This window comes from Mustelus asterias, chromosome 23 (assembly GCF_964213995.1).
Source record: "Mustelus asterias chromosome 23, sMusAst1.hap1.1, whole genome shotgun sequence".
NCBI lineage: Eukaryota > Metazoa > Chordata > Chondrichthyes > Carcharhiniformes > Triakidae > Mustelus > Mustelus asterias.
Genome location: NC_135823.1, coordinates 5,082,949 through 5,155,037, shown reverse-complemented (window position 1 = coordinate 5,155,037; position 72,089 = coordinate 5,082,949).

Genomic DNA, 72,089 nt, shown 5'->3' with positions numbered 1-72,089 from the left:
CATCCAATCCAATCCAATCCAATCCAATTCAATCCAATCCAATCCAATCCAATCCAATCCAAGGAACGGCACCCAACCTAATCCATCCAATGCAATTCAATCTATTCCAATTCAATCCAGTCCAATCCAAGAAACGGGATCCAATCCAATCCAATGCAATCCGATCGAATCCAATCCAATCCAATCAATTCCAATCCAAGGAATGGCATCCAATCCAATCTATTCCAATCCAAGGAACGGCATCCAATCCAATCCAATTCAGTCCATTGAAACCCAATCCAATCCAAGGAACGGCATCGAATCCAATCCAATCCACACCACTCCAATCCAATCCAATCCAATCCAAACCAATCCAATCCAATCAAATCCAATCCAACGAACGGCAACCAACCGAATCCAATCCAATCCAATCCAATCTAATCCAATCCAAGGATCGCCATCCAATCCAATCCAATCCAATCCGATCCAATCCAAACCAATCCAATTCAATCCAATCCAATACAATCCAATACAATCCAATCCAAGGAACGGCACCCAACCTAATCCAATCCAATTCAATCCAATCCAATCCAATCCAAACCAATCCAATCAAATCCAATCCAATCCAACCCAATCCAATCCAATCCAATCTAAGGAACGGCATCCATTCCAATCCAATCCAAGGAACGGCATCAAATCCAATCCAATCCAATCCAATCCATTCCAATCCAACGAACGGCATCCAACCCAATCCAATCCAATCCAATCCTATCCAATCCAATCCAATCCAAGGAACGCCATACAATCCAATGCAATCCAATCCGATCCAATCCGATCCAAGAAACGGCATCCAATCCAATCGAATCCAATCCAATGAAATCAAATCCAATCCAAGGAACGGCATCCAATGCAATCCAATCCAGTCCAATCCAATCCAAACCAATCCAATCCAATACAATCCAATCCAAGGAACGGCACCTAACCCAATCCAATCCAAAGCAATCCAAGCCAAACCAATCCAATACAAAGAACGGCAACCAACCGAATCCAATCCAATCCAATCCAATCCTATCGAATCCAATCCAAGGAACGCCATCCAATCCATTCCAATCCAATCCAATTCAATCCAATCCAATCCAATCCAAGCCAAGGAACGGCACCCAACCTAATCCATCCAATGCAATTCAATCTATTCCAATTCAATCCAGTCCAATCCAAGAAACGGGATCCAATCCGATCCAATGCAATCCGATCGATTCCAATCCAATCCAATCAATTCCAATCCAAGGAATGGCATCCAATCCAATCTATTCCAATCCAAGGAACGGCATCCAATCCAATCCAATCCAGTCCATTGAAACCCAATCCAATCCAAGGAACGGCATCGAATCCAATCGAATCCACACCACTCCAATCCAATCCAATCCAATCCAAACCAATCCAATCCAATCAAATACAATCCAATACAATCCAACGAACGGCAACCAACCGAATCCAATCCAATCCAATCTAATCCAATCCAAGGATCGCCATCCAATCCAATCCAATCCAATCCGATCCAATCCAAACCAATCCAATTCAATCCAATCCAATACAATCCAATACAATACAATCCAAGGAACGGCACCCAACCTAATCCAATCCAATTCAATCCAATCCAATCCAATCCAAACCAATCCAATCTAATCCAATCCAATCCAACCCAATCCAATCCAATCTAAGGAACGGCATCCATTCCAATCCAATCCAAGGAACGGCATCAAATCAAATCCAATCCAATCCAATCCAATCCAATTCAATCCATTCCAATCCAACGAACGGCATCCAACCCAATCCAATCCAATCCAATCCTATCCAATCCAATCCAATCCAAGGAACGCCATACAATCCAATGCAATCCAATCCGATCCAATCCGATCCAAGAAACGGCATCCAATCCAATCGAATCCAATCCAATGAAATCAAATCCAATCCAAGGAACGGCATCCAATGCAATCCAATCCAGTCCAATCCAATCCAAACCAATCCAATCCAATACAATCCAATCCAAGGAACGGCACCTAACCCAATCCAATCCAATGCAATCCAATCCAAACCAATCCAATCCAATCCAATCCAATCTAAGGATCGGCATCCAATCCAATCCAATCCTATCCAATCCAAGCAACGGCATCCAATCCAATCCAAGGAACGGCAACAAATCCAATCCAATCCAATCCAATCCAAAGTACGGCATCCTGCCAAATCCGATCCAAACCAACCTAATCCTATCCAATCCATTCCAAGGAACGCCATCGAATCCAATCCAATCCAATCCGATCCAATCCAATCCAATCCAACCCAATCCAAGAATCGGCTTCCAATCCAATCCAATCCAATCCACTCCAATCTAATCCAATCCAGTCCAGTCCAGTCCAATCCAAGAAACGGGATCCAATCCAATCCAATGCAATCCGATCGAATCCAATCCAATCCAATCAATTGCAATCCAAGGAATGGCATCCAATCCAATCCAATCCAAGGAACGGCATCCAATCCAATCCAATCCAGTCCATTGAAACCCAATCCAATCCAAGGAACGGCATCGAATACAATCCAATCCACACCACTCCAATCCAATCCAATCCAATCCAAACCAATCCAATCCAATCAAATACAATCCAATACAATCCAACGAACGGCAACCAACCGAATCCAATCCAATCCAATCCAATCTAATCCAATCCAAGGATCGCCATCCAATCCAATCCAATCCGATCCAATCCAAACCAATCCAATTCAATCCAATCCAATACAATCCAATACAATCCAATCCAAGGAACGGCACCCAACCTAATCCAATCCAATTCAATCCAATCCAATCCAATCCAAACCAATCCAATCAAATCCAATCCACTCCAACCCAATCCAATACAATCCAATCTAAGGAACGGCATCCATTCCAATCCAATCCAAGGAACGGCATCAAATCCAATCCAATCCAATCCAACCCAATCCAATCCAATCTAAGGAACGGCATCCATTCCAATCCAATCCAAGGAACGGCATCAAATCCAATCCAATCCAATCCAATCCAATCCATTCCAATCCAACGAACGGCATCCAACCCAATCCAATCCAATCCAATCCTATCCAATCCAATCCAATCCAATCCAAGGAACGCCATACAATCCAATCCAATCCAATCCAATCCAAGGAACGGCATCCAATCCAATCCAATCCAGTCCATTGAAACCCAATCCAATCCAAGGAACGGCATCGAATCCAATCCAATCCACACCACTCCAATCCAATCCAATCCAAACCAATCCAATCCAATCAAATCCAATCCAATACAATCCAACGAACGGCAACCAACCGAATCCAATCCAATCCAATCCAATCTAATCCAATCCAAGGATCGCCGTCCAATCCAATCCAATCCAATCCGATCCAATCCAAACCAATCCAATTCAATCCAATCCAATACAATCCAATACAATCCAATTCAAAGAACGGCACCCAACCTAATCCAATCCAATTCAATCCAATTCAATCCAATTCAATCCAATCCAAACCAATCCAATCAAATCCAATCCAATCCAACCCAATCCAATCCAATCTAAGGAACGGCATCCATTCCAATCCAATCCAAGGAACGGCATCAAATCCAATCCAATCCAATCCAAACCAATCCAATCGAATCTAAGGAACGGCATCCATTCCAATCCAATCCAAGGAACGGCATCAAATCCAATCCAATTCAATCCAATCCAATCCATTCCAATCCAACGAACGGCATCCAACCCAATCCAATCCAATCCAATCCTATCCAATCCAATCCTATCCAATCCAAGCAACGGCATCCAATCCAATCCAATCCAATCCAATCCAATACAATACAATACAATACAAGGGACGGCATCCAATCCAATCCAATCCAATCTAAGGATCGGCATCCAATCCAATCCAATCCTATCCAATCCAAGCAACGGCATCCAATCCAATCCAAGGAACGGCAACAAATCCAATCCAATCCAATCCAATCCAAAGTACGGCATCCTGCCAAATCCGATCCAAACCAACCTAATCCTATCCAATCCGTTCCAAGGAACGCCATCGAATCCAATCCAATCCAATCCGATCCAATCCAATCCAATCCAACCCAATCCAAGAATCGGCTTCCAATCCAATCCAATCCAACCCACTCCAATCCAATCCAATCCAGTCCAGTCCAGTCCAATCCAAGAAACGGGATCCAATCCAATCCAATGCAATCCGATCGAATCCAATCCAATCCAATCAATTGCAATCCAAGGAATGGCATCCAATCCAATCCAATCCAATCCAAGGAACGGCATCCAATCCAATCCAATCCAGTCCATTGAAACCCAATCCAATCCAAGGAACGGCATCGAATCCAATCCAATCCACACCACTCCAATCCAATCCAATCCAATCCAAACCAATCCAATCCAATCAAATCAAATCCAATCCAATAAAATCCAACGAACGGCAACCAACCGAATCCAATCCAATCCAATCCAATCTAATCCAATCCAAGGATCGCCATCCAATCCAATCCAATCCAATCCGATCCAATCCAAACCAATCCAATTCAATCCAATCCAATACAATCAAATACAATCCAATCCAAGGAACGGCACCCAACCTAATCCAATCCAATTCAATCCAATCCAATCCAATCCAAACCAATCCAATCAAATCCAATCAAATCCAACCCAATACAATCCAATCTAAGGAACGGCATCCATTCCAATCCAATGAAGGAACGGCATCAAATCCAATCCAATCCAATCCAACCCAATCCAATCCAATCTAAGGAACGGCATCCATTCCAATCCAATCCAAGGAACGGCATCAAATCCAATCCAATCCAATCCAATCCAATCCATTCCAATCCAACGAACGGCATCCAACCCAATCCAATCCAATCCAATCCTATCCAATCCAATCCAATCCAAGGAACGCCATACAATCCAATCCAATCCAATCCAATCCAATCCAAGGAACGGCATCCAATCCAATCCAATCCAGTCCATTGAAACCCAATCCAATCCAAGGAACGGCATCGAATCCAATCCAATCCACACCACTCCAATCCAATCCAATCCAATCCAAACCAATCCAATCCAATCAAATCCAATCCAATACAATCCAACGAACGGCAACCAACCGAATCCAATCCAATCCAATCTAATCCAATCCAAGGATCGCCATCCAATCCAATCCAATCCAATCCGATCCAATCCAAACCAATCCAATTCAATCCAATCCAATACAATCCAATACAATCCAATCCAAGGAACGGCACCCAACCTAATCCAATCCAATTCAATCCAATCCAATCCAATCCAAACCAATCCAATCAAATCCAATCCAATCCAACCCAATCCAATCCAATCTAAGGAACGGCATCCATTCCAATCCAATCCAAGGAACGGCATCAAATCCAATCCAATCCAATCCAACCCAATCCAATCCAATCTAAGGAACGGCATCCATTTCAATCCAATCCAAGGAACGGCATCAAATCCAATCCAATCCAATCCAATCCATTCCAATCCAACGAACGGCATCCAACCCAATCCAATCCAATCCAATCCTATCCAATCCAATCCAATCCAATGAACACCATACAATCCAATCCAATCCAATCCGATCCAATCCGATCCAAGAAACGGCATCCAATCCAATCGAATCCAATCCAATGAAATCAAATCCAATCAAAGGAACGGCATCCAATCCAATCCAATCCAGTCCAATCCAATCCAAACCAATCCAATCCAATACAATCCAATCCAAGGAACGGCACCTAACCCAATCCAATCCAATGCAATCCAATACAAACCAATCCAATCCAATCCAATCCAATCTAAGGAGCGGCATCCAATCCTATCCAATCCAAGCAACGGCATCCAATCCAATCCAAGGAACGGCAACAAATCCAATCCAATCCAATCCAATCCAAAGTACGGCATCCTGCCAAATCCGATCCAAACCAACCTAATCCTATCCAATCCATTCCAAGGAACGCCATCGAATCCAATCCAATCCAATCCAATCCACTCCAATCCAATCCAATCCAGTCCAGTCCAGTCCAATCCAAGAAACGGGATCCAATCCAATCCAATGCAATCCGATCGAATCCAATCCAATCCAATCCAATCCAATCCAATCAATTCCAATCCAAGGAATGGCATCCAATCCAATCCAATCCAAGGAAAGGCATCCAATCCAATCCAATCCAGTCCATTGAAATCCAATCCAATCCAAGGACCGGCATCCAATCCAATCCAATCCACATCACTCCAATCCAATCCAATCCAAACCAATCCAATCCAATCAAATCCAATCCAATACAATCCAACGAACGGCAACCAACCGAATCCAATCCAATCCAATACAATCTAATCCAATCCAAGGATCGCCATCCAATCCAATCCAATCCGATCCAATCCAATCCAATCCAACCCAATCCAAGAATCGGCTTCCAATCCAATCCAATCCAATCCACTCCAATCCAATCCAATACAGTCCAGTCCAGTCCAATCCAAGGAACGGGATCCAATCCAATCCAATGCAATCCGATCGAATCCAATCCAATCCAATCCAATCAATTCCAATCCAAGGAATGGCATCCAATCCAATCCAATCCAAGGAACGGCATCCAATCCAATCCAATCCAGTCCATTGAAATCCAATCCAATCCAAGGACCGGCATCCAATCCAATCCAATCCACATCACTCCAATCCAATCCAATCCAAACCAATCCAATCAAATCAAATCCAATCCAATACAATCCAACGAACGGCAACCAACCGAATCCAATCCAATCCAATCTAATCCAATCCAAGGATCGCAATCCAATCCAATCCAATCCGATCCAATACAATCCAATCCAATTCAATCCAATCCAATCCAATCCTATACAATGCAATCCAAGGAACGGCACCCAACCTAATCCAATCCCATTCATTCCAATCCAATCCAATCCAATCCAAACCAATCCAATCGAATCCAATCCAATCCAACCCTATCCAATCCAATCCAATCTAAGGAACGGCATCCATTGCAATCCAATCCAATCCAATCCAAGGAACGGCATCAAATTCAATCCAATCCAAACCAATCCATTCCAATTCAACGAACGGCATCCAACCCAATCCAATCCAATCTAATCCAATCCTATCCAATCCAACCCAATCCGATCCAATCCAATCCAATCCAATTCAATCCAATCCAATACAATTCAATCCAATCCAATCCAAGGAACGGCACCCAACCTAATCCAATCCAATCCAATCCAATCCCAACCAATCCAATCAAATCCAATCCAATCCAACCCAATCCAATACAATCTAAGGAACGGCATCCATTCCAATCCAATCCAATCCAAGGAACGGCATCAAATTCAATCCAATCCAAACCAATCCATTCCAATTCAACGAACGGCATCCAACCCAATCCAATCCAATCTAATCCAATCCTATCCAATCCAACCCAATCCGATCCAATCCAATCCAATCCAATTCAATCCAATCCAATACAATTCAATCCAATCCAATCCAAGGAACGGCACCCAACCTAATCCAATCCAATCCAATCCAATCCCAACCAATCCAATCAAATCCAATCCAATCCAACCCAATCCAATACAATCTAAGGAACGGCATCCATTCCAATCCAATCCAATCCAAGGAACGGCACCAAATCCAATCCAATCCAATCCAATCCAATACATTCCAATCCAACGAACGGCATCCAACCCAATCCAATCCAATCCAATCCTATCCAATCCAATCCAATCCAATCCAAGGAACGCCATACAATCCAATCCAATCCAATCCGATCCAATCCGATCCAAGAAACGGCATCCAATCCAATCGAATCCAATCCAATGAAATCCAATCCAATCCAAGGAACGGCATCCAATCCAATCCAATCCAGTCCAATCCAATCCAAACCAATCCAATCCAATACAATCCAATACAATACAATCCAATCCAAGGAACGGCACCCAACCCAATCCAATCCAATGCAATCCAATCCAAACCAATCCAATCCAATCCAATCCAATCCAATCGAAGGATCGGCATCCAATCCAATCCAATCCTATCCAATCCAAGCAACGGCATCCAATCCAATCCAAGGAACGGCAACAAATCCAATCCAATCCAATCCATTCCAAAGTACGGCATCCTGCCTAATCCGATCCAATCCAACCTAATCCTATCCAATCCATTCCAAGGAACGGCATCCAATCCAATCCAACCCAATCCAAGAATCGGCTTCCAATCAAATCCAATCCAATCCACTCCAATCCAATCCAATCCAGTCCAGTCCAGTCCAGTCCAGTCCAATCCAAGAAACGGGATCCAATACAATGCAATCCGATCGAATCCAATCCAATCCAATCCAATCAATTCCAATCCAAGGAATGGCATCCAATCCAATCCAATTCAATCCAAGGAACGGCATCCAATCCAATCCAATCCAGTCCATTGAAATCCAATCCAATCCAAGGAACGGCATCCAATCCAACCTAATCCACACCACTCCAATCCAATCCTATCCAATCCAAACCAATCCAATCAAGTCCAATCCAATACAATCCAAATAACGGCAGTCAACCGAATCCAATTCAATCCAATCCAATCTAATCCAATCCAAGGATCGCCATCCAATCCAATCCAGTCCAATCCGATCCAATCCAATCCAATCCAATTCAATCCAATCCAATACAATCCAATACAATACAATCCAAGGAACGGCACCCAACCTAATCCAATCCAATTCAATCCAATCCAATCCAATCCAAACCAATCCAATCAAATCCAATCCAATCCAACCCAATCCAATCCAATCCAATCCAACCCAATCCAATCCAATCCAATCCAATCTCAGGAACGGCATCCATTACAATCCAATCCAATCCAATCCAATCCAAGGAACGGCATCAATCCAATCCAATCCAATCCATTCCAATCCAACGAACGGCATCCAACCCAATCCAATCCAATCCAATTCTATCCAATCCAATCCAATCCAAGGAACGCCATACAATCCAATCCAATCCAATCCGATCCAATCCGATCCAAGAAACGGCATCCAATCCAATCGAATCCAATCCAATGAAATCAAATCCAATCCAAGGAACGGCATCCAATCCAATCCAATCCAGTCCAATCCAATCCAAACCAATCCAATCCAATACAATCCAATCCAATCCAATCCAATCTAAGGAACGGCACTCAACCCAATCCAATCCAATGCAATCCAGTCGAAGCAACGGCATCCAATCCAATCCAATCCAATGCAATACAATTCAATCCAAGGAACGGCATCCAATTTAATCCAATACAATCCAATCCAATCCAATCGAATCCAAGGAACGGCATCCAATCCAATCCAATCCAATCCAATCTAATCCTACGAACGGCATCCAATCCAATCCAATCCCAGCCAATCCAATCCAATCCAAGGAACGACATCCAATCCAATCCAATCCAATCCAATCCTATCCAACGAACGGCATCCAATGCAATCCAATCCAATCCAATCCAACCCAATCAAATCCAGTCCAGTCCAATCCAAGGAACGGGATCCAATCCCATCCACCCAATGCAATGCAATCCAATCCAATCCAAGCCAATCCTCTCCAAGCTAATGAACGGCATCCAATCCAATGCAATCCAATCCAATCCAAGCCAATCCAATCCAATCTAAGTAACGGCATCCAATCCAATCCAATCCAATCTAATGCAAGGAACGGCATCCAATCCAATCCAATCCAATCTAATCCAAGGAACCGCATCCAATCCAATCCAATCCAATGAACGGCATCCAATCCAATCCAATTCAAACCAATCCAATCCAATCCAATCCAACGAACGGCAACCAACCGAATCCAATCCAATCCAATCCTATCGAATCCAATCCAAGGAACGCCATCCAATCCAATCCAATCCGATACAATCCAATCCAATCCAAACCAATCCAATCCAATCCAATCCAACGAACGGCAACCAACCGAATCCAATCCAATCCAATCCAATCCTATCGAATCCAATCCAAGGAACGCCATCCAATCCAATCCAATACAATCCAATACAATCCAATCCAAGGAACGGCACCCAACCTAACCCAATCCAATGCAATCCAATCCAATCGAATCCAATCCAATCCAAACCAATCCAATCCAATCCAACCCAATCTAATCCAATCCAAGGAACGGCACCCAACCCAATCCAATCCAATGCAATCCAATCCAAACCAATCCAATCCAATCCAATCCAATCAAATCTAAGGAATGGCATTCAATCCAATCCAATGCAATCCAAGCAATGGCATCCAATCCAATCCAATCCAATCCAACCCAATCGAATCCACTCCAATCCAATCCAATCCAATCCAATCCAAGGAACGGCATCCAATCCAATCCAGTCCAATCCAATCTAATCCAAGGAATCGCATCCAATCCAATCCAACCTAATCCAATCCAATCCAATGAACGGCATCCAATCCAATCCAAACCAAACCAATCCAATCCAATCCAATCCAACGAACGGCAACCAACCGAATCCAATCCAATCCAATCCAATCCTATCTAATCCAATCCAAGGAACGCCATCCAATCCCATCCAATCCGATCCAATCCAATCCAATCCAATCCAATCCAATCCAATTCAATCCAATCCAATCCAATCCAAGGAACGGCACCCAACCTAATCCAATCCAATCCAATCCAACCCAACCCAATCCAATCCAATCTAAGGAACGGCATCCATTCCAATCCAACCCAATCTAATCCAAGGAACCGCATCCAATCCAATCCAATCCTATCCAATGAACGGCATCCAATCCAATCCAATACAAACCAATCCAATCCAATCCAATCCAACGAACGGCAAACAACCGAATCCAATCCAATCCAATCCTATCTAATCCAATCCATGGAACGCCATCCAATCCAATCCAATCCAATCCAATCCAATCCAATTCAATCCAATCCAATCCAATCCAATCCAAGGAACGGCACCCAACCTAATCCAATCCAATGCAATCCAATCCAATCCAATCCAATCCACTCCAATCCAATCCAATCCAGTCCAGTCCAGTCCAGTCCAGTCCAATCCAAGAAACGGGATCCAATCCAATCCAATGCAATCCGATCGAATCCAATCCAATCCAATCCAATCAATTCCAATCCAAGGAATGGCATCCAATCCAATCCAATCCAAGGAACGGCATCCAATCCAATCCAATCCAGTCCATTGAAACCCAATCCAATCCAAGGAACGGCATCGAATCCAATCCAATCCACACCACTCCAATCCAATCCAATCCAAACCAATCCAATCCAATCAAATCCAATCCAATACAATCCAACGAACGGCAACCAACCGAATCCAATCCAATCCAATCCAATCTAATCCAATCCAAGGAACGGCACCCAACCCAATCCAATCCAATGCAATCCAATCCAAACCAATCCAATCCAATCCAATCCAATCAAATCAAAGGAATGGCATTCAATCCAATCCAATGCAATCCAAGCAACGGCATCCAATCCAATCCAATCCAATCCAACCCAATCCAATCCAATCCAATCCAATCCAATCCAATCCAAGGAACGGCATCCAATCCAATCCAGTCCAATCCAATCTAATCCAAGTAATCGCATCCAATCCAATCCAACCTAATCCAATCCAATCCAATGAACGGCATCCAATCCAATCAAATCCAAGCCAATCCAATCCAATACAATCCAACGAACGGCAACCAACCGAATCCAATCCAATCCTATCTAATCCAATCCAAGGAACGCCATCCAATCCAATCCAATCCGATCCAATCCAATCCAATCCAATCCAATTCAATCCAATCCAATCCAATCCAAGGAACGGCACGCAACCTAATCCAATCCAATCCAATCCAACCCAACCCAATCCAATCCAATCTAAGGAACGGCATCCATTCCAATCCAACCCAATCTAATCCAAGGAACCGCATCCAATCCAATCCAATACTATCCAATGAACGGCATCCAATCCAATCCAATCCAAACCAATCCAATCCAATCCAATCCAAAGAACGGCAACCAACCGAATCCAAACCAATCCAATCCAATCCTATCTAATCCAATCCAAGGAACGCCATCCAATCGAATCCAATCCAATCCAATTCAATCCAATCCAATCCAAGCCAATCCAATCCAATCCAAGGAACGGCACCCAACCTAATCCATCCAATGCAATTCAATCTATTCCAATTCAATCCAGTCCAATCCAAGAAACGGGATCCAATCCAATCCAATGCAATCCGATCGAATCCAATCCAATACAATCAATTCCAATCCAAGGAATGGCATCCAATCCAATCTATTCCAATCCAAGGAACGGCATCCAATCCAATCCAATCCAGTCCATTGAAACCCAATCCAATCCAAGGAACGGCATCGAATCCAATCCAATCCACACCACTCCAATCCAATCCAATCCAATCCAAACCAATCCAATCCAATCAAATCCAATCCAATACAATCCAACGAACGGCAACCAACCGAATCCAATCCAATCCAATCCAATCTAATCCAATCCAAGGATCGCCATCCAATCCAATCCAATCCAATCCGATCCAATCCAAACCAATCCAATTCAGTCCAATCCAATACAATCCAATCCAAGGAACGGCACCCAACCTAATCCAATCCAATTCAATCCAATCCAATCCAATCCAAACCAATCCAATCAAATCCAATCCAATCCAACCCAATCCAATCCAATCGAAGGAACGGCATCCATTCCAATCCAATCCAAGGAACGGCATCAAATCCAATCCAATCCAATCCAATCCAATCCATTCCAATCCAACGAACGGCATCCAACCCAATCCAATCCAATCCAATCCTATCCAATCCAATCCAATCCAAGGAACGCCATACAATCCAATGCAATCCAATCCGATCCAATCCGATCCAAGAAACGGCATCCAATCCAATCGAATCCAATCCAATGAAATCAAATCCAATCCAAGGAACGGCATCCAATGCAATCCAATCCAGTCCAATCCAATCCAAACCAATCCAATCCAATACAATCCAATCCAAGGAACGGCACCTAACCCAATCCAATCCAATGCAATCCAATCCAAACCAATCCAATCCAATCCAATCCAATCTAAGGATCGGCATCCAATCCAATCCAATCCTATCCAATCCAAGCAACGGCATCCAATCCAATCCAAGGAACGGCAACAAATCCAATCCAATCCAATCCAATCCAAAGTACGGCATCCTGCCAAATCCGATCCAAACCAACCTAATCCTATCCAATCCATTCCAAGGAACGCCATCGAATCCAATCCAATCCAATCCGATCCAATCCAATCCAATCCAACCCAATCCAAGAATCGGCTTCCAATCCAATCCAATCCAATCCACTCCAATCTAATCCAATCCAGTCCAGTCCAGTCCAATCCAAGAAACGGGATCCAATCCAATCCAATGCAATCCGATCGAATCCAATCCAATCCAATCAATTGCAATCCAAGGAATGGCATCCAATCCAATCCAATCCAATCCAAGGAACGGCATCCAATCCAATCCAATCCAGTCCATTGAAACCCAATCCAATCCAAGGAACGGCATCGAATCCAATCCAATCCACACCACTCCAATCCAATCCAATCCACACCAATCCAATCCAATCAAATCCAATCCAATACAATCCAACGAACGGCAACCAACCGAATCCAATCCAATCCAATCCAATCTAATCCAATCCAAGGATCGCCATCCAATCCAATCCAATCCGATCCAATCCAAACCAATCCAATTCAATCCAATCCAATACAATCCAATACAATACAATCCAAGGAACGGCACCCAACCTAATCCAATCCAATTCAATCCAATCCAATGCAATCCAAACCAATCCAATCAAATCCAATCCACTCCAACCCAATCCAATCCAATCCAATCTAAGGAACGGCATCCATTCCAATCCAATCCAAGGAACGGCATCAAATCCAATCCAATCCAATCCAACCCAATCCAATCCAATCTAAGGAACGGCATCCATTCCAATCCAATCCAAGGAACGGCATCAAATCCAATCCAATCCAATCCAATCCATTCCAATCCAACGAACGGCATCCAACCCAATCCAATCCAATCCAATCCTATCCAATCCAATCCAATCCAAGGAACGCCATACAATCCAATCCAATCCAATCCAATGCAATCCAATCCAATCCAATCCAAGGAACGGCATCCAATCCAATCCAATCCAGTCCATTGAAACCCAATCCAATCCAAGGAACGGCATCCAATCCAATCCAATCCAGTCCATTGAAACCCAATCCAATCCAAGGAACGGCATCGAATCCAATCCAATCCACACCACTCCAATCCAATCCAATCCAATCCAAACCAATCCAATCCAATCAAATCCAATCCAATACAATCCAACGAACGGCAACCAACCGAATCCAATCCAATCCAATCCAATCTAATCCAATCCAAGGATCGCCATCCAATCCAATCCAATCCAATCCGATCCAATCCAAACCAATCCAATTCAATTCAATTCAATCCAATACAATCCAATTCAAAGAACGGCACCCAACCTAATCCAATCCAATTCAATCCAATCCAATCCAATCCAAACCAATCCAATCAAATCCAATCCAATCCAACCCAATCCAATCCAATCTAAGGAACGGCATCCATTCCAATCCAATCCAAGGAACGGCATCAAATCCAATCCAATCCAATCCAACCCAATCCAATCGAATCTAAGGAACGGCATCCATTCCAATCCAATCCAAGGAACGGCATCAAATCCAATCCAATCCAATCCAATCCATTCCAATCCAACGAACGGCATCCAACCCAATCCAATCCAATCCAATCCTATCCAATCCAATCCTATCCAATCCAAGCAACGGCATCCAATCCAATCCAATCCAATCCAATACAATAAAATACAATACAATACAAGGAATGGCATCCAATCCAATCCAATCCAATCTAAGGATCGGCATCCAATCCAATCCAATCCTATCCAATCCAAGCAACGGCATCCAATCCAATCCAAGGAACGGCAACAAATCCAATCCAATCCAATCCAATCCAAAGTACGGCATCCTGCCAAATCCGATCCAAACCAACCTAATCCTATCCAATCCATTCCAAGGAACGCCATCGAATGGAATCCAATCCAATCCGATCCAATCCAATCCAATCCAACCCATTCCAAGAATCGGCTTCCAATCCAATCCAATCCAATCCACTCCAATCTAATCCAATCCAGTCCAGTCCAGTCCAATCCAAGAAACGGGATCCAATCCAATCCAATGCAATCCGATCGAATCCAATCCAATCCAATCAATTGCAATCCAAGGAATGGCATCCAATCCAATCCAATCCAATCCAAGGAACGGCATCCAATCCAATCCAATCCAGTCCATTGAAACCCAATCCAATCCAAGGAACGGCATCGAATCCAATCCAATCCACACCACTCCAATCCAATCCAATCCAATCCAAACCAATCCAATCCAATCAAATCCAATCCAATACAATCCAACGAACGGCAACCAACCGAATCCAATCCAATCCAATCCAATCTAATCCAATCCAAGGATCGCCATCCAATCCAATCCAATCCAATCCGATCCAATCCAAACCAATCCAATTCAATCCAATCCAATACAATCCAATACAATCCAATCCAAGGAACGGCACCCAACCTAATCCAATCCAATTCAATCCAATCCAATCCAATCCAAACCAATCCAATCAAATCCAATCCAATCCAACCCAATCTAATCCAATCCAAGGAACGGCACCCAACCCAATCCAATCCAATGCAATCCAATCCAAACCAATCCAATCCAATCCAATCCAATCCAATCAAATCTAAGGAATGGCATTCAATCCAATCCAATGCAATCCAAGCAACGGCATCCAATCCAATCCAATCCAATCCAACCCAATCGAATCCACTCCAATCCAATCCAATCCAATCCCATCCAAGGAACGGCATCCAATCCAATCCAGTCGAATCCAATCTAATCCAAGGAATCGCATCCAATCCAATCCAACCTAATCCAATCCAATCCAATGAACGGCATCCAATCCAATCCAAACCAATCCAATCCAATCCAATCCAACGAACGGCAACCAACCGAATCCAATCCAATCCAATCCAATCCTATCTAATCCAATCCAAGGAACGCCATCCAATCCAATCCAATCCGATCCGATCCAATCCAATCCAATCCAATCCAATCCAATCCAATTCAATCCAATCCAATCCAATCCAAGGAACGGCACCCAACCTAATCCAATCCAATCCAATCCAACCCAACCCAATCCAATCCAATCTAAGGAACGGCATCCATTCCAATCCAACCCAATCTAATCCAAGGAACCGCATCCAATCCAATCCAATTCTATCCAATGAACGGCATCCAATCCAATCCAATACAAACCAATCCAATCCAATCCAATCCAACGAACGGCAAACAACCGAATCCAATCCAATCCAATCCTATCTAATCCAATCCATGGAACGCCATCCAATCCAATCCAATCCAATCCAATCCAATCCAATTCAATCCAATCCAATCCAATCCAATCCAAGGAACGGCACCCAACCTAATCCAATCCAATGCAATCCAATCCAATCCAATCCACTCCAATCCAATCCAATCCAATCCAGTCCAGTCCAGTCCAGTCCAGTCCAATCCAAGAAATGGGATCCAATCCAATCCAATGCAATCCGATCGAATCCAATCCAATCCAATCCAATCAATTCCAATCCAAGGAATGGCGTCCAATCCAATCCAATCCAAGGAACGGCATCCAATCCAATCCAATCCAGTCCATTGAAACCCAATCCAATCCAAGGAACGGCATCGAATCCAATCCAATCCACACCACTCCAATCCAATCCAATCCAAACCAATCCAATCCAATCAAATCCAATCCAATACAATCCAACGAACGGCAACCAACCGAATCCAATCCAATCCAATCCAATCTAATCCAATCCAAGGAACGGCACCCAACCCAATCCAATCCAATGCAATCCAATCCAAACCAATCCAATCCAATCCAATCCAATCAAATCAAAGGAATGGCATTCAATCCAATCCAATGCAATCCAAGCAACGGCATCCAATCCAATCCAATCCAATCCAACCCAATCCAATCCAATCCAATCCAATCCAATCCAATCCAATCCAAGGAACGGCATCCAATCCAATCCAGTCCAATCCAATCTAATCCAAGTAATCGCATCCAATCCAATCCAACCTAATCCAATCCAATCCAATGAACGGCATCCAATCCAATCCAATCCAAACCAATCCAATCCAATCCAATCCAACGAACGGCAACCAACCGAATCCAATCCAATCCTATCTAATCCAATCCAAGGAACGCCATCCAATCCAATCCAATCCGATCCAATCCAATCCAATCCAATCCAATTCAATCCAATCCAATCCAATCCAAGGAACGGCACCCAACCTAATCCAATCCAATCCAATCCAACCCAACCCAATCCAATCCAATCTAAGGAACGGCATCCATTCCAATCCAACCCAATCTAATCCAAGCAACCGCATCCAATCCAATCCAATACTATCCAATGAACGGCATCCAATCCAATACAATCCAAACCAATCCAATCCAATCCAATCCAAAGAACGGCAACCAACCGAATCCAAACCAATCCAATCCAATCCTATCTAATCCAATCCAAGGAACGCCATCCAATCGAATCCAATCCAATCCAATTCAATCCAATCCAATCCAATCCAATCCAATCCAAGGAACGGCACCCAACCTAATCCATCCAATGCAATTCAATCTATTCCAATTCAATCCAGTCCAATCCAAGAAACGGGATCCAATCCAATCCAATGCAATCCGATCGAATCCAATCCAATCCAATCAATTCCAATCCAAGGAATGGCATCCAATCCAATCTATTCCAATCCAAGGAACGGCATCCAATCCAATCCAATCCAGTCCATTGAAACCCAATCCAATCCAAGGAACGGCATCGAATCCAATCCAATCCACACCACTCCAATCCAATCCAATCCTATCCAAACCAATCCAATCCAATCAAATCCAATCCAATACAATCCAACGAACGGCAACCAACCGAATCCAATCCAATCCAATCCAATCTAATCCAATCCAAGGATCGCCATCCAATCCAATCCAATCCAATCCGATCCAATCCAAACCAATCCAATTCAATCCAATCCAATACAGTCCAATCCAAGGAACGGCACCCAACCTAATCCAATCCAATTCAATCCAATCCAATCCAATCCAAACCAATCCAATCAAATCCAATCCAATCCAACCCAATCCAATCCAATCGAAGGAACGGCATCCATTCCAATCCAATCCAAGGAACGGCATCAAATCCAATCCAATCCAATCCAATCCAATCCATTCCAGTTCAACGAACGGCATCCAACCCAATCCAATCCAATCCAATCCTATCCAATCCAATCCAATCCAAGGAACGCCATACAATCCAATGCAATCCAATCCGATCCAATCCGATCCAAGAAACGGCATCCAATCCAATCGAATACAATCCAATGAAATCAAATCCAATCCAAGGAACGGCATCCAATGCAATCCAATCCAGTCCAATCCAATCCAAACCAATCCAATCCAATACAATCCAATCCAAGGAACGGCACCGAACCCAATCCAATCCAATGCAATCCAATCCAAACCAATCCAATCCAATCCAATCCAATCTAAGGATCGGCATCCAATCCAATCCAATCCTGTCCAATCCAAGCAACGGCATCCAATCCAATCCAAGGAACGGCAACAAATCCAATCCAATCCAATCCAATCCAAAGTACGGCATCCTGCCAAATCCGATCCAAACCAACCTAATCCTATCCAATCCATTCCAAGGAACGCCATCGAATCCAATCCAATCCAATCCGATCCAATCCAATCCAATCCAACCCAATCCAAGAATCGGCTTCCAATCCAATCCAATCCAATCCACTCCAATCTAATCCAATCCAGTCCAGTCCAGTCCAATCCAAGAAACGGGATCCAATCCAATCCAATGCAATCCGATCGAATCCAATCCAATCCAATCAATTGCAATCCAAGGAATGGCATCCAATCCAATCCAATCCAATCCAAGGAACGGCATCCAATCCAATCCAATCCAGTCCATTGAAACCCAATCCAATCCAAGGAACGGCATCGAATCCAATCCAATCCACACCACTCCAATCCAATCCAATCCAATCCAAACCAATCCAATCCAATCAAATCCAATCCAATACAATCCAACGAACGGCAACCAACCGAATCCAATCCAATCCAATCCAATCTAATCCAATCCAAGGATCGCCATCCAATCCAATCCAATCCGATCCAATCCAAACCAATCCAATTCAATCCAATCCAATACAATCCAATACAATCCAATCCAAGGAACGGCACCCAACCTAATCCAATCCAATTCAATCCAATCCAATCCAATCCAAACCAATCCAATCAAATCCAATCCACTCCAACCCAATCCAATCCAATCCAATCTAAGGAACGGCATCCATTCCAATCCAATCCAAGGAACGGCATCAAATACAATCCAATCCAATCCAACCCAATCCAATCCAATCTAAGGAACGGCATCCATTCCAATCCAATCCAAGGAACGGCATCAAATCCAATCCAATCCAATCCAATCCATTCCAATCCAACGAACGGCATCCAACCCAATCCAATCCAATCCAATCCTATCCAATCCAATCCAATCCAAGGAACGCCATACAATCCAATCCAATCCAATCCAATCCAATCCAAGGAACGGCATCCAATCCAATCCAATCCAGTCCATTGAAACCCAATCCAATCCAAGGAACGGCATCGAATCCAATCCAATCCACACCACTCCAATCCAATCCAATCCAATCCAAACCAATCCAATCCAATCAAATCCAATCCAATACAATCCAACGAACGGCAACCAACCGAATCCAATCCAATCCAATCCAATCTAATCCAATCCAAGGATCGCCATCCAATCCAATCCAATCCAATCCGATCCAATCCAAACCAATCCAATTCAATTCAATCCAATACAATCCAATTCAAAGAACGGCACCCAACCTAATCCAATCCAATTCAATCCAATCCAATCCAATCCAAACCAATCCAATCAAATCCAATCCAATCCAACCCAATCCAATCCAATCTAAGGAACGGCATCCATTCCAATCCAATCCAAGGAACGGCATCAAATCCAATCCAATCCAATCCAACCCAATCCAATCGAATCTAAGGAACGGCATCCATTCCAATCCAATCCAAGGAACGGCATCAAATCCAATCCAATCCAATCCAATCCATTCCAATCCAACGAACGGCATCCAACCCAATCCAATCCAATCCAATCCTATCCAATCCAATCCTATCCAATCCAAGCAACGGCATCCAATCAAATCCAATACAATACAATACAATACAATACAAGGAACGGCATCCAATCCAATCCAATCCAATCTAAGGATCGGCATCCAATCCAATCCAATCCTATCCAATCCAAGCAACGGCATCCAATCCAATCCAAGGAACGGCAACAAATCCAATCCAATCCAATCCAATCCAAAGTACGGCATCCTGCCAAATCCGATCCAAACCAACCTAATCCTATCCAATCCATTCCAAGGAACGCCATCGAATCCAATCCAATCCAATCCGATCCAATCCAATCCAATCCAACCCAATCCAAGAATCGGCTTCCAATCCAATCCAATCCAATCCACTCCAATCTAATCCAATCCAGTCCAGTCCAGTCCAGTCCAATCCAAGAAACGGGATCCAATCCAATCCAATGCAATCCGATCGAATCCAATCCAATCCAATCAATTGCAATCCAAGGAATGGCATCCAATCCAATCCAATCCAATCCAAGGAACGACATCCAATCCAATCCAATCCAGTCCATTGAAACCCAATCCAATCCAAGGAACGGCATCGAATCCAATCCAATCCACACCACTCCAATCCAATCCAATCCAATCCAAACCAATCCAATCCAATCCAATCAAATCCAATCCAATACAATCCAACGAACGGCAACCAACCGAATCCAATCCAATCCAATCCAATCTAATCCAATCCAAGGATCGCCATCCAATCCAATCCAATCCAATCCGATCCAATCCAAACCAATCCAATTCAATCCAATCCAATACAATCCAATACAATCCAATCCAAGGAACGGCACCCTACCTAATCCAATCCAATTCAATCCAATCCAATCCAATCCAAACCAATCCAATCAAATCCAATCCAATCCAACCCAATCCAATCCAATCTAAGGAACGGCATCCATTCCAATCCAATGAAGGAACGGCATCAAATCCAATCCAATCCAATCCAACCCAATCCAATCCAATCTAAGGAACGGCATCCATTCCAATCCAATCCAAGGAACGGCATCAAATCCAATCCAATCCAATCCAATCCATTCCAATCCAACGAACGGCATCCAACCCAATCCAATCCAATCCAATCCTATCCAAACCAATCCAATCCAATCCAAGGAACGCCATTCAATCCAATCTAATCCAATCCAAGGAACGGCATCCAATCCAGTCCATTGAAACCCAATCCAATCCAAGGAACGGCATCGAATCCAATCCAATCCACACCACTCCAATCCAATCCAATCCAATCCAAACCAATCCAATCCAATCAAATCCAATCCAATACAATCCAACGAACGGCAACCAACCGAATCCAATCCAATCCAATCCAATCTAATCCAATCCAAGGATCGCCATCCAATCCAATCCAATCCAATCCGATCTAAGGAACGGCATCCATTCCAATCCAATCCAAGGAACGGCATCAAATCCAATCCAATCCAATCCAATCCATTCCAATCCAACGAACGGCATCCAACCCAATCCAATCCAATCCTATCCAATCCAATCCAATCCAAGGAACGCCATACAATCCAATCCAATCCAATCCGATCCAATCCGATCCAAGAAACGGCATCCAATCCAATCGAATCCAATCCAATGAAATCAAATCCAATCAAAGGAACGGCATCCAATCCAATCCAATCCAGTCCAATCCAATCCAAACCAATCCAATCCAATACAATCCAATCCAAGGAACGGCACCTAACCCAATCCAATCCAATGCAATCCAATACAAACCAATCCAATCCAATCCAATCCAATCTAAGGATCGGCATCCAATCCAATCCAATCCAAGCAACGGCATCCAATCCAATCCAAGGAACGGCAACAAATCCAATCCAATCCAATCCAATCCAAAGTACGGCATCCTGCCAAATCCGATCCAAACCAACCTAATCCTATCCAATCCATTCCAAGGAACGCCATCGAATCCAATCCAATCCAATCCAATCCAATCCACTCCAATCCAATCCAATCCAGTCCAGTCCAGTCCAATCCAAGAAACGGGATCCAATCCAATCCAATGCAATCCGATCGAATCCAATCCAATCCAATCCAATCCAATCAATTCCAATCCAAGGAATGGCATCCAATCCAATCCAATCCAAGGAAAGGCATCTAATCCAATCCAATCCAGTCCATTGAAATCCAATCCAATCCAAGGACCGGCATCCAATCCAATCCAATCCACATCACTCCAATCCAATCCAATCCAAACCAATCCAATCCAATCAAATCCAATCCAATACAATCCAACGAACGGCAACCAACCGAATCCAATCCAATCCAATACAATCTAATCCAATCCAAGGATCGCCATCCAATCCAATCCAATCCGATCCAATCCAATCCAATCCAATTCAATCCAAACCAATCCAATCCAATACAATCCAATCCAATCCAATCCAATCCAATCCAATCTAAGGAACGGCACTCAACCCAATCCAATCCAATGCAATCCAGTCCAAACCAATGCAATCCAATCCAATCCAATCGAAGGAACGGCATTCAATCCAATCCAATCCAATCCAATCGAAGCAACGGCATCCAATCCAATCCAATCCAATCCAACCCAATCCAATCCAATCCAATCCAATCCAAGGAACGGCATCCAATCCAATCCAGTCCAATCCAATCTAATGCAAGGAACCGCATCCAATCCAATCCAATCCAATCCAATCCAATGAACGGCATCCAATCCAATCCAATCCAAACCAATCCAATCCAATCCAATCCAACGAACGGCAACCAACCGAATCCAATCCAATCCAATCCAATCCAATCCAAGGAACGCCATCCAATCCAATCCGATCCAATCCATTCCAATCCAATCCAATTCAATCCAATCCAATCCAATCCAATCCAATCCAAGGAACGGCACCCAACCTAACCCAATCCAATGCAATCCAATCCAATCCAGTCCAATCCAATCCAAACCAATACAATCCAATACAATCCAATCCAATACAATCCAATCCAAGGAACGGCACCCAACCCAATCCAATCCAATGCAATCCAATCCAAACCAATCCAATCCAATCCAATCCAATCCATTCTAAGGAACGGCATTCAATCCAATCCAATCCAATCCAATCCAAGCAACGGCCTCCAATCCAATCCAATCCAATCCAATACAATACAATACAATACAATACAATACAAGGAACGGTCCAGTCCAGTCCAATCCAAGAAACGGGATCCAATCCAATCCAATGCAATCCGGTCGAATCCAATCCAATCCAATCCAATCAATTCCAATTCAAGGAATGGCATCCAATCCAATCCAATCCAATCCAAGGAACGGCATCCAATCCAATCCAATCCAGTCCATTGAAACCCAATCCAATCCAAGGAACGGCATCGAATCCAATCCAATCCACACCACTCCAATCCAATCCAAACCAATCCAAACCAATCCAATCCAATCCAATCAAATCCAATCCAATACAATCCAACGAACGGCAACCAACCGAATCCAATCCAATCCAATCCAATCCGATCCAATCCAAACCAATCCAATTCAATCCAATCCAATCCAATACAATACAATACAATCCAAGGAACGGCACCCAACTTAATCCAATCCAATTCAATCCAATCCAATCGAATCCAAACCAATCCAATCAAATACAATCCAATCCAATACAATCCAATCCAACCCAATCCAATCCAATCTAAGGAACGGCATCCATTCCAATCCAATCCAATCCAATCCATTCCAATCCAACGAACGGCATCCAACCCAATCCAATCCAATCCAATCCTATCCAATCCAATCCAATCCAATCCAATCCAAGGAACGCCATACAATCCAATCCAATCCAATCCGATCCAATCCGATCCAAGAAACGGCATCCAATCCAATCGAATCCAATCCAATGAAATCAAATCCAATCCAAGGAACGGCATCCAATCCAATCCAATCCAGTCCAATCCAATCCAATGCAATCCAATCCAATACAATCCAATCCAACACAATCCAATCCAACGAACGGCACCTAACCCAATCCAATCCAATGCAATGCAATCCAAACCAATCCAATCCAATCCAATCCAATCCAATCCAATCTAAGGATCGGCATCCAATCCAATCCAATCCTATCCAATCCAAGCAACGGCATCCAATCCAATTCAAGGAACGGCAACAAATCCAATCCAATCCAAAGTACGGCATCCTGCCCAATCCGATCCAAACCAACCTAATCCTATCCAATCCATTCCAAGGAACGCCATCGAATCCAATCCAATCCAATCCGATCCAATCCAATCCAATCCAATCCAACCCAATCCAAGAATCGGCTTCCAATCCAATCCAATCCACTCCAATCCAATCCAATCCAGTCCAGTCCAGTCCAATCCAAGAAACGGGATCCAATCCAATCCAATGCAATCAATTCCAATCCAAGGAATGGCATCCAATCCAATCCAATCCAAGGAACGGCATCCAATCCAATCCAATCCAGTCCATTGAAATCCAATCCAATCCAAGGACCGGCATCCAATCCAATCCAATCCACATCATTCCAATCCAATCCAATCCAAACCAATCCAATACAATCAAATCCAATCCAATACAATCCAACGAACGGCAACCAACCGAATCCAATCCAATCCAATACAATCTAATCCAATCCAAGGATCGCCATCCAGTCCAATCCAATCCAATCCGATCCAATCCAATCCAATCCAATTCAATCCAATCCAATGCAATCCAATACAATGCAATCCAAGGAACGGCAGCCAACCTAATCCAATCCAATTCAATCCAATCCAATCCAATCCAATGCAATCCATACCAATCCAATCCAATCCAATCCAATCCAATCCAATCCAATCCAACCCAATCCAATCCAATCTAAGGAACGGCATCCATTCCAATCCAATCCAATCCAATCCAAGGAACGGCATCAAATCCAATCCAATCCAATCCATTCCAATCCAACGAACGGCATCCAACCCAATCCAATCCAATCCAATTCTATCCAATCCAATCCAATCCAATCCAAGGAACGCCATACAATCCAATCCAATCCAATCCAGTCCATTGAAACCCAATCCAATCCAAGGAACGGCATCGAATCCAATCCAATCCACACCACTCCAATCCAATCCAATCCAATCCAAACCAATCCAATCCAATCCAATCAAATCCAATCCAATACAATCCAACGAACGGCAACCAACCGAATCCAATCCAATCCAATCCAATCCGATCCAATCCAAACCAATCCAATTCAATCCAATCCAATCCAATACAATACAATACAATCCAAGGAACGGCACCCAACTTAATCCAATCCAATTCAATCCAATCCAATCCAATCCAAACCAATCCAATCAAATACAATCCAATCCAATACAATCCAATCCAACCCAATCCAATCCAATCTAAGGAACGGCATCCATTCCAATCCAATCCAATCCAATCCAATCCATTCCAATCCAACGAACGGCATCCAACCCAATCCAATCCAATCCAATCCTATCCAATCCAATCCAATCCAATCCAATCCAAGGAACGCCATACAATCCAATCCAATTCAATCCGATCCAATCCGATCCAAGAAACGGCATCCAATCCAATCGAATCCAATCCAATGAAATCAAATCCAATCCAAGGAACGGCATCCAATCCAATCCAGTCCAGTCCAATCCAATCCAATGCAATCCAATCCAATACAATCCAATCCAACACAATCCAATCCAACGAACGGCACCTAACCCAATCCAATCCAATGCAATGCAATCCAAACCAATCCAATCCAATCCAATCCAATCCAATCCAATCTAAGGATCGGCATCCAATCCAATCCAATCCTATCCAATCCAAGCAACGGCATCCAATCCAATTCAAGGAACGGCAACAAATCCAATCCAATCCAAAGTACGGCATCCTGCCCAATCCGATCCAAACCAACCTAATCCTATCCAATCCATTCCAAGGAACGCCATCGAATCCAATCCAATCCAATCCGATCCAATCCAATCCAATCCAATCCAATCCAACCCAATCCAAGAATCGGCTTCCAATCCAATCCAATCCACTCCAATCCAATCCAATCCAGTCCAGTCCAGTCCAATCCAAGAAACGGGATCCAATCCAATCCAATGCAATCAATTCCAATCCAAGGAATGGCATCCAATCCAATCCAATCCAAGGAACGGCATCCAATCCAATCCAATCCAGTCCATTGAAATCCAATCCAATCCAAGGACCGGCATCCAATCCAATCCAATCCACATCATTCCAATCCAATCCAATCCAAACCAATCCAATACAATCAAATCCAATCCAATACAATCCAACGAACGGCAACCAACCGAATCCAATCCAATCCAATACAATCTAATCCAATCCAAGGATCGCCATCCAGTCCAATCCAATCCAATCCGATCCAATCCAATCCAATCCAATTCAATCCAATCCAATGCAATCCAATACAATGCAATCCAAGGAACGGCAGCCAACCTAATCCAATCCAATTCAATCCAATCCAATCCAATCCAATGCAATCCATACCAATCCAATCCAATCCAATCCAATCCAATCCAATCCAACCCAATCCAATCCAATCTAAGGAACGGCATCCATTCCAATCCAATCCAATCCAATCCAAGGAACGGCATCAAATCCAATCCAATCCAATCCATTCCAATCCAACGAACGGCATCCAACCCAATCCAATCCAATCCAATTCTATCCAATCCAATCCAATCCAATCCAAGGAACGCCATACAATCCAATCCAATCCAATCCGATCCAATCCGATCCAAGAAACGGCATCCAATCCAATCGAATCCAATCCAATGAAATCAAATCCAATCCAAGGAACGGCATCCAATCCAATCCAATCCAGTCCAATCCAATCCAAACCAATCCAATCCAATACAATCCAATCCAATACAATCCAATCCAAGGAACGGCACCCAACCCAATACAAAACAATGCAATCCAATCCAAACCAATCCAATCCAATCCAATCCAATCTAAGGATCGGCATCCAATCCAATCCAATCCTATCCAATCCAAGCAACGGCATCCAATCCAATCCAAGGAACGGCAACAGATCCAATCCAATCCAATCCAATCCAAAGTACGGCATCCTGCCTAATCCGATCCAAACCAACCTAATCCTATCCAATCCATTCCAAGGAACGCCATCGAATCCAATCCTATCCAATCCGATCCAATCCAATCCAATCCAACCCAATCCAAGAATCGGCTTCCAATAAAATCCAATCCAATCCACTCCAATCCAATCCAATCCAGTCCAGTCCAGTCCAATCCAAGAAACGGGATCCAATCCAATCCAATGCAATCCGATCGAATCCAATCCAATCCAATCCAATCAATTCCAATCCAAGGACTGGCATCCAATCCAATCCAATCCAATCCAACGAACGGCATCCAATCCAATCCAATCCAGTCCATTGAAATCCAATTCAATCCAAGGAACGGCATCCAATCCAATCCAATCCAGTCCATTGAAATCCAATTCAATCCAAGGAACGGCATCCAATCCAATCCAATCCACACCACTCCAATCCAATCCAATCCAATCCAAACCAATCCAATCCAATCAAATCAAATCCAATCCAATACAATCCAACGAACGGCAATAAACCGAATCCAATCCAATCCAATCCAATCTAATCCAATCCAAGGATCGCCATCCAATCCAATCCAATCCAATCCGATCCAATCCAATCCAATCCAATCCAATACAATCCAATACAATCCAATCCAATCCAAGGAACGGCACCCAACCTAATCGAATCCAATTCAATTCAATCCAATCCAATCCAATCCAAACGAATCCAATCAAATCCAATCCAATCCAACCCAATCCAATCCAATCCAATCTCAGGAACGGCATCCATTACAATCCAATCCAATCCAATCCAAGGAACGGCATCAAATCCAATCCAATCCAATCCAATTCTATCCAATCCAATCCAATCCAAGGAACGCCATACAATCCAATCCAATCCAATCCGATCCAATCCGATCCAAGAAACGGCATCCAATCCAATTGAATCCAATCCAATGAAATCAAATCCAATCCAAGGAACGGCATCCAATCCAATCCAATCCAGTCCAATCAAATTCAAACCAATCCAATCCAATACAATCCAATCCAATCCAATCTCAGGAACGGCACTCAACCCAATCCAATCCAATGCAATCCAGTCCAAACCAATGCAATCCAATCCAATCCAATCGAAGGAACGGCATTCAATCCAATCCAATCCAATCCAATCGAAGCAACGGCATCCAATCCAATCCAATCCAATCCAAAGTACGGCATCCTGCCAAATCCGATCCAAACCAACCTAATCCTATCCAATCCATTCCAAGGAACGCCATCGAATCCAATCCAATCCAATCCAATCCAATCCACTCCAATCCAATCCAATCCAGTCCAGTCCAGTCCAATCCAAGAAACGGGATCCAATCCAATCCAATGCAATCCGATCGAATCCAATCCAATCCAATCCAATCCAATCAATTCCAATCCAAGGAATGGCATCCAATCCAATCCAATCCAAGGAAAGGCATCTAATCCAATCCAATCCAGTCCATTGAAATCCAATCCAATCCAAGGACCGGCATCCAATCCAATCCAATCCACATCACTCCAATCCAATCCAATCCAAACCAATCCAATCCAATCAAATCCAATCCAATACAATCCAACGAACGGCAACCAACCGAATCCAATCCAATCCAATACAATCTAATCCAATCCAAGGATCGCCATCCAATCCAATCCAATCCGATCCAATCCAATCCAATCCAATTCAATCCAAACCAATCCAATCCAATACAATCCAATCCAATCCAATCCAATCCAATCTAAGGAACGGCACTCAACCCAATCCAATCCAATGCAATCCAGTCCAAACCAATGCAATCCAATCCAATCCAATCGAAGGAACGGCATTCAATCCAATCCAATCCAATCCAATCGAAGCAACGGCATCCAATCCAATCCAATCCAATCCAACCCAATCCAATCCAATCCAATCCAATCCAAGGAACGGCATCCAATCCAATCCAGTCCAATCCAATCTAATGCAAGGAACCGCATCCAATCCAATCCAATCCAATCCAATGAACGGCATCCAATCCAATCCAATCCAAACCAATCCAATCCAATCCAATCCAACGAACGGCAACCAACCGAATCCAATCCAATCCAATCCAATCCAATCCAAGGAACGCCATCCAATCCAATCCGATCCAATCCATTCCAATCCAATCCAATTCAATCCAATCCAATCCAATCCAATCCAATCCAAGGAACGGCACCCAACCTAACCCAATCCAATGCAATCCAATCCAATCCAGTCCAATCCAATCCAAACCAATACAATCCAATACAATCCAATCCAATACAATCCAATCCAAGGAACGGCACCCAACCCAATCCAATCCAATGCAATCCAATCCAAACCAATCCCATCCAATCCAATCCAATCCATTCTAAGGAACGGCATTCAATCCAATCCAATCCAATCCAATCCAAGCAACGGCCTCCAATCCAATCCAATCCAATCCAATACAATACAATACAATACAATACAATACAAGGAACGGTCCAGTCCAGTCCAATCCAAGAAACGGGATCCAATCCAATCCAATGCAATCCGGTCGAATCCAATCCAATCCAATCCAATCAATTCCAATTCAAGGAATGGCATCCAATCCAATCCAATCCAATCCAAGGAACGGCATCCAATCCAATCCAATCCAGTCCATTGAAACCCAATCCAATCCAAGGAACGGCATCGAATCCAATCCAATCCACACCACTCCAATCCAATCCAATCCAATCCAAACCAATCCAATCCAATCCAATCAAATCCAATCCAATACAATCCAACGAACGGCAACCAACCGAATCCAATCCAATCCAATCCAATCCGATCCAATCCAAACCAATCCAATTCAATCCAATCCAATCCAATACAATACAATACAATCCAAGGAACGGCACCCAACTTAATCCAATCCAATTCAATCCAATCCAATCCAATCCAAACCAATCCAATCAAATACAATCCAATCCAATACAATCCAATCCAACCCAATCCAATCCAATCTAAGGAACGGCATCCATTCCAATCCAATCCAATCCAATCCAATCCATTCCAATCCAACGAACGGCATCCAACCCAATCCAATCCAATCCAATCCTATCCAATCCAATCCAATCCAATCCAATCCAAGGAACGCCATACAATCCAATCCAATCCAATCCGATCCAATCCGATCCAAGAAACGGCATCCAATCCAATCGAATCCAATCCAATGAAATCAAATCCAATCCAAGGAACGGCATCCAATCCAATCCAATCCAGTCCAATCCAATCCAATGCAATCCAATCCAATACAATCCAATCCAACACAATCCAATCCAACGAACGGCACCTAACCCAATCCAATCCAATGCAATGCAATCCAAACCAATCCAATCCAATCCAATCCAATCCAATCCAATCTAAGGATCGGCATCCAATCCAATCCAATCCTATCCAATCCAAGCAACGGCATCCAATCCAATTCAAGGAACGGCAACAAATCCAATCCAATCCAAAGTACGGCATCCTGCCCAATCCGATCCAAACCAACCTAATCCTATCCAATCCATTCCAAGGAACGCCATCGAATCCAATCCAATCCAATCCGATCCAATCCAATCCAATCCAATCCAACCCAATCCAAGAATCGGCTTCCAATCCAATCCAATCCACTCCAATCCAATCCAATCCAGTCCAGTCCAGTCCAATCCAAGAAACGGGATCCAATCCAATCCAATGCAATCAATTCCAATCCAAGGAATGGCATCCAATCCAATCCAATCCAAGGAACGGCATCCAATCCAATCCAATCCAGTCCATTGAAATCCAATCCAATCCAAGGACCGGCATCCAATCCAATCCAATCCACATCATTCCAATCCAATCCAATCCAAACCAATCCAATACAATCAAATCCAATCCAATACAATCCAACGAACGGCAACCAACCGAATCCAATCCAATCCAATACAATCTAATCCAATCCAAGGATCGCCATCCAGTCCAATCCAATCCAATCCGATCCAATCCAATCCAATCCAATTCAATCCAATCCAATGCAATCCAATACAATGCAATCCAAGGAACGGCAGCCAACCTAATCCAATCCAATTCAATCCAATCCAATCCAATCCAATGCAATCCATACCAATCCAATCCAATCCAATCCAATCCAATCCAATCCAATCCAATCCAACCCAATCCAATCCAATCTAAGGAACGGCATCCATTCCAATCCAATCCAATCCAATCCAAGGAACGGCATCAAATCCAATCCAATCCAATCCATTCCAATCCAACGAACGGCATCCAACCCAATCCAATCCAATCCAATTCTATCCAATCCAATCCAATCCAATCCAAGGAACGCCATACAATCCAATCCAATCCAATCCAGTCCATTGAAACCCAATCCAATCCAAGGAACGGCATCGAATCCAATCCAATCCACACCACTCCAATCCAATCCAATCCAATCCAAACCAATCCAATCCAATCCAATCAAATCCAATCCAATACAATCCAACGAACGGCAACCAACCGAATCCAATCCAATCCAATCCAATCCGATCCAATCCAAACCAATCCAATTCAATCCAATCCAATCCAATACAATACAATACAATCCAAGGAACGGAACCCAACTTAATCCAATCCAATTCAATCCAATCCAATCCAATCCAAACCAATCCAATCAAATACAATCCAATCCAATACAATCCAATCCAACCCAATCCAATCCAATCTAAGGAACGGCATCCATTCCAATCCAATCCAATCCAATCCAATCCATTCCAATCCAACGAACGGCATCCAACCCAATCCAATCCAATCCAATCCTATCCAATCCAATCCAATCCAATCCAATCCAAGGAACGCCATACAATCCAATCCAATTCAATCCGATCCAATCTGATCCAAGAAACGGCATCCAATCCAATCGAATCCAATCCAATGAAATCAAATCCAATCCAAGGAACGGCATCCAATCCAATCCAGTCCAGTCCAATCCAATCCAATGCAATCCAATCCAATACAATCCAATCCAACACAATCCAATCCAACGAACGGCACCTAACCCAATCCAATCCAATGCAATGCAATCCAAACCAATCCAATCCAATCCAATCCAATCCAATCCAATCTAAGGATCGGCATCCAATCCAATCCAATCCTATCCAATCCAAGCAACGGCATCCAATCCAATTCAAGGAACGGCAACAAATCCACTCCAATCCAAAGTACGGCATCCTGCCCAATCCGATCCAAACCAACCTAATCCTATCCAATCCATTCCAAGGAACGCCATCGAATCCAATCCAATCCAATCCGATCCAATCCAATCCAATCCAATCCAATCCAACCCAATCCAAGAATCGGCTTCCAATCCAATCCAATCCACTCCAATCCAATCCAATCCAGTCCAGTCCAGTCCAATCCAAGAAACGGGATCCAATCCAATCCAATGCAATCAATTCCAATCCAAGGAATGGCATCCAATCCAATCCAATCCAAGGAACGGCATCCAATCCAATCCAATCCAGTCCATTGAAATCCAATCCAATCCAAGGACCGGCATCCAATCCAATCCAATCCACATCATTCCAATCCAATCCAATCCAAACCAATCCAATACAATCAAATCCAATCCAATACAATCCAACGAACGGCAACCAACCGAATCCAATCCAATCCAATACAATCTAATCCAATCCAAGGATCGCCATCCAGTCCAATCCAATCCAATCCGATCCAATCCAATCCAATCCAATTCAATCCAATCCAATGCAATCCAATACAATGCAATCCAAGGAACGGCAGCCAACCTAATCCAATCCAATTCAATCCAATCCAATCCAATCCAATGCAATCCATACCAATCCAATCCAATCCAATCCAATCCAATCCAATCCAATCCAACCCAATCCAATCCAATCTAAGGAACGGCATCCATTCCAATCCAATCCAATCCAATCCAAGGAACGGCATCAAATCCAATCCAATCCAATCCATTCCAATCCAACGAACGGCATCCAACCCAATCCAATCCAATCCAATTCTATCCAATCCAATCCAATCCAATCCAAGGAACGCCATACAATCCAATCCAATCCAATCCGATCCAATCCGATCCAAGAAACGGCATCCAATCCAATCGAATCCAATCCAATGAAATCAAATCCAATCCAAGGAACGGCATCCAATCCAATCCAATCCAGTCCAATCCAATCCAAACCAATCCAATCCAATACAATCCAATCCAATACAATCCAATCCAAGGAACGGCACCCAACCCAATACAAAACAATGCAATCCAATCCAAACCAATCCAATCCAATCCAATCCAATCTAAGGATCGGCATCCAATCCAATCCAATCCTATCCAATCCAAGCAACGGCATCCAATCCAATCCAAGGAACGGCAACAGATCCAATCCAATCCAATCCAATCCAAAGTACGGCATCCTGCCTAATCCGATCCAAACCAACCTAATCCTATCCAATCCATTCCAAGGAACGCCATCGAATCCAATCCTATCCAATCCGATCCAATCCAATCCAATCCAACCCAATCCAAGAATCGGCTTCCAATAAAATCCAATCCAATCCACTCCAATCCAATCCAATCCAGTCCAGTCCAGTCCAATCCAAGAAACGGGATCCAATCCAATCCAATGCAATCCGATCGAATCCAATCCAATCCAATCCAATCAATTCCAATCCAAGGACTGGCATCCAATCCAATCCAATCCAATCCAACGAACGGCATCCAATCCAATCCAATCCAGTCCATTGAAATCCAATTCAATCCAAGGAACGGCATCCAATCCAATCCAATCCAGTCCATTGAAATCCAATTCAATCCAAGGAACGGCATCCAATCCAATCCAATCCACACCACTCCAATCCAATCCAATCCAATCCAAACCAATCCAATCCAATCAAATCAAATCCAATCCAATACAATCCAACGAACGGCAATAAACCGAATCCAATCCAATCCAATCCAATCTAATCCAATCCAAGGATCGCCATCCAATCCAATCCAATCCAATCCGATCCAATCCAATCCAATCCAATACAATCCAATACAATCCAATCCAATCCAAGGAACGGCACCCAACCTAATCGAATCCAATTCAATTCAATCCAATCCAATCCAATCCAAACGAATCCAATCAAATCCAATCCAATCCAACCCAATCCAATCCAATCCAATCTCAGGAACGGCATCCATTACAATCCAATCCAATCCAATCCAAGGAACGGCATCAAATCCAATCCAATCCAATCCAATTCTATCCAATCCAATCCAATCCAAGGAACGCCATACAATCCAATCCAATCCAATCCGATCCAATCCGATCCAAGAAACGGCATCCAATCCAATTGAATCCAATCCAATGAAATCAAATCCAATCCAAGGAACGGCATCCAATCCAATCCAATCCAGTCCAATCAAATTCAAACCAATCCAATCCAATACAATCCAATCCAATCCAATCTCAGGAACGGCACTCAACCCAATCCAATCCAATGCAATCCAGTCCAAACCAATGCAATCCAATCCAATCCAATCGAAGGAACGGCATTCAATCCAATCCAATCCAATCCAATCGAAGCAACGGCATCCAATCCAATCCAATCCAATCCAACCCAATCCAATCCAATCCAATCCAAGGAACGGCATCCAATCCAATACAGTCCAATCCAATCTAATCCAAGGAACCGCATCCAATCCAATCCAATGAACGGCATCCAATCCAATACAATCCAAACCAATCCATTCCAATCCAATACAACGAACTGCAACCAACCGAATCCAATCCAATCCCATCGAATCCAATCCAATCCACACGACTCCAATCCAATCCAATCCAATCCAAACCAATCCAATCCAATCCAATCAAATCCAATCCAATACAATCCAACGAACGGCAACCAACCGAATCCAATCCAATCCAATCCAATCTAATCCAATCCAAGGATCGCCATCCAATCCAATCCAATACAATCCGATCCAATCCAAACCAATCCAATTCAATCCAATCCAATACAATCCAATACAATCCAATCCAAGGAACGGCACCCAACCTAATCCAATCCAATTCAATCCAATCCAATCCAATCCAAACCAATCCAATCAAATCCAATCCAATCCAATCCAACCCAATCCAATCCAATCTAAGGAACGGCATCCATTCCAATCCAATGAAGGAACGGCATCAAATCCAATCCAATCCAATCCAACCCAATCCAATCCAATCTAAGGAACGGCATCCATTCCAATCCAATCCAAGGAACGGCATCAAATCCAATCCAATCCAATCCAATCCATTCCAATCCAACGAACGGCATCCAACCCAATCCAATCCAATCCAATCCTATCCAATCCAATCCAATCCAAGGAACGCCATACAATCCAATCCAATCCAATCCAAGGAACGGCATCCAATCCAATCCAATCCAGTCCATTGAAACCCAATCCAATCCAAGGAACGGCATCGAATCCAATCCAATCCACACCACTCCAATCCAATCCAATCCAATCCAAACCAATCCAATCCAATCAAATCCAATCCAATACAATCCAACGAACGGCAACCAACCGAATCCAATCCAATCCAATCCAATCTAATCCAATCCAAGGATCGCCATCCAATCCAATCCAATCCAATCCGATCTAAGGAACGGCATCCATTCCAATCCAATCCAAGGAACGGCATCAAATCCAATCCAATCCAATCCAATCCATTCCAATCCAACGAACGGCATCCAACCCAATCCAATCCAATCCAATCCTATCCAATCCAATCCAATCCAAGGAACGCCATACAATCCAATCCAATCCAATCCGATCCAATCCGATCCAAGAAACGGCATCCAATCCAATCGAATCCAATCCAATGAAATCAAATCCAATCAAAGGAACGGCATCCAATCCAATCCAATCCAGTCCAATCCAATCCAAACCAATCCAATCCAATACAATCCAATCCAAGGAACGGCACCTAACCCAATCCAATCCAATGCAATCCAATACAAACCAATCCAATCCAATCCAATCCAATCTAAGGATCGGCATCCAATCCTATCCAATCCAAGCAACGGCATCCAATCCAATCCAAGGAACGGCAACAAATCCAATCCAATCCAATACAATCCAAAGTACGGCATCCTGCCAAATCCGATCCAAACCAACCTAATCCTATCCAATCCATTCCAAGGAACGCCATCGAATCCAATCCAATCCAATACAATCCAATCCACTCCAATCCAATCCAATCCAGTCCAGTCCAGTCCAATCCAAGAAACGGGATCCAATCCAATCCAATGCAATCCGATCGAATCCAATCCAATCCAATCCAATCCAATCAATTCCAATCCAAGGAATGGCATCCAATCCAATCCAATCCAAGGAAAGGCATCTAATCCAATCCAATCCAGTCCATTGAAATCCAATCCAATCCAAGGACCGGCATCCAATCCAATCCAATCCACATCACTCCAATCCAATCCAATCCAAACCAATCCAATCCAATCAAATCCAATCCAATCCAACCCAATCCAATCCAATCCAATCTCAGGAACGGCATCCATTACAATCCAATCCAATCCAATCCAAGGAACGGCATCAAATCCAATCCAATCCAATCCAATTCTATCCAATCCAATCCAATCCAAGGAACGCCATACAATCCAATCCAATCCAATCCGATCCAATCCGATCCAAGAAACGGCATCCAATCCAATTGAATCCAATCCAATGAAATCAAATCCAATCCAAGGAACGGCATCCAATCCAATCCAATCCAGTCCAATCCAATTCAAACCAATCCAATCCAATACAATCCAATCCAATCCAATCTTAGGAACGGCACTCAACCCAATCCAATCCAATGCAATCCAGTCCAAACCAATGCAATCCAATCCAATCCAATCGAAGGAACGGCATTCAATCCAATCCAATCCAATCCAATCGAAACAACGGCATCCAATCCAATCCAATCCAATCCAACCCAATACAATCCAATCCAATCCAATCCAAGGAACGGCATCCAATCCAATACAGTCCAATCCAATCTAATCCAAGGAACCGCATCCAATCCAATCCAATGAACGGCATCCAATCCAATACAATCCAAACCAATCCATTCCAATCCAATACAACGAACTGCAACCAACCGAATCCAATCCAATCCCATCGAATCCAATCCAATCCACACCACTCCAATCCAATCCAATCCAATCCAATCCAAACCAATCCAATCCAATCAAATCCAATCCAATACAATCCAACGAACGGCAACCAACCGAATCCAATCCAATCCAATCCAATCTAATCCAATCCAAGGATCGCCATCCAATCCAATCCAATCCAATCCGATCCAATCCAAACCAATCCAATTCAATCCAATCCAATACAATCCAATACAATCCAATCCAAGGAACGGCACCCAACCTAATCCAATCCAATTCAATCCAATCCAATCCAATCCAAACCAATCCAATCAAATCCAATCCAATCCAACCCAATCCAATCCAATCTAAGGAACGGCATCCATTCCAATCCAATGAAGGAACGGCATCAAATCCAATCCAATCCAATCCAACCCAATCCAATCCAATCTAAGGAACGGCATCCATTCCAATCCAATCCAAGGAACGGCATCAAATCCAATCCAATCCAATCCAATCCATTCCAATCCAACGAACGGCATCCAACCCAATCCAATCCAATCCAACCCAATCCAATCCAATCAAAGGAACGGCATCCAATCCAATCCAATCCAGTCCATTGAAACCCAATCCAATCCAAGGAACGGCATCGAATCCAATCCAATCCACACCACTCCAATCCAATCCAATCCAATCCAAACCAATCCAATCCAATCAAATCCAATCCAATACAATCCAACGAACGGCAACCAACCGAATCCAATCCAATCCAATCCAATCTAATCCAATCCAAGGATCGCCATCCAATCCAATCCAATCCGATCCAATCCAAACCAATCCAATTCAATCCAATCCAATACAATCCAATACAATCCAATCCAAGGAACGGCACCCAACCTAATCCAATCCAATTCAATCCAATCCAATCCAATCCAAACCAATCCAATCAAATCCAATCCACTCCAACCCAATCCAATCCAATCCAATCTAAGGAACGGCATCCATTCCAATCCAATCCAAGGAACGGCATCAAATACAATCCAATCCAATCCAACCCAATCCAATCCAATCTAAGGAACGGCATCCATTCCAATCCAATCCAAGGAACGGCATCAAATCCAATCCAATCCAATCCAATCCATTCCAATCCAACGAACGGCATCCAACCCAATCCAATCCAATCCAATCCTATCCAATTCAATCCAATCCAATCCAAAGTACGGCATCCTGCCAAATCCGATCCAAACCAACCTAATCCTATCCAATCCATTCCAAGGAACGCCATCGAATCCAATCCAATCCAATCCGATCCAATCCAATCCAATCCAACCCAATCCAAGAATCGGCTTCCAATCCAATCCAATCCAATCCACTCCAATCTAATCCAATCCAGTCCAGTCCAGTCCAGTCCAATCCAAGAAACGGGATCCAATCCAATCCAATGCAATCCGATCGAATCCAATCCAATCCAATCAATTGCAATCCAAGGAATGGCATCCAATCCAATCCAATCCAATCCAAGGAACGGCATCCAATCCAATCCAATCCAGTCCATTGAAACCCAATCCAATCCAAGGAACGGCATCGAATCCAATCCAATCCACACCACTCCAATCCAAACCAATCCAATCCAAACCAATCCAATCCAATCCAATCAAATCCAATCCAATACAATCCAACGAACGGCAACCAACCGAATCCAATCCAATCCAATCCAATCTAATCCAATCCAAGGATCGCCATCCAATCCAATCCAATCCAATCCGATCCAATCCAAACCAATCCAATTCAATCCAATCCAATACAATCCAATACAATCCAATCCAAGGAACGGCACCCAACCTAATCCAATCCAATTCAATCCAATCCAATCCAATCCAAACCAATCCAATCAAATCCAATCCAATCCAACCCAATCCAATCCAATCTAAGGAACGGCATCCATTCCAATCCAATGAAGGAACGGCATCAAATCCAATCCAATCCAATCCAACCCAATCCAATCCAATCTAAGGAACGGCATCCATTCCAATCCAATCCAAGGAACGGCATCAAATCCAATCCAATCCAATCCAATCCATTCCAATCCAACGAACGGCATCCAACCCAATCCAATCCAATCCAATCCTATCCAATCCAATCCAATCCAATCCAAGGAACGCCATTCAATCCAATCTAATCCAATCCAAGGAACGGCATCCAATCCAATCCAATCCAGTCCATTGAAACCCAATCCAATCCAAGGAACGGCATCGAATCCAATCCAATCCACACCACTCCAATCCAATCCAATCCAATCCAAACCAATCCAATCCAATCCAATCAAATCCAATCCAATCCAATACAATCCAACGAACGGCAACCAACCGAATCCAATCCAATCCAATCCAATCTAATCCAATCCAAGGATCGCCATCCAATCCAATCCAATCCAATCCGATCTAAGGAACGGCATCCATTCCAATCCAATCCAAGGAACGGCATCAAATCCAATCCAATCCAATCCAATCCATTCCAATCCAACGAACGGCATCCAACCCAATCCAATCCAATCCTATCCAATCCAATCCAATCCAAGGAACGCCATACAATCCAATCCAATCCAATCCGATCCAATCCGATCCAAGAAACGGCATCCAATCCAATCGAATCCAATCCAATGAAATCAAATCCAATCAAAGGAACGGCATCCAATCCAATCCAATCCAGTCCAATCCAATCCAAACCAATCCAATCCAATACAATCCAATCCAAGGAACGGCACCTAACCCAATCCAATCCAATGCAATCCGATACAAACCAATCCAATCCAATCCAATCCAATCTAAGGATCGGCATCCAATCCTATCCAATCCAAGCAACGGCATCCAATCCAATCCAAGGAACGGCAACAAATCCAATCCAATCCAATCCAATCCAAAGTACGGCATCCTGCCAAATCCGATCCAAACCAACCTAATCCTATCCAATCCATTCCAAGGAACGCCATCGAATCCAATCCAATCCAATCCAATCCAATCCACTCCAATCCAATCCAATCCAGTCCAGTCCAGTCCAATCCAAGAAACGGGATCCAATCCAATCCAATGCAATCCGATCGAATCCAATCCAATCCAATCCAATCCAATCAATTCCAATCCAAGGAATGGCATCCAATCCAATCCAATCCAAGGAAAGGCATCTAATCCAATCCAATCCAGTCCATTGAAATCCAATCCAATCCAAGGACCGGCATCCAATCCAATCCAATCCACATCACTCCAATCCAATCCAATCCAAACCAATCCAATCCAATCAAATCCAATCCAATACAATCCAACGAACGGCAACCAACCGAATCCAATCCAATCCAATACAATCTAATCCAATCCAAGGATCGCCATCCAATCCAATCCAATCCGATCCAATCCAATCCAATCCAATTCAATCCAAACCAATCCAATCCAATACAATCCAATCCAATCCAATCCAATCCAATCTAAGGAACGGCACTCAACCCAATCCAATCCAATGCAATCCAGTCCAAACCAATGCAATCCAATCCAATCCAATCGAAGGAACGGCATTCAATCCAATCCAATCCAATCCAATCGAAGCAACGGCATCCAATCCAATCCAATCCAATCCAACCCAATCCAATCCAATCCAATCCAATCCAATCCAAGGAACGGCATCCAATCCAATCCAGTCCAATCCAATCTAATGCAAGGAACCGCATCCAATCCAATCCAATCCAATCCAATGAACGGCATCCAATCCAATCCAATCCAAACCAATCCAATCCAATCCAATCCAACGAACGGCAACCAACCGAATCCAATCCAATCCAATCCAATCCAATCCAATCCAAGGAACGCCATCCAATCCAATCCGATCCAATCCATTCCAATCCAATCCAATTCAATCCAATCCAATCCAATCCAATCCAATCCAAGGAACGGCACCCAACCTAAGCCAATCCAATGCAATCCAATCCAATCCAGTCCAATCCAATCCAAACCAATACAATCCAATACAATCCAATCCAATACAATCCAATCCAAGGAACGGCACCCAACCCAATCCAATCCAATGCAATCCAATCCAAACCAATCCAATCCAATCCAATCCAATCCATTCTAAGGAACGGCATTCAATCCAATCCAATCCAATCCAATCCAAGCAACGGCCTCCAATCCAATCCAATCCAATCCAATACAATACAATACAATACAATACAAGGAACGGTCCAGTCCAGTCCAATCCAAGAAACGGGATCCAATCCAATCCAATGCAATCCGGTCGAATCCAATCCAATCCAATCCAATCAATTCCAATTCAAGGAATGGCATCCAATCCAATCCAATCCAATCCAAGGAACGGCATCCAATCCAATCCAATCCAGTCCATTGAAACCCAATCCAATCCAAGGAACGGCATCGAATCCAATCCAATCCACGCCACTCCAATCCAATCCAATCCAATCCAAACCAATCCAATCCAATCCAATCAAATCCAATCCAATACAATCCAACGAACGGCAACCAACCGAATCCAATCCAATCCAATCCAATCCGATCCAATCCAAACCAATCCAATTCAATCCAATCCAATCCAATACAATACAATACAATCCAAGGAACGGCACCCAACTTAATCCAATCCAATTCAATCCAATCCAATCCAATCCAAACCAATCCAATCAAATACAATCCAATCCAATACAATCCAATCCAACCCAATCCAATCCAATCTAAGGAACGGCATCCATTCCAATCCAATCCAATCCAATCCAATCCATTCCAATCCAACGAACGGCATCCAACCCAATCCAATCCAATCCAATCCTATCCAATCCAATCCAATCCACTCCAATCCAAGGAACGCCATACAATCCAATCCAATCCAATCCGATCCAATCCGATCCAAGAAACGGCATCCAATCCAATCGAATCCAATCCAATGAAATCAAATCCAATCGAAGGAACGGCATCCAATCCAATCCAATCCAGTCCAATCCAATCCAATGCAATGCAATCCAATCCAATACAATCCAATCCAACACAATCCAATCCAACGAACGGCACCTAACCCAATCCAATCCAATGCAATGCAATCCAAACCAATCCAATCCAATCCAATCCAATCCAATCCAATCTAAGGATCGGCATCCAATCCAATCCAATCCTATCCAATCCAAGCAACGGCATCCAATCCAATTCAAGGAACGGCAACAAATCCAATCCAATCCAAAGTACGGCATCCTGCCCAATCCGATCCAAACCAACCTAATCCTATCCAATCCATTCCAAGGAACGCCATCGAATCCAATCCAATCCAATCCGATCCAATCCAATCCAATCCAATCCAACCCAATCCAAGAATCGGCTTCCAATCCAATCCAATCCACTCCAATCCAATCCAATCCAGTCCAGTCCAGTCCAATCCAAGAAACGGGATCCAATCCAATCCAATGCAATCAATTCCAATCCAAGGAATGGCATCCAATCCAATCCAATCCAAGGAACGGCATCCAATCCAATCCAATCCAGTCCATTGAAATCCAATCCAATCCAAGGACCGGCATCCAATCCAATCCAATCCACATCATTCCAATCCAATCCAATCCAAACCAATCCAATACAATCAAATCCAATCCAATACAATCCAACGAACGGCAACCAACCGAATCCAATCCAATCCAATACAATCTAATCCAATCCAAGGATCGCCATCCAGTCCAATCCAATCCAATCCGATCCAATCCAATCCAATCCAATTCAATCCAATCCAATGCAATCCAATACAATGCAATCCAAGGAACGGCAGCCAACCTAATCCAATCCAATTCAATCCAATCCAATCCAATCCAATGCAATCCATACCAATCCAATCCAATCCAACCCAATCCAATCCAATCTAAGGAACGGCATCCATTCCAATCCAATCCAATCCAATCCAAGGAACGGCATCAAATCCAATCCAATCCAATCCATTCCAATCCAACGAACGGCATCCAACCCAATCCAATCCAATCCAATTCTATCCAATCCAATCCAATCCAATCCAAGGAATGCCATACAATCCAATCCAATCCAATCCGATCCAATCCGATCCAAGAAACGGCATCCAATCCAATCGAATCCAATCCAATGAAATCAAATCCAATCCAAGGAACGGCATCCAATCCAATCCAATCCAGTCCAATCCAATCCAAACCAATCCAATCCAATACAATCCAATCCAATACAATCCAATCCAAGGAACGGCACCCAACCCAATACAAAACAATGCAATCCAATCCAAACCAATCCAATCCAATCCAATCCAATCTAAGGATCGGCATCCAATCCAATCCAATCCTATCCAATCCAAGCAACGGCATCCAATCCAATCCAAGGAACGGCAACAGATCCAATCCAATCCAATCCAATCCAAAGTACGGCATCCTGCCTAATCCGATCCAAACCAACCTAATCCTATCCAATCCATTCCAAGGAACGCCATCGAATCCAATCCTATCCAATCCGATCCAATCCAATCCAATCCAACCCAATCCAAGAATCGGCTTCCAATCAAATCCAATCCAATCCACTCCAATCCAATCCAATCCAGTCCAGTCCAGTCCAATCCAAGAAACGGGATCCAATCCAATCCAATGCAATCCGATCGAATCCAATCCAATCCAATCCAATCAATTCCAATCCAAGGACTGGCATCCAATCCAATCCAATCCAATCCAACGAACGGCATCCAATCCAATCCAATCCAGTCCATTGAAATCCAATTCAATCCAAGGAACGGCATCCAATCCAATCCAATCCAGTCCATTGAAATCCAATTCAATCCAAGGAACGGCATCCAATCCAATCCAATCCACACCACTCCAATCCAATCCAATCCAATCCAAACCAATCCAATCCAATCCAATCAAATCAAATCCAATCCAATACAATCCAACGAACGGCAATAAACCGAATCCAATCCAATCCAATCCAATCTAATCCAATCCAAGGATCGCCATCCAATCCAATCCAATCCAATCCGATCCAATCCAATCCAATCCAATCCAATACAATCCAATACAATCCAATCCAATCCAAGGAACGGCACCCAACCTAATCGAATCCAATTCAATTCAATCCAATCCAATCCAATCCAAACGAATCCAATCAAATCCAATCCAATCCAACCCAATCCAATCCAATCCAATCTCAGGAACGGCATCCATTACAATCCAATCCAATCCAATCCAAGGAACGGCATCAAATCCAATCCAATCCAATCCAATTCTATCCAATCCAATCCAATCCAAGGAACGCCATACAATCCAATCCAATCCAATCCGATCCAATCCGATCCAAGAAACGGCATCCAATCCAATTGAATCCAATCCAATGAAATCAAATCCAATCCAAGGAACGGCATCCAATCCAATCCAATCCAGTCCAATCCAATTCAAACCAATCCAATCCAATACAATCCAATCCAATCCAATCTAAGGAACGGCACTCAACCCAATCCAATCCAATGCAATCCAGTCCAAACCAATGCAATCCAATCCAATCCAATCGAAGGAACGGCATTCAATCCAATCCAATCCAATCCAATCGAAGCAACGGCATCCAATCCAATCCAATCCAATCCAACCCAATCCAATCCAATCCAATCCAATCCAATCCAAGGAACGGCATCCAATCCAATACAGTCCAATCCAATCTAATCCAAGGAACCGCATCCAATCCAATCCAATGAACGGCATCCAATCCAATACAATCCAAACCAATCCATTCCAATCCAATACAACGAACTGCAACCAACCGAATCCAATCCAATCCCATCGAATCCAATCCAATCCACACGACTCCAATCCAATCCAATCCAATCCAAACCAATCCAATCCAATCAAATCCAATCCAATACAATCCAACGAACGGCAACCAACCGAATCCAATCCAATCCAATCCAATCTAATCCAATCCAAGGATCGCCATCCAATCCAATCCAATCCAATCCGATCCAATCCAAACCAATCCAATTCAATCCAATCCAATACAATCCAATACAATCCAATCCAAGGAACGGCACCCAACCTAATCCAATCCAATTCAATCCAATCCAATCCAATCCAAACCAATCCAATCAAATCCAATCCAATCCAACCCAATCCAATCCAATCTAAGGAACGGCATCCATTCCAATCCAATGAAGGAACGGCATCAAATCCAATCCAATCCAATCCAACCCAATCCAATCCAATCTAAGGAACGGCATCCATTCCAATCCAATCCAAGGAACGGCATCAAATCCAATCCAATCCAATCCAATCCATTCCAATCCAACGAACGGCATCCAACCCAATCCAATCCAATCCAATCCTATCCAATCCAATCCAATCCAAGGAACGCCATACAATCCAATCCAATCCAATCCAAGGAACGGCATCCAATCCAATCCAATCCAGTCCATTGAAACCCAATCCAATCCAAGGAACGGCATCGAATCCAATCCAATCCACACCACTCCAATCCAATCCAATCCAATCCAAACCAATCCAATCCAATCAAATCCAATCCAATACAATCCAACGAACGGCAACCAACCGAATCCAATCCAATCCAATCCAATCTAATCCAATCCAAGGATCGCCATCCAATCCAATCCAATCCAATCCGATCTAAGGAACGGCATCCATTCCAATCCAATCCAAGGAACGGCATCAAATCCAATCCAATCCAATCCAATCCATTCCAATCCAACGAACGGCATCCAACACAATCCAATCCAATCCAATCCTATCCAATCCAATCCAATCCAAGGAACGCCATACAATCCAATCCAATCCAATCCGATCCAATCCGATCCAAGAAACGGCATCCAATCCAATCGAATCCAATCCAATGAAATCAAATCCAATCAAAGGAACGGCATCCAATCCAATCCAATCCAGTCCAATCCAATCCAAACCAATCCAATCCAATACAATCCAATCCAAGGAACGGCACCTAACCCAATCCAATCCAATGCAATCCAATACAAACCAATCCAATCCAATCCAATCCAATCTAAGGATCGGCATCCAATCCTATCCAATCCAAGCAACGGCATCCAATCCAATCCAAGGAACGGCAACAAATCCAATCCAATCCAATACAATCCAAAGTACGGCATCCTGCCAAATCCGATCCAAACCAACCTAATCCTATCCAATCCATTCCAAGGAACGCCATCGAATCCAATCCAATCCAATACAATCCAATCCACTCCAATCCAATCCAATCCAGTCCAGTCCAGTCCAATCCAAGAAACGGGATCCAATCCAATCCAATGCAATTCGATCGAATCCAATCCAATCCAATCCAATCCAATCAATTCCAATCCAAGGAATGGCATCCAATCCAATCCAATCCAAGGAAAGGCATCTAATCCAATCCAATCCAGTCCATTGAAATCCAATCCAATCCAAGGACCGGCATCCAATCCAATCCAATCCACATCACTCCAATCCAATCCAATCCAAACCAATCCAATCCAATCAAATCCAATCCAATCCAACCCAATCCAATTCAATCCAATCTCAGGAACGGCATCCATTACAATCCAATCCAATCCAATCCAAGGAACGGCATCAAATCCAATCCAATCCAATCCAATTCTATCCAATCCAATCCAATCCAAGGAACGCCATACAATCCAATCCAATCCAATCCGATCCAATCCGATCCAAGAAACGGCATCCAATCCAATTGAATCCAATCCAATGAAATCAAATCCAATCCAAGGAACGGCATCCAATCCAATCCAATCCAGTCCAATCCAATTCAAACCAATCCAATCCAATACAATCCAATCCAATCCAATCTAAGGAACGGCACTCAACCCAATCCAATCCAATGCAATCCAGTCCAAACCAATGCAATCCAATCCAATCCAATCGAAGGAACGGCATTCAATCCAATCCAATCCAATCCAATCGAAGCAACGGCATCCAATCCAATCCAATCCAATCCAACCCAATACAATCCAATCCAATCCAATCCAAGGAACGGCATCCAATCCAATACAGTCCAATCCAATCTAATCCAAGGAACCGCATCCAATCCAATCCAATGAACGGCATCCAATCCAATACAATCCAAACCAATCCATTCCAATCCAATACAACGAACTGCAACCAACCGAATCCAATCCAATCCCATCGAATCCAATCCAATCCACACCACTCCAATCCAATCCAAACCAATCCAATCCAATCAAATCCAATCCAATACAATCCAACGAACGGCAACCAACCGAATCCAATCCAATCCAATCCAATCTAATCCAATCCAAGGATCGCCATCCAATCCAATCCAATCCAATCCGATCCAATCCAAACCAATCCAATTCAATCCAATCCAATACAATCCAATACAATCCAATCCAAGGAACGGCACCCAACCTAATCCAATCCAATTCAATCCAATCCAATCCAATCCAAACCAATCCAATCAAATCCAATCCAATCCAACCCAATCCAATCCAATCTAAGGAACGGCATCCATTCCAATCCAATGAAGGAACGGCATCAAATCCAATCCAATCCAATCCAACCCAATCCAATCCAATCTAAGGAACGGCATCCATTCCAATCCAATCCAAGGAACGGCATCAAATCCAATCCAATCCAATCCAATCCATTCCAATCCAACGAACGGCATCCAACCCAATCCAATCCAATCCAACCCAATCCAATCCAATCCAAGGAACGGCATCCAATCCAATCCAATCCAGTCCATTGAAACCCAATCCAATCCAAGGAACGGCATCGAATCCAATCCAATCCACACCACTCCAATCCAATCCAATCCAATCCAAACCAATCCAATCCAATCAAATCCAATCCAATACAATCCAACGAACGGCAACCAACCGAATCCAATCCAATCCAATCCAATCTAATCCAATCCAAGGATCGCCATCCAATCCAATCCAATCCGATCCAATCCAAACCAATCCAATTCAATCCAATCCAATACAATCCAATACAATCCAATCCAAGGAACGGCACCCAACCTAATCCAATCCAATTCAATCCAATCCAATCCAATCCAAACCAATCCAATCAAATCCAATCCACTCCAACCCAATCCAATCCAATCCAATCTAAGGAACGGCATCCATTCCAATCCAATCCAAGGAACGGCATCAAATACAATCCAATCCAATCTAAGGTTCGGCATCCAATCCAATCCAATACAATACAATACAATACAATACAATACAAGGAACGGCATCCAATCCAATCCAATCCAATCTAAGGTTCGGCATCCAATCCAATCCAATCCTATCCAATCCAAGCAACGGCATCCAATCCAATCCAAGGAACGGCAACAAATCCAATCCAATCCAATCCAATCCAAAGTACGGCATCCTGCCCAATTCGATCCAAACGAAACTAATCCTATCCAATCCATTCCAAGGATCGCCATCGAATACAATGCGATCCAATCCAATCCAATCCAACCCAATCCAAGAATCGGCTTCCAATCCAATCAAATCCAATCCACTCCAATCCAATCCAATCCAGTCCAGTCCAGTCCAGTCCAGTCCAATCCAAGAAACGGGATCCAATCCAATGCAATCCGATCGAATCCAATCCAATCCAATCCAATCAATTCCAATCCAAGGAATGGCATCCAATCCAATCCAATCCAATCCAAGGAACGGCATCCAATCCAATCCAATCCAGTCCATTGAAACCCAATCCAATCCAAGGAACGGCATCGAATCCAATGCAATCCAAACCACTCCAATCCAATCCAATCCAATCCAAACCAATACAATCCAATACAATCAAATCCAATCCAATACAATCCAACGAACGGCAACCAACCGAATCCAATCCAATCCAATCCAATCCGATCCAATCCAAACCAATCCAATTCAATCCAATTCAATCCAATACAATACAATACAATACAATACAAGGAACGGCACCCAATTTAATCCAATCCAATTCAATCCAATCCAATCCAATCCAAACCAATCCAATTCAATCCAATCCAATACAATCCAATACAATCCAATCCAAGGATCGCCATCCAATCCAATCCAATCCAATCCGATCCAATCCAAACCAATCCAATTCAATCCAATCCAATACAATCCAATACAATCCAATCCAAGGAACGGCACCCAACCTAATCCAATCCAATTCAATCCAATCCAATCCAATCCAAACCAATCCAATCAAATCCAATCCAATCCAACCCAATCCAATCCAATCTAAGGAACGGCATCCATTCCAATCCAATGAAGGAACGGCATCAAATCCAATCCAATCCAATCCAACCCAATCCAATCCAATCTAAGGAACGGCATCCATTCCAATCCAATCCAAGGAACGGCATCAAATCCAATCCAATCCAATCCAATCCATTCCAATCCAACGAACGGTATCCAACCCAATCCAATCCAATCCAATCCTATCCAATCCAATCCAATCCAAGGAACGCCATACAATCCAATCCAATCCAATCCAAGGAACGGCATCCAATCCAATCCAATCCAGTCCATTGAAACCCAATCCAGTCCAAGGAACGGCATCGAATCCAATCCAATCCACACCACTCCAATCCAATCCAATCCAATCCAAACCAATCCAATCCAATCAAATCCAATCCAATACAATCCAACGAACGGCAACCAACCGAATCCAATCCAATCCAATCCAATCTAATCCAATCCAAGGATCGCCATCCAATCCAATCCAATCCAATCCGATCTAAGGAACGGCATCCATTCCAATCCAATCCAAGGAACGGCATCAAATCCAATCCAATCCAATCCAATCCATTCCAATCCAACGAACGGCATCCAACCCAATCCAATCCAATCCAATCCTATCCAATCCAATCCAATCCAAGGAACGCCATACAATCCAATCCAATCCAATCCGATCCAATCCGATCCAAGAAACGGCATCCAATCCAATCGAATCCAATCCAATGAAATCAAATCCAATCAAAGGAACGGCATCCAATCCAATCCAATCCAGTCCAATCCAATCCAAACCAATCCAATCCAATACAATCCAATCCAAGGAACGGCACCTAACCCAATCCAATCCAATGCAATCCAATACAAACCAATCCAATCCAATCCAATCCAATCTAAGGATCGGCATCCAATCCTATCCAATCCAAGCAACGGCATCCAATCCAATCCAAGGAACGGCAACAAATCCAATCCAATCCAATACAATCCAAAGTACGGCATCCTGCCAAATCCGATCCAAACCAACCTAATCCTATCCAATCCATTCCAAGGAACGCCATCGAATCCAATCCAATCCAATACAATCCAATCCACTCCAATCCAATCCAATCCAGTCCAGTCCAGTCCAATCCAAGAAACGGGATCCAATCCAATCCAATGCAATCCGATCGAATCCAATCCAATCCAATCCAATCCAATCAATTCCAATCCAAGGAATGGCATCCAATCCAATCCAATCCAAGGAAAGGCATCTAATCCAATCCAATCCAGTCCATTGAAATCCAATCCAATCCAAGGACCGGCATCCAATCCAATCCAATCCACATCACTCCAATCCAATCCAATCCAAACCAATCCAATCCAATCAAATCCAATCCAATACAATCCAACGAACGGCAACCAACCGAATCCAATCCAATCCAATACAATCTAATCCAATCCAAGGATCGCCATCCAATCCAATCCAATCCGATCCAATCCAATCCAATCCAATTCAATCCAAACCAATCCAATCCAATACAATCCAATCCAATCCAATCCAATCCAATCTAAGGAACGGCACTCAACCCAATCCAATCCAATGCAATCCAGTCCAAACCAATGCAATCCAATCCAATCCAATCGAAGGAACGGCATTCAATCCAATCCAATCCAATCCAATCGAAGCAACGGCATCCAATCCAATCCAATCCAATCCAACCCAATCCAATCCAATCCAATCCAAGGAACGGCATCCAATCCAATCCAGTCCAATCCAATCTAATGCAAGGAACCGCATCCAATCCAATCCAATCCAATCCAATGAACGGCATCCAATCCAATCCAATCCAAACCAATCCAATCCAATCCAATCCAACGAAGGGCAACCAACCGAATCCAATCCAATCCAATCCAATCCAATCCAATCCAATCCAAGGAACGCCATCCAATCCAATCCGATACAATCCAATCCAATCCAATTCAATCCAATCCAATCCAATCCAATCCAATCCAAGGAACGGCACCCAACCTAACCCAATCCAATGCAATCCAATCCAATCCAGTCCAATCCAATCCAAACCAATACAATCCAATACAATCCAATCCAATACAATCCAATCCAAGGAACGGCACCCAACCCAATCCAGTCCAATGCAATCCAATCCAAACCAATCCAATCCAATCCAATCCAATCCATTCTAAGGAACGGCATTCAATCCAATCCCATCCAATCCAATCCAAGCAACGGCCTCCAATCCAATCCAATCCAATCCAATCCAATACAATACAATACAATACAATACAAGGAACGGCATCCAATCCAATCCAATCCAATCTAAGGTTCGGCATCCAATCCAATCCAATCCTATCCAATCCAAGCAACGGCATCCAATCCAATCCAAGGAACGGCAACAAATCCAATCCAATCCAATCCAATCCAAAGTACGGCATCCTGCCCAATTCGATCCAAACGAAACTAATCCTATCCAATCCATTCCAAGGATCGCCATCGAATACAATCCAATCCAATGCGATCCAATCCAATCCAATCCAACCCAATCCAAGAATCGGCTTCCAATCCAATCAAATCCAATCCACTCCAATCCAATCCAATCCAGTCCAGTCCAGTCCAGTCCAGTCCAATCCAAGAAACGGGATCCAATCCAATGCAATCCGATCGAATCCAATCCAATCCAATCCAATCAATTCCTATCCAAGGAATGGCATCCAATCCAATCCAATCCAATCCAAGGAACGGCATCCAATCCAATCCAATCCAGTCCATTGAAACCCAATCCAATCCAAGGAACGGCATCGAATCCAATGCAATCCAAACCACTCCAATCCAATCCAATCCAATCCAAACCAATACAATCCAATACAATCAAATCCAATCCAATACAATCCAACGAACGGCAACCAACCGAATCCAATCCAATCCAATCCAATCCGATCCAATCCAAACCAATCCAATTCAATCCAATCCAATCCAATACAATACAATACAATACAATACAAGGAACGGCACCCAATTTAATCCAATCCAATTCAATCCAATCCAATCCAATCCAATACAATCCAATTCAATCCAATCCAATACAATCCAATACAATCCAATCCAAGGATCGCCATCCAATCCAATCCAATCCAATCCGATCCAATCCAAACCAATCCAATTCAATCCAATCCAATACAATCCAATACAATCCAATCCAAGGAACGGCACCCAACCTAATCCAATCCAATTCAATCCAATCCAATCCAATCCAAACCAATCCAATCAAATCCAATCCAATCCAACCCAATCCAATCCAATCTAAGGAACGGCATCCATTCCAATCCAATGAAGGAACGGCATCAAATCCAATCCAATCCAATCCAACCCAATCCAATCCAATCTAAGGAACGGCATCCATTCCAATCCAATCCAAGGAACGGCATCAAATCCAATCCAATCCAATCCAATCCATTCCAATCCAACGAACGGCATCCAACCCAATCCAATCCAATCCAATCCTATCCAATCCAATCCAATCCAAGGAACGCCATACAATCCAATCCAATCCAATCCAAGGAACGGCATCCAATCCAATCCAATCCAGTCCATTGAAACCCAATCCAATCCAAGGAACGGCATCGAATCCAATCCAATCCACACCACTCCAATCCAATCCAATCCAATCCAAACCAATCCAATCCAATCAAATCCAATCCAATACAATCCAACGAACGGCAACCAACCGAATCCAATCCAATCCAATCCAATCTAATCCAATCCAAGGATCGCCATCCAATCCAATCCAATCCAATCCGATCTAAGGAACGGCATCCATTCCAATCCAATCCAAGGAACGGCATCAAATCCAATCCAATCCAATCCAATCCATTCCAATCCAACGAACGGCATCCAACCCAATCCAATCCAATCCAATCCTATCCAATCCAATCCAATCCAAGGAACGCCATACAATCCAATCCAATCCTATCCGATCCAATCCGATCCAAGAAACGGCATCCAATCCAATCGAATCCAATCCAATGAAATCAAATCCAATCAAAGGAACGGCATCCAATCCAATCCAATCCAGTCCAATCCAATCCAAACCAATCCAATCCAATACAATCCAATCCAAGGAACGGCACCTAACCCAATCCAATCCAATGCAATCCAATACAAACCAATCCAATCCAATCCAATCCAATCTAAGGATCGGCATCCAATCCTATCCAATCCAAGCAACGGCATCCAATCCAATCCAAGGAACGGCAACAAATCCAATCCAATCCAATACAATCCAAAGTACGGCATCCTGCCAAATCCGATCCAAACCAACCTAATCCTATCCAATCCATTCCAAGGAACGCCATCGAATCCAATCCAATCCAATACAATCCAATCCACTCCAATCCAATCCAATCCAGTCCAGTCCAGTCCAATCCAAGAAACGGGATCCAATCCAATCCAATGCAATCCGATCGAATCCAATCCAATCCAATCCAATCCAATCAATTCCAATCCAAGGAATGGCATCCAATCCAATCCAATCCAAGGAAAGGCATCTAATCCAATCCAATCCAGTCCATTGAAATCCAATCCAATCCAAGGACCGGCATCCAATCCAATCCAATCCACATCACTCCAATCCAATCCAATTCAAACCAATCCAATCCAATCAAATCCAATCCAATACAATCCAACGAACGGCAACCAACCGAATCCAATCCAATCCAATACAATCTAATCCAATCCAAGGATCGCCATCCAATCCAATCCAATCCGATCCAATCCAATCCAATCCAATTCAATCCAAACCAATCCAATCCAATCCAATACAATCCAATCCAATCCAATCCAATCCAATCCAATCCAATCTAAGGAACGGCACTCAACCCAATCCAATTCAATGCAATCCAGTCCAAACCAATGCAATCCAATCCAATCCAATCGAAGGAACGGCATTCAATCCAATCCAATCCAATCCAATCGAAGCAACGGCATCCAATCCAATCCAATCCAATCCAACCCAATCCAATCCAATCCAATCCAATCCAAGGAACGGCATCCAATCCAATCCAGTCCAATCCAATCTAATGCAAGGAACCGCATCCAATCCAATCCAATCCAATCCAATGAACGGCATCCAATCCAATCCAATCCAAACCAATCCAATCCAATCCAATCCAACGAACGGCAACCAACCGAATCCAATCCAATCCAATCCAATCCAATCCAATCCAAGGAACGCCATCCAATCCAATCCGATCCAATCCAATCCAATCCAATTCAATCCAATCCAATCCAATCCAATCCAATCCAATCCAAGGAACGGCACCCAACCTAACCCAATCCAATGCAATCCAATCCAATCCAGTCCAATCCAATCCAAACCAATACAATCCAATACAATCCAATCCAATACAATCCAATCCAAGGAACGGCACCCAACCCAATCCAGTCCAATGCAATCCAATCCAAACCAATCCAATCCAATCCAATCCAATCCATTCTAAGGAACGGCATTCAATCCAATCCAATCCAATCCAATCCAAGCAACGGCCTCCAATCCAATCCAATCCAATCCAATCCAATACAATACAATACAATACAATACAAGGAACGGCATCCAATCCAATCCAATCCAATCTAAGGTTCGGCATCCAATCCAATCCTATCCAATCCAAGCAACGGCATCCAATCCAATCCAAGGAACGGCAACAAATCCAATCCAATCCAATCCAATCCAAAGTACGGCATCCTGCCCAATTCGATCCAAACCAAACTAATCCTATCCAATCCATTCCAAGGATCGCCATCGAATACAATCCAATCCAATGCGATCCAATCCAATCCAATCCAACCCAATCCAAGAATCGGCTTCCAATCCAATCAAATCCAATCCACTCCAATCCAATCCAATCCAGTCCAGTCCAGTCCAGTCCAGTTCAATCCAAGAAACGGGATCCAATCCAATGCAATCCGATCGAATCCAATCCAATCCAATCCAATCAATTCCAATCCAAGGAATGGCATCCAATCCAATCCAATCCAATCCAAGGAACGGCATCCAATCCAATCCAATCCAGTCCATTGAAACCCAATCCAATCCAAGGAACGGCATCGAATCCAATGCAATCCAAACCACTCCAATCCAATCCAATCCAATCCAAACCAATACAATCCAATACAATCAAATCCAATCCAATACAATCCAACGAACGGCAACCAACCGAATCCAATCCAATCCAATCCAATCCGATCCAATCCAAACCAATCCAATTCAATCCAATCCAATCCAATACAATACAATACAATACAATACAAGGAACGGCACCCAATTTAATCCAATCCAATTCAATCCAATCCAATCCAATCCAAACCAATCCAATCAAATCCAATCCAATCCAACCCAATCCAATCCAATCTCAGGAACGGCATCCATTCCAATCCAATCCAAGGAACGGCATCAAATCCAATCCAATCCAATCCAATCCATTCCAATCCAACGAACGGCATCCAACCCAATCCAATCCAATCCAATCCTATCCTATCCAATCCAATCCAATCCAAGGAACGCCATACAATCCAATCCAATCCAATCCGATCCAATCTGATCCAAGAAACGGCATCCAATCCAATCGAATCCAATCCAATGAAATCAAATCCAATCCAAGGAACGGCACCTAACCCAATCCAATCCAATGCAATCCAATCCAAACCAATCCAATCCAATCCAATCCAATCCAATCTAAGGATCGGCATCCAATCCAATTCAATCCTATCCAATCCAAGCAACGGCATCCAATCCAATCCAAGGAACGGCAACAAATCCAATCCAATCCAAAGTACGGCATCCTGCCCAATCCGATCCAAACCAACCTAATCCTGTCCAATCCATTCCAAGGAACGCCATCGAATCCAATCCAATCCAATCCGATCCAATCCAATCCAATCCAATCCAACGCAATCCAAGAATCGGCTTCCAATCCAATCCAATCCACTCCAATCCAATCCAATCCAGTCCAGTCCAGTCCAATCCAAGAAACGGGATCCAATCCAATCCAATGCAATCAATTCCAATCCAAGGAACGGCATCCAATCCAATCCAATCCAAGGAACGGCATCCAATCCAATCCAATCCAGTCCATTGAAATCCAATCCAATCCAAGGACCGGCATCCAATCCAATCCAATCCACATCACTCCAATCCAATCCAATCCAAACCAATCCAATCCAATCAAATCCAATCCAATACAATCCAACGAACGGCAACCAACCGAATCCAATCCAATACAATACAATCTAATCCAATCCAAGGATCGCCATCCAATCCAATCCAATCCAATCCGATCCAATCCAATCCAATCCAATTCAATCCAATCCAATGCAATCCAATACAATGCAATCCAAGGAACGGCAGCCAACCTAATCCAATCCAATTCAATCCAATCCAATCCAATCCAATCCAATGCAATCCATACCAATCCAATCCAATCCAATCCAATCCAATCCAATCCACCCCAATCCAATGCAATCTAAGGAACGGCATCCATTCCAATCCAATCCAATCCAATCCAAGGAACGGCATCAAATCCAATCCAATCCAATCCAATCCAATCCAATCCATTCCAATACAACGAACGGCATCCAACCCAATGCAATCCAATCCAATCCTATCCAATCCAATCCAATCCAAGGAACGCTATACAATCCAATCCAATCCAATCCGATCCAATCCGATCCAAGAAACGGCATCCAATCCAATCGAATGCAATCCAATGAAATCAAATCCAATCCAAGGAACGGCATCCAATCCAATCCAATACAGTCCAATCCAATCCAAACCAATCCAATCCAATACAATCCAATCCAATACAATCCAATCCAAGGAACGGCACCCAACCCAATCCAATCCAATGCAATCCAATCCAAACCAATCCAATCCAATCCAATCCAATCTAAGGATCGGCATCCAATCCAATCCAATCCTATCCAATCCAAGCAACGGCATCCAATCCAATCCAAGGAACGGCAACAAATCCAATCCAATCCAATCCAATCCAAAGTACGGCATCCTGCCTAATCCGATCCAAACCAACCTAATCCTATCCAATCCATTCCAAGGAACGCCATCGAATCCAATCCAATCCAATCCGATCCAATCCAATCCAATCCAACCCAATCCAATACAATCCAGTCCAGTCCAGTCCAATCCAAGAAACGGGATCCATTCCAATCCAATGCAATCCGATCGAATCCAATCCAATGCAATCCAATCAATTCCAATCCAAGGACTGGCATCCAATTCAATCCAATCCAATCCAAGGAACGGCATCCAATCCAATCCAATCCAGTCCATTGAAATCCAATTCAATCCAAGGAACGGCATCCAATCCAATCCAATCCACACCACTCCAATCCAATCCAATCCAATCCAAACCAATCCAATCCAATCCAATCAAATCCAATCCAATACAATCCAACGAACGGCAATCAACCGAATCCAATCCAATCTAATCCAATCCAAGGATCGCCATCCAATCCAATCCAATCCGATCCAATCCAATCCAATCCAATCCAATACAATCCAATACAATCCAATACAATCCAATCCAATCCAAGGAACGGCACCCAACCTAATCCAATCCAATTCAATCCAATCCAATCCAATCCAAACCAATCCAATCAAATCCAATCCAATCCAACCCAAGCCAATCCAATCTCAGGAACGGCATCCATTACAATCCAATCCAATCCAATCCAAGGAACGGCATCAAATCCAATCCAATCCAATCCAATTCTATCCAATCCAATCCAATCCAAGGAACGCCATACAATCCAAGCCAATCCAATCCGATCCAATCCGATCCAAGAAACGGCATCCAATCCAATCGAATCCAATCCAATGAAATCAAATCCAATCCAAGGAACGGCATCCAATCCAATCCAATCCAGTCCAATCGAATTCAAACCAATCCAATCCAATACAATCCAATCCAATCCAATCTAAGGAACGGCACTCAACCCAATCCAATCCAATGCAATCCAGTCCAAACCAATGCAATCCAATCCAATCCAATCGAAGGAACGGCATTCAATCCAATCCAATCCAATCCAATCCAAGCAACGGCATCCAATCCAATCCAATCCAATCCAATACAATACAATACAATACAAGGAACGGCATCCAATCCAATCCAATCCAATCTAAGGATCGGCATCCAATCCATTCCAATCCTATCCAATCCAAGCAACGGCATCCAATCCAATCCAAGGAACGGCAACAAATCCAATCCAATCCAATCCAATCCAAAGTACGGCATCCTGCCCAATTCGATCCAAACCAAACTAATCCTATCCAATCCATTCCAAGGAACGCCATCGAATCCAATCCAATCCAATCCAATCCGATCCAATCCAATCCAATCCAACCCAATCCAAGAATCGGCTTCCAATCCAATCAAATCCAATCCACTCCAATCCAATCCAATCCAGTCCAGTCCAGTCCAGTCCAGTCCAGTCCAATCCAAGAAACGGGATCCAATCCAATCCAATGCAATCCGGTCGAATCCAATCCAATCCAATCCAATCAATTCCAATTCAAGGAATGGCATCCAATCCAATCCAATCCAATCCAAGGAACGGCATCCAATCCAATCCAATCCAGTCCATTGAAACCCAATCCAATCCAAGGAACGGCATCGAATCCAATCCAATCCACACCACTCCAATCCAATCCAATCCAATCCAAACCAATCCAATCCAATCCAATCAAATCCAATCCAATACAATCCAACGAACGGCAACCAACCGAATCCAATCCAATCCAATCCAATCCATCCAATCCAAACCAATCCAATTCAATCCAATCCAATACAATACAATACAATACAATACAATACAATACAATACAAGGAACGGCACCCAACTTAATCCAATCCAATTCAATCCAATCCAATCCAATCCAAACCAATCCAATCAAATCCAATCCAATACAATCCAATCCAACCCAATCCAATCCAATCTAAGGAACGGCATCCATTCCAATCCAATCCAATCCAATCCAATCCATTCCAATCCAACGAACGGCATCCAACCCAATCCAATCCAATCCAATCCTATCCAATCCAATCCAATCCAATCCAAGGAACGCCATACAATCCAATCCAATCCAATCCGATCCAATCCGATCCAAGAAACGGCATCCAATCCAATCGAATCCAATCCAATGAAATCAAATCCAATCGAAGGAACGGCATCCAATCCAATCCAATCCAGTCCAGTCCAATCCAATGCAATCCAATCCAATACAATCCAATCCAACACAATCCAATCCAACGAACGGCACCTAACCCAATCCAATCCAATGCAATGCAATCCAAACCAATCCAATCCAATCCAATCCAATCCAATCCAATCTAAGGATCGGCATCCAATCCAATCCAATCCTATCCAATCCAAGCAACGGCATCCAATCCAATTCAAGGAACGGCAACAAATCCAATCCAATCCAAAGTACGGCATCCTGCCCAATCCGATCCAAACCAACCTAATCCTATCCAATCCATTCCAAGGAACGCCATCGAATCCAATCCAATCCAATCCGATCCAATCCAATCCAATCCAATCCAACCCAATCCAAGAATCGGCTTCCAATCCAATCCAATCCACTCCAATCCAATCCAATCCAGTCCAGTCCAGTCCAATCCAAGAAACGGGATCCAATCCAATCCAATGCAATCAATTCCAATCCAAGGAATGGCATCCAATCCAATCCAATCCAAGGAACGGCAGCAAATCCAATCCAATCCAGTCCATTGAAATCCAATCCAATCCAAGGACCGGCATCCAATCCAATCCAATCCACATCATTCCAATCCAATCCAATCCAAACCAATCCAATACAATCATATCCAATCCAATACAATCCAACGAACGGCAACCAACCGAATCCAATCCAATCCAATACAATCTAATCCAATCCAAGGATCGCCATCCAGTCCAATCCAATCCAATCCGATCCAATCCAATCCAATCCAATTCAATCCAATCCAATGCAATCCAATACAATGCAATCCAAGGAACGGCAGCCAACCTAATCTAATCCAATTCAATCCAATCCAATCCAATCCAATGCAATCCATACCAATCCAATCCAATCCAATCCAATCCAACCCAATCCAATCCAATCTAAGGAACGGCATCCATTCCAATCCAATCCAATCCAATCCAAGGAACGGCATCAAATCCAATCCAATCCAATCCAATCCATTCCAATCCAACGAACGGCACCCAACCCAATCCAATCCAATCCAATTCTATCCAATCCAATCCAATCCAAGGAACGCCATACAATCCAATCCAATCCAATCCGATCCAATCCGATCCAAGAAACGGCATCCAATCCAATCGAATCCAATCCAATGAAATCAAATCCAATCCAAGGAACGGCATCCAATCCAATCCAATCCAGTCCAATCCAATCCAAACCAATCCAATCCAATACAATCCAATCCAATACAATCCAATCCAAGGAACGGCACCCAACCCAATACAAAACAATGCAATCCAATCCAAACCAATCCAATCCAATCCAATCCAATCTAAGGATCGGCATCCAATCCAATCCAATCCTATCCAATCCAAGCAACGGCATCCAATCCAATCCAAGGAACGGCAACAGATCCAATCCAATCCAATCCAATCCAAAGTACGGCATCCTGCCTAATCCGATCCAAACCAACCTAATCCTATCCAATCCATTCCAAGGAACGCCATCGAATCCAATCCTATCCAATCCGATCCAATCCAATCCAATCCAACCCAATCCAAGAATCGGCTTCCAATCAAATCCAATCCACTCCAATCCAATCCAATCCAATCCAGTCCAGTCCAGTCCAATCCAAGAAACGGGATCCAATCCAATCCAATGCAATCCGATCGAATCCAATCCAATCCAATCCAATCAATTCCAATCCAAGGACTGGCATCCAATCCAATCCAATCCAAGGAACGGCATCCAATCCAATCCAATCCAGTCCATTGAAATCCAATTCAATCCAAGGAACGGCATCCAATCCAATCCAATCCAGTCCATTGAAATCCAATTCAATCCAAGGAACGGCATCCAATCCAATCCAATCCACACCACTCCAATCCAATCCAATCCAATCCAAACCAATCCAATCCAATCAAATCCAATCCAATACAATCCAACGAACGGCAATCAACCGAATCCAATCCAATCCAATCCAATCTAATCCAATCCAAGGATCGCCATCCAATCCAATCCAATCCAATCCGATCCAATCCAATCCAATCCAATCCAATACAATCCAATACAATCCAATCCAATCCAAGGAACGGCACCCAACCTAATCGAATCCAATTCAATTCAATCCAATCCAATCCAATCCAAACGAATCCAATCAAATCCAATCCAATCCAACCCAATCCAATCCAATCCAATCTCAGGAACGGCATCCATTACAATCCAATCCAATCCAATCCAAGCAACGGCATCAAATCCAATCCAATCCAATCCAATTCTATCCAATCCAAACCAATCCAAGGAACGCCATACAATCCAATCCAATCCAATCCGATCCAATCCGATCCAAGAAACGGCATCCAATCCAATTGAATCCAATCCAATGAAATCAAATCCAATCCAAGGAACGGCATCCAATCCAATCCAATCCAGTCCAATCCAATTCAAACCAATCCAATCCAATACAATCCAATCCAATCCAATCTAAGGAACGGCACTCAACCCAATCCAATCCAATGCAATCCAGTCCAAACCAATGCAATCCAATCCAATCCAATCGAAGGAACGGCATTCAATCCAATCCAATCCAATCCAATCGAAGCAACGGCATCCAATCCAATCCAATCCAATCCAACCCAATCCAATCCAATCCAATCCAAGGAACGGCATCCAATCCAATCCAGTCCAATCCAATCTAATCCAAGGAACCGCATCCAATCCAATCCAATGAACGGCATCCAATCCAATACAATCCAAACCAATCCATTCCAATCCAATACAACGAACTGCAACCAACCGAATCCAATCCAATCCTATCGAATCCAATCCAAGGAACGCCATCCAATCCAATCCGATCCAATCCAATCCAATTCAATCCAATCCAATCCAATCCAATCCAATACAAGGAACGGCACCCAACCTAACCCAATCCAATGCAATCCAATCCAATCCAGCCCAATCCAATCCAAACCAATACAATCCAATACAATCCAATCCAATACAATCCAATCCAAGGAACGGCACCCAAATTAATCCAATCCAATGCAATCCAATCCAAACCAATCGAATCCAATCCAATCCAATCCAATCTAAGGAACGGCATTCAATCCAATCCAATCCAATCCAATCCAAGCAACGGCATCCAATGCAATCCAATCCATTCCAACCCAATCCAATCCAATCCAATTTAATCCAATCCAAGGAACGGCATCCAATCCAATCCAGTCCAATCCAATCTAATCCAAGGAATCGCATCCAATCCAATCCAATCTAATCCAATCCAATCCAATGAACGGCATCCAATCCAAACCAATCCAATCCAATCCAATCCAACGAACGGCAACCAACCGAATCCAATCCAATCCAATCCAATCCTATCTAATCCAATCCAAGGAACGCCATCAATTCCAATCCAATCCAACCCGATCCAATCCAATCCAATCCAATCCAATCCAATCCAATACAATCCAATCCAAGGAACGGCACCCAACCTAATCCAATCCAATCCAATCCAACCCAATCCAATCCAATCTAAGGAACGGCATCCATTTCAATCCAATCCAATCCAATCCAGTCCAAAGTACGGCATCCTGCCCAATCCGATCCAAACCAACCTAATCCTATCCAATCCATTCCAAGGAACGCCATCGAATCCAATCCAATCCAATCCGATCCAATCCAATCCAATCCAACCCAATCCAAGAATCGGCTTCCAATCCAATCCAATCCAATCCACTCCAATCCAATCCAATCCAGTCCAGTCCAGTCCAGTCCAATCCAAGAAACGGGATCCAATCCAATCCAATGCAATCCGATCGAATCCAATCCAATCCAATCAATTCCAATCCAAGGAACGGCATCCAATCCAATCCAATCCAATCCAATCCAAGGAACGGCATTCAATCCAATCCAATCCAGTCCATTGAAATCCAATCCAATCCAAGGAACGGCATCCAATCCAATCCAATCCACACCACTCCAATCCAATCCAATCCAATCCAATCCAAACCAATCCAATGCAATCCAATCAAATCCAATCAAATACAATCCAACGAACGGCAACCAACCGAATCCAATCCAATCCAGTCCAAACTAATCCAATCCAAGGATCGCCATCCAATCCAATCCAATCCAATCCGATCCGATCCAATCCAATCCAATCCAATTCCATCCAATCCAATACAATACCATACAATCCAATCCAAGGAACGGCAACAAATCCAATACAATCCAAGCCAATCCAAAGTACGGCACCCTGCCCAATCCGATCCAATCCAATCCAATCCAACCCAATCCAAGAATCGGCTTCCAATCCAATCCAATCCAATCCACTCCACTCCAATCCAATCCAATCCAGGCCAGTCCAGTCCAGTCCCATCCAAGAAACGGGATCCAATCCATTCAAAAGCAATCCGATCGAATCCAATCCAATCCAATCCAATCAATTCCAATCCAACGAATGGCATCCAATCCAATCCAATCCAATACAAGGAACGGCATCCAATCCAATCCAATCCAGTCCATTGAAATCCAATCCAATCCAAGGAACGGCATCCAATCCAATCCACACCACTCCAATCCAATCCAATCCAATCCAAACCAATCCAATCCAATCAAATCCAATCCAATACAATCCAACGAACGGCAACCAACCGAATCCAATCCAATCCAATCCAATCTAATCCAATCCAAGGATCGCCATCCAATCCAATCCAATCCAATCCGATCCAATCCAATCCAATCCAATTCAATATAATCCAATTCAATCCAATCCAAGGAACGGCACCCAACCTAATCCAATCCAGTTCAATCCAATCCAATCCAATCCAAACCAATCCAATCAAATCCAATCCAATCCAACCCAATCCAATCCAATCAAAGGAACGGCATCCATTCCAATCCAATCCAAGGAACGGCATCAAATCCAATCCAATCCAATCCAATCCATTCCAATCCAACGAACGGCATCCAACCCAATCCAATCCAATCCGATCCAATCCGATCCAAGAAACGGCATCAATCCAATCGAATCCAATCCAATGAAATCAAATCCAATCCAAGGAACGGCACTCAACCCAATCCAATCCAATGCAATCCAATCCAAACCAATCCAATCCAATCCAATCTCAGGATCGGCATCCAATCCAATCCAATCCTATCCAATCCAAGCAACGGCATCCAATCCAATCCAAGGAAAGGCAACAAATCCAATCCAATCCAATCCAAACCAAAGTACAGCATCCTGCCCAATCCGATCCAAACCAACCTAATCCTATCCAATCCATTCCAAGGAACACCATCGAATCCAATCCAATCCAATCCGATCCAATCCAATCCAATCCAACCCAATCCAAGAATCGGCTTCCAATCCAATCCACTCCAATCCAATCCACTCCAATCCAATCCAATCCAGTCCAGTCCAGTCCAATCCGAGAAACGGGATCCAATCCAATCCAATGCAATCCGATCGAATCCAATCCAATCCAATCAATTCCAATCAAAGGAATGGCATCCAATCCAATCCAATCCAAGGAACGGCATCCAATCCAATCCAATCCAGTCCATTGAAATCCAATCCAATCCAAGGACCGGCATCCAATCCAATCCAATCCACATCCCTCCAATCCAATCCAATCCAAACCAATCCAATCCAATCAAATCCAATCCAATACAATCCAACGAACGGCAACCAACCGAATCCAATCCAATCCAATACAATCTAATCCAATCCAAGGATCGCCATCCAATCCAATCCAATCCAATCCGATCCAATCCAATCCAATTCAATACAATCCAATACAATCCAATACAATGCAATCCAAGGAACGGCACCCAACCTCATCCAATCCAATTCAATCCAATCCAATCCAATCCAATGCACTCCAAACCAATCCAATCCAATCCAATCCAACGCAATCCAATCCAATCTAAGGAACGGCATCCATTGCAATCCAATCCAATCCAATTCAAGGAACAGCATCAAATCCAATTCAATCCAAACCAATCCATTCCAATCCAACGAACGGCATCCAACCCAATCCAATCCAATCCAATCCTATCCAATCCAACCCAATCCGATCCAATCCAATCCAATCCAATTCAATCCAATCCAAAACAATTCAATACAATCCAATCCAAGGAACGGCACCCAACCTAATCCAATCCAATCCAATCCAATCTATTCCAAACCAATCCAATCAAATCCAATCCAATCCAACCCAATCCAATCCAATCTAAGGAACGGCATCCATTCCAATCCAATCCAATCCAATCCAAGGAACGGCATCAAATCAGATCCAATCCAATCCAATCCAATCCAATCCATTCCAATCCAACGAACGGCATCCAACCCAATCCAATCCAATCCAATCCTATCCAATCCAATCCAATCCAATCCAAGGAACGCCATACAATCCAATCCAATCCAATCCGATCCAATCCGATCCAAGAAACGGCATCCAATCCAATCGAATCCAATCCAATGAAATCAAATCCAATCCAAGGAACGGCATCCAATCCAATCCAATCCAGTCCAATCCAATCCAAACCAATCCAATCCAATCCAATCCAACGAACGGCAACCAACCGAATCCAATCCAATCCTATCTAATCCAATCCAAGGAACGCCATCCAATCCAATCCAATCCAATCCCATCCACTCCAATCCAATCCAAATCAATCCAATCCAATCCAATCCAATCCAATGCAAGGAACGGCACCCAACCTAATCCAATCCAATGCAATCCAATCCAATCCAATCCAATCCAAACCAATCCAATCCAATCCAACCCAATCCAATCCAATGTAAGGACCGGCATCTATTCCAATCCAATCCAATCCAAGGAACGCATCAAATCCAATCCAATCCACAAAAAGGAACGGCATTCAATCCAATCCAATCGAATCCAGCCCAATCCAAACCAATCAAATCCATGGAACCGCATCCAATCCAATTCAATCCACTGAACGGCATCCAATCCAATCAAATAAAAACCATTCTAATCCAATCAAATCCAATCCAACGAACGGCATCCAACCGAATCCAATCCAATCCAATCCAATACAGTACAATACAATACAATCCAAGGAACGGCATCAAATCCAATCCAATCCAATCTAAGGATCGGCATCCAATCCAATCCAATCCTATCCAATCCAAGCAACGGCATCCAATCTAATCCAAGGAAAGGCAACAAATCCAATCCAATCCAATCCAAACCAAAGTACAGCATCCTGCCCAATCCGATCCAAGGAACGGCATCAAATCCAATCCAATCCAATCCAATCCATTCCAATCCAACGAACGGCATCCAACCCAATCCAATCCAATCCGATCCAATCCGATCCAAGAAACGGCATCAATCCAATCGAATCCAATCCAATGAAATCAAATCCAATCCAAGGAACGGCACTCAACCCAATCCAATCCAATGCAATCCAATCCAAACCAATCCAATCCAATCCAATCCAATCTCAGGATCGGCATCCAATCCAATCCAATCCTATCCAATCCAAGCAACGGCATCCAATCCAATCCAAGGAAAGGCAACAAATCCAATCCAATCCAATCCAAACCAAAGTACAGCATCCTGCCCAATCCGATCCAAACCAACCTAATCCTATCCAATCCATTCCAAGGAACACCATCGAATCCAATCCAATCCAATCCGATCCAATCCAATCCAATCCAACCCAATCCAAGAATCGGCTTCCAATCCAATCCACTCCAATCCAATCCACTCCAATCCAATCCAATCCAGTCCAGTCCAGTCCAATCCGAGAAACGGGATCCAATCCAATCCAATGCAATCCGATCGAATCCAATCCAATCCAATCAATTCCAATCAAAGGAATGGCATCCAATCCAATCCAATCCAAGGAACGGCATCCAATCCAATCCAATCCAGTCCATTGAAATCCAATCCAATCCAAGGACCGGCATCCAATCCAATCCAATCCACATCCCTCCAATCCAATCCAATCCAAACCAATCCAATCCAATCAAATCCAATCCAATACAATCCAACGAACGGCAACCAACCGAATCCAATCCAATCCAATACAATCTAATCCAATCCAAGGATCGCCATCCAATCCAATCCAATCCAATCCGATCCAATCCAATCCAATTCAATACAATCCAATACAATCCAATACAATGCAATCCAAGGAACGGCACCCAACCTCATCCAATCCAATTCAATCCAATCCAATCCAATCCAATGCACTCCAAACCAATCCAATCCAATCCAATCCAACGCAATCCAATCCAATCTAAGGAACGGCATCCATTGCAATCCAATCCAATCCAATTCAAGGAACAGCATCAAATCCAATTCAATCCAAACCAATCCATTCCAATCCAACGAACGGCATCCAACCCAATCCAATCCAATCCAATCCTATCCAATCCAACCCAATCCGATCCAATCCAATCCAATCCAATTCAATCCAATCCAAAACAATTCAATACAATACAATCCAAGGAACGGCACCCAACCTAATCCAATCCAATCCAATCCAATCTATTCCAAACCAATCCAATCAAATCCAATCCAATCCAACCCAATCCAATCCAATCTAAGGAACGGCATCCATTCCAATCCAATCCAATCCAATCCAAGGAACGGCATCAAATCAAATCCAATCCAATCCAATCCAATCCAATCCAATCCATTCCAATCCAACGAACGGCATCCAACCCAATCCAATCCAATCCAATCCTATCCAATCCAATCCAATCCAATCCAATCCAAGGAACGCCATACAATCCAATCCAATCCAATCCGATCCAATCCGATCCAAGAAACGGCATCCAATCCAATCGAATCCAATCCAATGAAATCAAATCCAATCCAAGGAACGGCATCCAATCCAATCCAATCCAGTCCAATCCAATCCAAACCAATCCAATCCAATCCAATCCAATCCAACGAACGGCAACCAACCGAATCCAATCCAATCCTATCTAATCCAATCCAAGGAACGCCATCCAATCCAATCCAATCCAATCCCATCCACTCCAATCCAATCCAAATCAATCCAATCCAATCCAATCCAATCCAATGCAAGGAACGGCACCCAACCTAATCCAATCCAATGCAATCCAATCCAATCCAATCCAATCCAAACCAATCCAATCCAATCCAACCCAATCCAATCCAATGTAAGGACCGGCATCTATTCCAATCCAATCCAATCCAAGGAACGCATCAAATCCAATCCAATCCAAAAAAAGGAACGGCATTCAATCCAATCCAATCGAATCCAGCCCAATCCAAACCAATCAAATCCATGGAACCGCATCCAATCCAATTCAATCCACTGAACGGCATCCAATCCAATCAAATAAAAACCATTCTAATCCAATCAAATCCAATCCAACGAACGGCATCCAACCGAATCCAATCCAATCCAATCCAATACAGTACAATACAATACAATCCAAGGAACGGCATCAAATCCAATCCAATCCAATCTAAGGATCGGCATCCAATCCAATCCAATCCTATCCAATCCAAGCAACGGCATCCAATCCAATCCAAGGAACGGCAACAAATCCAATCCAATCCAATCCAAACCAAAGTACAGCATCCTGCCCAATCCGATCCAAACCAACCTAATCCTATCCAATCCATTCCAAGGAACACCATCGAATCCAATCCAATCCAATCCGATCCAATCCAATCCAATCCAACCCAATCCAAGAATCGGCTTCCAATCCAATCCACTCCAATCCAATCCACTCCAATCCAATCCAATCCAGTCCAGTCCAGTCCAATCCGAGAAACGGGATCCAATCCAATCCAATGCAATCCGATCGAATCCAATCCAATCCAATCAATTCCAATCAAAGGAATGGCATCCAATCCAATCCAATCCAAGGAACGGCATCCAATCCAATCCAATCCAGTCCATTGAAATCCAATCCAATCCAAGGACCGGCATCCAATCCAATCCAATCCACATCCCTCCAATCCAATCCAATCCAAACCAATCCAATCCAATCAAATCCAATCCAATACAATCCAACGAACGGCAACCAACCGAATCCAATTCAATCCAATACAATCTAATCCAATCCAAGGATCGCCATCCAATCCAATCCAATCCAATCCGATCCAATCCAATCCAATTCAATACAATCCAATACAATCCAATACAATGCAATCCAAGGAACGGCACCCAACCTCATCCAATCCAATTCAATCCAATCCAATCCAATCCAATGCAATCCAAACCAACCCAATCCAATCCAATCCAACGCAATCCAATCCAATCTAAGGAACGGCATCCATTGCAATCCAATCCAATCCAATTCAAGGAACAGCATCAAATCCAATTCAATCCAAACCAATCCATTCCAATCCAACGAACGGCATCCAACCCAATCCAATCCAATCCAATCCTATCCAATCCAACCCAATCCGATCCAATCCAATCCAATCCAATTCAATCCAATCCAAAACAATTCAATACAATCCAATCCAAGGAACGGCACCCAACCTAATCCAATCCAATCCAATCCAATCTATTCCAAACCAATCCAATCAAATCCAATCCAATCCAACCCAATCCAATCCAATCTAAGGAACGGCATCCATTCCAATCCAATCCAATCCAATCCAAGGAACGGCATCAAATCAAATCCAATCCAATCCAATCCAATCCAATCCAATCCATTCCAATCCAACGAACGGCATCCAACCCAATCCAATCCAATCCAATCCTATCCAATCCAATCCAATCCAATCCAATCCAAGGAACGCCATACAATCCAATCCAATCCAATCCGATCCAATCCGATCCAAGAAACGGCATCCAATCCAATCGAATCCAATCCAATGAAATCAAATCCAATCCAAGGAACGGCATCCAATCCAATCCAATCCAGTCCAATCCAATCCAAACCAATCCAATCCAATCCAATCCAACGAACGGCAACCAACCGAATCCAATCCAATCCTATCTAATCCAATCCAAGGAACGCCATCCAATCCAATCCAATCCAATCCCATCCACTCCAATCCAATCCAAATCAATCCAATCCAATCCAATCCAATCCAATGCAAGGAACGGCACCCAACCTAATCCAATCCAATGCAATCCAATCCAATCCAATCCAATCCAAACCAATCCAATCCAATCCAACCCAATCCAATCCAATGTAAGGACCGGCATCTATTCCAATCCAATCCAATCCAAGGAACGCATCAAATCCAATCCAATCCAAAAAAAGGAACGGCATTCAATCCAATCCAATCGAATCCAGCCCAATCCAAACCAATCAAATCCATGGAACCGCATCCAATCCAATTCAATCCACTGAACGGCATCCAATCCAATCAAATAAAAACCATTCTAATCCAATCAAATCCAATCCAACGAACGGCATCCAACCGAATCCAATCCAATCCAATCCAATACAGTACAATACAATACAATCCAAGGAACGGCATCAAATCCAATCCAATCCAATCTAAGGATCGGCATCCAATCCAATCCAATCCTATCCAATCCAAGCAACGGCATCCAATCCAAACCAAGGAACGGCAACAAATCCAATCCAATCCAATCCAGTCCAAAGTACGGCATCCTGCCCAATCCGATCCAAACCAAACTAATCCTATCCAATCCATTCCAAGGAACGCCATCGAATCCAATCCAATCCAATCCGATCCGATCCAATCCAATCCAACCCAATCCAAGAATCGGCTTCCAATCCAATCCAATCGAAACCACTCCAATCCAATCCAATCCAGTCCAGTCCAGTCCAGTCCAATCCAAGAAACGGGATCCAATCCAATCCAATGCAATCCGATCGAATCCAATCCAATCCAATCAATTCC